The 60,948-nt window shown below is 38.4% G+C and overlaps 1 non-coding gene and 1 pseudogene across 1 annotated transcript; both read left to right on the forward strand.

Moving 5' to 3' along the window:
• The first annotated feature begins 26,571 nt into the window (after positions 1-26,571).
• On the forward strand, positions 26,572-26,678 carry LOC129496515 (U6 spliceosomal RNA). The gene has a single exon (XR_008661790.1). It is a non-coding gene; the product is annotated as a U6 spliceosomal RNA (small nuclear RNA).
• An 11,748-nt stretch (positions 26,679-38,426) lies between these two features.
• LOC129496261 (L-lactate dehydrogenase A chain-like) lies at positions 38,427-39,451 on the forward strand (annotated as a pseudogene).
• Positions 39,452-60,948: the final 21,497 nt, after the last annotated feature.

Here is a 60,948-nt window from a genome sequence, read left to right on the forward strand (position 1 = left end):
CCCCATTTCTTGGGTAAACCAGCCATGCCTGTAAATTATACAACATGTGTTCTTCAACCAGACCCTTAAAAATAGTCCAAAGTGGATTTGTTGGTTTCTTCTTACAGTAGTCAACTTACTATGGCAAAATAAAATTACCATTACAATTACCTTTCCATTTCATTAGTATTTTAAAACTTCTTTGACTTTTTAAGAAACTAAGTAATCCAAATATTGTGATATTAAAAGCAAAATTCAAGGCGTTTCCTGTTGTTCCTTAGAAGGAAATGTTAGGAGCAGCACTCCTGTTCCACTATTGTCCTCTAATTGGAAGTGGGAACTGCCTGCCTCTCTTGTTTTTTCCATTGCTTCCACAGACTCTTTCATGGCTTACCAGGTCTTTATCCCCATTCTGTTCAGTGCTAATGGTGTACCAGGAAATGAGAAAGTAGGGGTACTGGGAAATGAGAAAGTAGGGCCATATGACTCCCCTCCTTCCTTCTGGGTAATTAATTTTCTCACCCACATCCCTCCTCCCAGGCCCCTCATTCTCTTCCATCTCCCTGAATTTTCCTATCTTTCTCCTCATCCCAAAGCCATACCAACCCATGCAAGCACCTCTGAGGTAGCTAAAACACTGGGCCCTATTATGGGTGGAATGATATCCTCCCAAAATTCATATGTTGAAGACCTAACCTTTCAATACTTCAGAATATGACCTTATTTGGAAATTAGGGCCATTGTAGATGTAATTAGGTAAGATGAGGCCAACCTGGAGTAGGAGGAGGACCTAATCAACATTCTTTAAACACGTACTGATGTTTATTTTAGAGAAGGCAATGTCAGCTCCCATTGAAACAGATCCCATTTGTGTTTCCCCTGTAATGCACTAGAATTGTGCCTTACTTCTGGTTTAAAGGATGGATGTTTTATTCCTCATAAAGATCGACACCTCCTGGAGTCAGCCCAGCTTTACAGCATCTAATTCCCAGATGTCCTGACTCAGAGTTTGATCAACCCAGGAGCTTGTTGACCTCAGATTAATTTTAAGAGTATCTGTTTTTGTGTGAGTTAGAGACGAACACTGTTTTAATGTGTTTTGTAGAATTATGGTTCTCAACAGTACCTGAATATCAAAGAAATCTTTGGAGCTTTATAGAGACACTTCTGTTGGGTCCTAGGCCTTGAATTTTGAGTCAGTGAATGTGGAGTAGGGCCAGGCTTTGATGTTTATTTAAAAGCCCCCCACACTTTCAGGGACCGTGATGCATAATCAGAATTGGCAACAGCTGGAGAATCAAATATGTAGTCCTTTGTCTACCTGGTCTAAATTAAAGAGAGTAAATTGAGGCATGGAGAAGACTATACTGTTATTATTGTTTTATCTCAGACTACATTCCTTCTGTTACTAAGACAAAAAAGAAATGAAATGCTTAACACATCTCAAAAGGCCTATATGTTCCCCCCTCACCAAAAAAGAGAGAAATAATGAGATTATTGTTAAACAGAGAGTGAAAAACAATTGTCAAAGGTAAGAAACAGGCGTGGGCAGTGGGAAAGGGAAGTAAGATAGTAGGTCAGTAAGAAACATCAGGGGTAGCCAGGGAGTCAGCTAGGGCCAAGACATGTCACCAGATAATAATCTCAAGCCCTGCATGGATTCCTAACTTTTGACTCTGACACCAGGAGGTTCATTCCTGCCAAAGCAGGAGGTGATTAGGCCATGAGGAAAACCAGCTGTAGATTGGTGGGGCTGGTCCCGGTGGTAGCATTATTTTTTCATTTTTAAATTTTTTTTGATAGTAGCATTTTTTGATGTCTCTATCTGTCCCACCCTTACCCTCTTAGAATCTAATTTTGGTCAAGAAAAGTAAACCACAGATACTGTGTGGTTCACATGTGGGTTGGATGAGGAAGGGTGGGAAGAGGCAACATGTACAACAGGATACAATGGAGATAAGGCAGTTCTTACTGAGATCTGTGGTTAAAATTATAATTTTAACTTTTAGTTTTTACGTTAAACTTTTAATTTGTGGGTAATTGTAGATTGACATGCAGTTGTAGAAAATAATCCAGAGTGATTGTCTTCACCTTTTACCCAGTTTCCCCAGTGATAACATTTGCAGGACTATAGTATAGTATCGCAATCAGGATATTGATGTTGATAGAGTCAAGATGTAGAAGAGTTCCATCATCACAAGGATTGCTCATATTGCTCTTTTGTAACCAGCCCCACTTTCCTCCCACGCCTTCCTTTTCTTCGGTTCCTGACAACCACTAAACTGTTTTCCATTTCTCAATTTCATCATTCCAAGAATGTATTATATTATAAATGCAATCATGTATTATACACAAATATGAAAAAGGCCTTTTGAGATAGATTTTTCACTCAGCATGATTCTTGGCAGGTTCATGCAGGTTATTGCATGTAAAAATCAGTCATTCCTTTTTTTTTTTTTAAAGATTTTATTTATTTAATCAGGAGAGATACACAGAGAGAGAGGCAAAGGCACAGGCAGAGAGAGAAGCAGGCTCCATGCAGGGAGCCCGATGTGGGACTCGATCCCGGGTCCCCAGGATCACGTCCTGGGCTGCAGGCAGCGCTAAACCACTGAGCCACCCCGGCTGCCCCAGTCATTCCTTTTTATTGCTGAATGTAATATTCCACAGTATGGAAGTACCATAGTTTAATAATTCACCCACTGAAGAGCAGCTGGGTTGTTTCCAATTCTTTTGGCAATTATGAGTAAAGCTGCTATCAACATTTGCATATAGATTTTTGTGTGAACTAAGTCTCCATTTCTCTGGGATAAATGCCTCAGAGGGCAATTGTTGGGTATGATCTCTGCATGTTTATTTTTTAAAGAAACTATCAAACTGCTTTCTAAAGTAGTTGTATCATTTTGCCTTCCTACCAATAAAGCACAAATGATTTTGGTTTTTCCACATTCTCTCTGACTTATGGAATTTCCTTTCATTTTTGTTCTAGCCATTTTGATAGGTGTTTAATGGTATTTCATTGTGGTTTAAAGTGGCATTTTTCTTATGGCTAATGGTATTTAACATCTTTTCATGGACTTACTTGCTATCTATGTAGGATGGGGAGCAGTGTGATGTAGGTCATGATCAGATGGAGATAAGGCAGTTCTTACCAAGATCTGAAGTTAAAATTATGCTTCAAATAGATCCTCCCTCCTCGCACTTCCACCACCTCCACTGTAATCACCACCACACCACACACACACACACACACACACACACACACATACACACACACCACTCAGGTTTCAACAGGAAATGGAAAAAGGTACTGGAAGCACAAATAATGTGTTCTATTCTTTTCTCCTTCTTAAACCCTCACAAAAATAACCTATGAATTTAAGATTCTAAGAACCCCCCAACTTAGGTTGGCCAGAAGGAATTCAAAGCTCTGTGTTCTACTGTTCAGGGAATAAAGCTTTGATGACTCATGTACCTCAACCAAATCTTTCAAAAAACATAAACTTTAATGTTACTTATACTCATTATTTTGATCAGCATGATGACCCTCTGGATGAACCGTTTCCTGTGTTGGTTTATTTAATCTGACAAGGTAAATGTTCTCTCATCATTTTTTTGTGTGTTCAGTGTTGTATACATCATTTTGGGACCAATTATAATGTCCATGGCCTTTATACCCAGATGTGAACATGAGTTAATGTTTTAAAAATTCTATGCAAAATGGACTCAGATAGAATAACTTTAAGAATATAGAGGTATTCTCTATTATATATTGCCAAGTAACAAAATAAAGAATGAATGGTGTTTATTTTATGTAAGTGCCAATTCAAACCACAAAATCCTGAGGTATGAGCTGAATGTGACAGCATGTTCAAGTTCATTGCTTTTGTGTTGAAAATGAAAATATAGGATCATTTTGTCTTATTGAAATCCATTTTGATGACCTTATAAATTCACCTCTAAAATGCATCAAGTGACTGAAAAAATTTACTGAAATTATCATTTTTGTGTTATGCTTGGTTAAAAAATACCAAACAACTCACCAACCCAGCCTAACCCTCAACATGCGCAAAGAAAGTTAAGCAGATTTGGGACATAGAGGCACAGCCTCTCAGCAGGGGCTAATTTTCTGTTAGTTTTCTCAAGACTATTTAATTTTAGCTCTATTTCCCATGTGGGGCATGTACCAACTGACCAGATTTATGGGCCTTTAAAAAATTTTTTTTTACTTTACTCACATCTTGTATTTTATTTCTTATCATTAATGGCTAATAAAAGGAAAAAAGTAATTGTAGCACCCTACTATTTTAAGACCACAACTACAACTTAAATACTAACCCATACAGTAAAACAGAGAACCTTCCCCTAAAGCTATTGTAGGCATTTATTTAAGTTTCTATGAGGCATTCCTTTAGGATAAAATATAGAAAGCATACAAATTTGGGTACAGAATGTTGAAAGGTACCTGTGCAAGAAGGAAACCTGAAGCTTAGTTAGCTTTGTTATTGTCACAATAAATCCATTACTCTGGTAAATGGAAAATGGATCATGTGTTCCAGATGGTGTCTTACAAATTTTCTAATCTGATTTTTTTTTCCAGATAGTCATTAAATGTTTCTTGCATCATTAGGGAAGTATCTCTGCCTCTTCTTCCTTTTCTCTTAGCTACTGTCAGTTTGACTAAGCTAATCCTTTAAAATCAAACAAAAATGTACCTAAAGCTTTTATATTCTGACCATTTGGCTGAAAAATACTTTGAGCCAAATCAAATCTTTCCTACTGTTTATGCTTTTATCTCATCTATAATCTTAAGTGACTCATCCACTGTCAACAGCAGGTGGGTTGCAGAGCTGGGAAGTCATCATCTTCCAGTCTTGGAGTAGCTGGGAAATTTTTTCTGGAGTCCCCAAGGACTCTTATCCCATATGCATTATTGTGGTTATTCATTTCTGAGCCTAATAAGAATTCCTGATTTCTCTGATGACAGACCTGGCTCTGCATCTTTGAGCAAATTGCTCAATTTCACTAAGCTCAATTTCTTCACCTCAGAAATGGGGATAATAACAGGCCCTGCTAAAAGGGCTGCTCTAGGGTGAAGTGCAGTAATATACAAGTTGGCCCTTAGGAAAGGGAGCATGTTTGTTTGAATACTCGTTCTGTAAGCTTGTGTATGAAAGACATCGAACTTTTCTCAATTTTACATTAACAAGGAATAAATTTAATGCTCTGGACAATGAAATGTTAACTTTCTTCTTGGTTATCTAGATACATTAAGTTGAATTTTCACTGCTCAGACAACTTCCTGTTTTCATGTTCCTTCAGCCAATGATATCCCAGACCATAAATCTAACAGACATTTTTCATAGGAAGCTTGGTTTTTGCATTATACATGGTTTCTCCAGAATTATGAAAATTTGACCAAGATTGCTTGATATGTGGCATCTACTATTTTACTCTGGAAGGGAGTGATGTCAGTCTTGGCTTTTAAAGGTCTAGATGAATGTATTCCTCGAGTAAATGTGTAATTGCATGCCTATTGTATGGGAAACATTGTTCTAGACACTGAGGATACATGGGTGAATCAGATTGACAAGCTCCTGCTTTCATGGAGCTAAGAATCTAATGGAGATGGCAGAGAAAGAGAAGGAAGAAAAGGAGGAAAAAGCAAGAAAGAGAACATACCTAGAAAAGGGAATGATGGGAGAAAGGACCAAGGATGGTGAGAAGCTTATGTTGGAGGCCAATGCGGTTGGAGAAGAGGAGGCCACAGCAGGGCAGTCAGAGAGACAGGCAAGGTGATATCACATGGGGGCAAGGACCATATAGAGGGCTTAATTCCAAGTCTGAAGAAAAGCCACTGGGGAGTGTGACAGGATCTGATATTGATTAGATTATAGCCACCGAGATGTTGCCTTATTTAATGTCAAAATTGAGTTGCAACCATCAAATCAGGGCACTAGTTTGGACAAAAGTTGTGTGCAATCTCTGACTGTCTCACCTACCATTCTGCACTGTTGCTGCCTCCCTCCTGTTTAGCCTGAAACTGAGACTGATAGAGGGAAAGCATTGATAATTGATAAAACAAAGCAAAACAAAACCCTACCTGCACTGCTCCACATCTCCTTTAAAGAGAAGCTCTCAGTGGGTTCATGGAGGTGACAAAATGCATTCTGAGGATTGGTAGCAATGTTTTTGGAATAAGCAGTTCATTCTGAATTGCTCATGGGCAGAGCTGTGCCTTAATCACTTGGATATCCCCAACACCCGGTGCCTTCACTAGCCTATCAGTGTAAGCATTTGCTCTTTGTTGGGTGAACTAATGGACAATGCATTTTAGGACAGAATACTTTGTCATTCATTTCAGATATTTATTGAGTTTCTAATATGTTCCAGGTACCATTCTAAATGCTCTGATGTAGCACTGAACAAAACAGATCTGAATATCTCTGCCCCTGAAACTTACCTTCTAGTGATAAGCAAGTACATCAAGACTTTCACATATTCCTGACAATGGGTTGCAATGGTGATGGTGGTGCATGTGTGTGTTTGTGTGTGTGTGTGTGTGTGTGTGAATATTTTCCCAGGAGCAGTGGGGTAAAGGAAAATAGTGGAGATTGATGTAGAAAAAAGTTATGACTTTCAGAGAGGATAATAATCAATCAGAAGCAGTTTTGAAACCTATATGCTCTGATTATAGAATAGAGGAATCCTTAGGTTTTGGAGGTATCACCAAGCCAGCATTATGGTGGTCCTAAGGACAGCATTTTCAGCATCAAGATCTTACCTGAAAAGAGTTGGAACTCCCTTTTATCAGCCAGAGCTCTTAGCTGTCAACCAAGGTCCTTCTCTAGTAGTTAGAACAGGAAGAGTATTTACTGAAGCATAGCTTACAGAACACTAGGAGAGCCAGAAAAATAGGCTTGGAGGCTACAGACTAAGAGCTACATCTACATTCTCCACAGGACTGCTCCCACAGAGCACAGTAAACGCCAGGGCTGCAGCTCACACTGCTGATCAGCGTTTGGGACAACTTCCAGAGCTGCTGTCTGCCTTCTGGAAGCTCCTTGTCTCCCCCTATCTTTACCAGAATTGAGTTTAAATTTTTTTTAGTGAAGAATAATGCACAAGCAAAAAATGCAGAAAACCTAAAAGAATGATTGCAAGGTAAACTTCCATATAATCACCACCCAGTTCAAGAAATAGAACTTTAGAGCATCCTAGAATTTCCTTCTCCTCCCAGTCTCTCCCTCTATCCTTATCTCTCTTTAAAGAAGGAATAACTCTTCCTGGTATTCTCTTCACAGCCAAAAATCTTACATCTGATTGGAGGAACCTGGGCTACATTCATATATTCTAGTCTCAAGAAATCTGGAAAGTGAGTTTCTGGCATCACCCTAAGGAGAACAAGATTTAAAAGATGGACATTACCGCCTGTATAGGAAGGGTTTACACAGATTTTGAACAGCTTCATAGCATGACAAATGGTTGCTGTGTTCTCTCGTGGGCAAAGAAATCTCTCAGCCTTGTCAGGTTTTTGTAGGTCAAAAGCAGTCCTTTGGCTCAGCCTAATAGAACAGAACAGTGCGGGTCTAGGCTCAGGAAACAGAAAATATCTGACGGAGATGGGACACGAGATGCTGGGAAAGCTGAGGACATGCTTCAAGCCAGCACCAATTGGTAATATGAGGCTCAGAATCCGCAATTTGCCTCATATATTACCCCCAGCTTCTCTTGCCACTGTATTTTTTTTTTGCCACTGTATTTGAAGTGTGTTGAAGGAGATCAATGGCTCTGATGACTCTGCGTGGTACAAGTATGCATTGTTTATTTTTTAATAATAAATTTATTTTTTATTGGTGTTCAATTTGCCAACATACAGAATAACACCCAGTGCTCATCCCGTCAAGTGCCCCCCTCAGTGCCCGCCACCCAGTCACCCCCAGCCCCCACCCTCCTTCCCTTCCACCACCCCTAGTTCGTTTCCCAGTTAGGAGTCTTCCATGTTCTGCCTCCCTTTCTGATATTTCCCACTTGTTTTTTCTCCTTTCCCCTTTATTCCCTTTCACTATTATTTATATTCCCCAAATGAATGAGACCATATAATGTTTGTCCTTCTCCGATTGACTTACTTCACTCAGCATAATACCCTCCAGTTTCATCCACGTTGAAGCAAATGGTGGATATTTGTCATTTCTAATGGCTGAGTAATATTCCATTGTATACATAAACCACATCTTCTTTATCCATTCATCTGTCGATGGACACCAAGGCTCCTTCCACAGTTTGGCTATTGTGGACATTGCTGCTAGAAACATCGGGGTGCAGGTGTGAACTGGTGCAGCCACTCTGGAAAACTGTGTGGAGGTTCCTCAAAGAGTTAAAAATAGACCTGCCCTACGACCCAGCAACTGCACTGCTGGGGATTTACCCCAAAGATACAGATGCAATGAAACGCCGGACACCTGCACCCCGAAGTATGCATTGTTTAGCAGTGAGTACAGCCAGGGAGGAGCACTGTGAGAGATTTAAAAGGACTGGCTGTGAAACCATAAGACCGGAAGTTTAACACTTTGGTAGGTGCCACTGGAGAAACTGTCACAGCAAGGTAGAACTAACAGTTTGGTTTGAGACTTGCCCTAAAGGCAAGAGGGTGCATAGTGCTACATTTAAAACAGTTCTATTTTTAACTTTCTTTTTTTAATTAAATTTTTAATTTTAATTCCAGCATAGTTAACTTATAGTGTTATATTGGTTTTAGTTCTAAGGAGCCATGGTTAAAATACACATCTTTAATTCAAGGAAATCATCAGATGGTACAAAGATGGGCTATAATTAGATTCAGCTCAACATTGCTTATTAGGGAAAAAATAGAAATGGTCTAGATGCCCAATTAGAGGAGATTTATTAAATAAATTATTATTTATCCATGCAATGGGATGCTGGGTAGTAGCTAAAAATGGTGTTGATGAAGAATATGATAAAGATTGAATGAAATAAATAATAACATATGTAAGTTAAATATGTCTCTATTTTGTTAGTGATTTGAATGTCAAGCAGAGTCCCAAGTACCCAGTTATTTCTTCTTTCTCTTCCTCCAGCATCTTATATGCATAGAAGAGAAAACACCACAGTGGGTGAACTATTTTTCTTTTTTTAGTTTAAATAAGTTGAATACAATTTTTTTTAAATTTTAGGATAATGATAAGATTATCTACAATTTCAAACAATACCTCATTAACCAGAAGTTTCATAAAATATTAATTTAAGAGTTTCATTTACCAAAATTATTCTGTCAATTGTCCACTTTAATTATTTACATTCATCTTTCCAAAATGAACACCATGGCAAAGAATAGAAAGGAAACTTAGTGGGGAAAATCTAAATAACATTTTTAAGATGAATATTTAAGGTACAAGCAACAGGAAGTGGGTTCTGTTATATGTAGGTCATCTGTTTGGTATATTATTTTTCTTGGCACTTTTGGATATAAATCTGTTGACCACACTGCTGGTGTGAATGTAAATCGTAAGAGTTTTATTAAAAATATGCAAGGTGGGATCCCTGGGTGGCGCAGCCGTTTGGCGCCTGCCTTTGGCCCAGGGCGCGATCCTGGAGACCCAGGATCGAATCCCACGTCGGGCTCCCAGTGCATGGAGCCTGCTTCTCCCTCTGCCTGTGTCTCTGCCTCTCTCTCTCTCTCTCTGTGACTATCATAAATAAATAAAAATTTAAAAAAAATATGCAAGGTATATTTGAGCTCTATAAATAACAAAATAAAAAATGGTACCTAATTTATGTTGCACTCGTATGTATCAGCACTAGTACGAGTTTTATTTACATTTTCTTGTTTTACTCTTACTATGATTGACCTCATTTTACAGAAAACCAAAGCTAAAGACACTAAGTAATCTCCATAGTTCTCATAGCTAGTAAATAATGGACATTAGATACAAACTAAGCAAATTTATTCTCAGACTTTCATTTAAAAAAATGGAGTCAGGCCATTCATTTACACGTGTATATACACACACACATACACACTGGAATATTATTCAGCCATAAAAAAGAATGAAATCTTGCCATTTTCAACAACATAGAGGGATCTAGAGGGTATAATGCTAAGCAAAATAAGCCAGTCAGAGAAAGTCAAATATCATATGATTTTACTCATATGTGGAATGTAAGGAACAAAACAAACATGTAAAGGGGAAAAGAGAGAGAGCAAGAGAGAGAGAGAAATCAAGAAATAGATTCTTAACTATAGAGAATAAATTGATGGTTACCACAGAGGAGTAAGGTGGGGTGGGGGGGAAATGAGTGAAATAGGTGATGAGGATTAAGGAGTGCACTTATGATGAGCACCAGGTATTGTAAGGAAGTATGGAGTCACTATATTATACACCTGAAACTAATATAACACTGTACATTAATTGGAATTAAAATAAAAACTTAAAAAGAAAAAAAAGTCGTTATTTGCAGGGGAAAAAAAAAAAAGATGGAATTAGGCCCTGGGGTGATTTTGCCTTTTTTCCGATCCTGCTTCCACCATTTATTGTGTGGCTTCAGGAAATTTGCTTTCTCAGCTTAGGTTTTCTTATATGTAAAATGGAACACCAATAGTACTAGCATTCTAGGGTCACTGTAATAGTTCAAAAAGACAGTATGGGTAAAGCTCTTAGTAAAATGGTATAGAGTAAGTGTTCAATAAGTGTTAGTTGTAATATATTATTATTACTATTATAAGCTACTAAATCATACTACTTTAAAAATATTCATGCTCATTGATCTAGTTCTACATTTTAAAATCTATTTTGGGAAAATAATTGGTCATAGGTATGCAGAAAAATTTCTGCACAAGGCTATTCCTTGAACTTATATAAAAATGAGATTTTAGGAAAAAATTAACTTTGCAGCAAAGAGAATTAGTTAAATAATTAAACTAATTAGTTAATTAGTTAAATAAGTGGCTCCATATGATGGACTTTTCACAAATGTGAAATGTTTTAGAAAAATATTTAGTCATATGGGGGAATAGTTTATTATAAGAAATAGATGAATGAAGAGAAATGAAAATCCATAAATACTACATTATCTCAACTCAAACCCATTTGTTCTTGCAAGAAGTATGTATTGAGTAGCAAATGTGCACAGGCAGTGTTCTGGGCACTGGAGATACAGCTCTGAAAAAATAATAACTATCCTTCTTGAGAAGCACATTCATCCCATTATATGTTAAGGAATCAGAAGAAAATGCTTGTTTACAGGGCCTACCAATGAATATTGCAATATAGACTAAATAATAGCTTACATGTTTTTATATTTTAAAGTGCTTTCCTTTTATACTGTTTACTTTTATCCTTAATAAAGTAGCAGAGTGTATGTAACAAAATGACCATATCAACAATTACTGCCCCTTTTATGGAAAAAAAGAAGAAAAGGAAAGCTGGTCTGTAGATTAAAAGCATAAACTCCAAGCCAAAATGTTTTGTTTGAGTCCTGACTTGGGCACTAATTAGCTTAGTAAGTGGGCAAGTTCCTCATATGAGAAATTAAAAGAGTTACTATACATAAAGTATGTGGAAGAATTTCTAGAACATGGATGTGTCATCCATTTTTATGATCATAAGGTAACTGATGAGGTTTAAAGTATAATGTTCTCTAAAACATCATGTGTATTTATTTTTTCACCCTTTCAAAATTCCACTAGATGACAATAAAGGAATTTTAAAAAGTGAAATTCCACAAAGAAAAAATAGAGATGCAGCACATATGGATGACAACTGGATCAATGTTCAAGTCGATATTTATCCAAAGTGAAGACTAACATCAAATATCATCACCACTGATTGAATTCCCAGGATACAAAAATGAATCTGAAGTTTCATCAAATTATAAATATTATTTCGATGTTATGACAAAAAAGGTGGATAGTCAAATATTACAAATTTGACAAATCTATGCAGAAAAATGATTTGTCTGCACTGCCACCATATATGGTTCCTGGTATCACTCTATTGCAATATTAAAGAGATTGCTGGCTTATAATTACAGGGAGGGGGAAGTAGCAAGATTTTAGTAGTAGGAGGAGGAGGAGGAGGAGGGGGAGGAGGAGGAGGAGTTATAGCAGTGGTAGTTGTAGTAGTAATAGTAGTAGTAGTATTTTGACTAGCTCTACCAGTATAGGACATTGTTGGTTGTGATGTTATCACTGAGTTATCAAGGCTTTCTCACTCTGAAGAGTAACTGCTTAAAGTAAAATGTTATCTTCTCTATGATTCCTGCATGTTAAAACTTGATTGATGGTGACAATGTAATCTCATTGAAGCAAACCACTTCCTGAAAAACATTCTTAAATATTTTCAGAAACAGACTTAATATCATAGCCCTTATTTCTCCTTCCTTCCTTCCTTCCTTCCTTCCTTCCTTCCTTCCTTCCTTCCTTCCTTTCCTTCCTCCCTCCCTCCCTCCCTCCCTCCCTCCCTCCCTCCCTCCCTCTCCCTTCCTTTTTTCTTTCTTTCTTTTCTGGGAATAGGCAAGCATTTGATGGTTTATCACTTGGGAAAAAACGTGTCCTTAAATCGTCATCTACAAATGTGGAGTAAGTCGATACAATTGGCTCTGAAAGGTTAAAAATAGATATGTTTGAATTGCCATCTATATCTCAACTGGCAGTGCATACGCACCCTTTACCCTGGATTGAAGTATAGAAGGCTCTTTACAACAGATATCATATAAAAGATATTTACCATCTCAAGGCAGATAAGCTTGGTGTCCTTTTTGGATGCTTACTTTCTCTGCAAGCAACTGTTGAACTTTGGTCCTGTTAGGCTGCCCCCACCCCCAGCCCAATTCCTGAGTTATATTCTGCTCTGTTATCTTATGATGTGCTAATTCTGCATTTTGTACCGGTTCCTCAGACACGTTCTGTGTGACTCCTTGATGGATGGGTCCTGATTATTGTTGAACTTTGCTTCTAATTTACTTGACTGCCAAGAGAGTTCTGGGTCTCACAGGACTAATATCACAGTGAATCTGACTGAAGAAACATTTATATAATGGAAAACTAGTGACTTAAAGTGTCAGGTAATTGTCATTGACAGTGTGACACTGCAGCAGAGGCTTCGGGTTTAGGAACCACAGGCATATGATGTTCTGTTCACAGCCTTTAGAAAGTAAGGATAGCACAGTGAGGTTACAGACATCTTAGTGGTGAGCAGGAAGAGAGCGGGCTCCTCCTGTTACTCTTCATCTGATCCACCCGAATAAAAGGGAATTAGGAACTGCCTTGCCATTCACTCTCCTTATTTAAGATAAAAATAGAAGCTGTTTAGTGTTAAAGGAGCTGTTTGAGCAAATTCAAGTCTTCACACGACCCTTGTAAGTAATATTTCCATCCGAGTAGGACCAAAATTCTCCAAACTGATGTGCCTAATTTTTCTGGAAGGAACTTTGTACTTAGAATCCATAGCTTAGGCAAGTTGGAAAAAAATCTTTTGGGTTCAAACAAAGCAAAATAAAACTCATTTGTGTTCACTATTGAAAATGTCAATGCCTACCAATCATTTAGACAAGTTCCATTTATAGTTTTGGCCTCTATAAATTCAAAATTATGAAGTGTTGTCTTCTTAAAATTCTGTTGTCTTGATGTTTGATAACTAGAAACAAAATTTTTGATTACTAGAAATATTTCTTCTTTTCTTCACGTTTATTACTCTTTATTATGATTGGATAAAAGATGACTTATGTACGCTGTAGTTCAGAATTTAATTTTTAAGTGGCAACATTGATATTCTGCTTCCTACTCATTTTCACAAGATGTGAGCAATTCACAAATAGAAGATTTTCATGGAAGACTCAAGGCCTAATGAAATTAAGTAATTAAAAATGAAATACAGTTCCTTTAAGTTATTTTGTCTAGTTTTACAAATGTCTGTGCAAACAATTCAATAAAAGATTAGAATTGTAAATAGTTTCTATTATTCTGCCTTGTGTTACTATTTAAATTCTCATACATATTTGTTGTTTCAGAAGGATGTATTTCGAGTTGCCTGAGTGGCTCAGTCAGTTGAGCATCCAGCTTTGGTTTCAGCTCAAGTCATAATCTTAGGGTCATGAGTTCAAGCCCCACATTGGGTACTTTAAATACATAGATAAATAAGTGAAGGAAAGAAGGAATTAAGTCAAAGTCCACACATTAAAGAGAAAATCCCTCCTTCCTACCCCCCAACATACACCATCAACACCAGCAGCCCTCTTCCCTTATCTTGCTTCTTATATGTCTCTAAAGACAAAAATGAAGTTTCATTTTCTGGAGAAATAATGTTTAGGCACTGACATATATGTGGTCCTCCTAATGCAAAAAGTCTGTTTGTCAGCCATTGCCTTGCAGCAAAGCTGGCCATTTGATGAGCCCCATCCTCATACACAGAGTTTACAGCTAGCTTTGTAGGTCTTGCTCTTAAATGTGAAAAATTGGTCAAACCTCCTGAGGCATTTGAGGAAAGACTCCATCAGAAAACATATCAGACAAACAGAAAAACAAAACAAAACAAAGCAAAAACCCCCACAACCTCAGGAGAAACATAGTAATGCAGAAAACAAGAAAACTAAAAAAAAAAAAAAACCCCTAGCAATCTGTAATTCATATCTTCAGAGGGATAAAAGAAGATATTGCATCCATGAAATAAGAGCTAAATACTATCAGAAAAAAAATAGAAAATGGGAACATATTTAATATTACATATTCAGTAGATTGGTTGGAAAATAAAGCTCAGGAATTCTTTCAGTATTTAAAATAAAATAATTCAGAAATGGACAATAGGGACCAAAAAATACAAAAATAAAGATTCAATCAAGGAATTTCAACATTCAGGGGAAGAAAGAACAGAGAAAATGAAAGATATAATGTAATTATCCCACAAAGAGTATGAGAATGAAAGGACATGAGTTTCTGGATTGAAATGACCCATAAAATGTCCAAGACACACACACGAACTCACGAAATACCCACACCAAACTATAATAACCATGACATTTAGAAATACCTAAAACCTTTGAGATGAAAAAAACAGCTGCAAACAAACAAACAAGCAAAAAACACAACTCCATGGTCAGGGTTGGGAATCAGAATAATACCAACCTTTAAAATACCCACATTGGTAGGGTGCCTGGCAAGCTCAGTCAAAGAGCATGCAACTCTTGATCTCAGGGTCATGAGTTCAAGCCTGAGCTCATTGGCAGGTAAGCAATAAAGGAGCAATTCTTACAAAATTTTGAGTGAAAAATTATATTTAACTATCCATTAATCAAATGTAAATGTAAAATAAAGATTTTTTATTATGCAAAATTCAAAATATCACCTGGCAGTGGTCTTTCTCAGGAAGCTGATGGAGGAAGTGGCCAGGGTGGGAGGGGTAGATTTACAAGATCTAGAATAGTCTCAGCAGTTTCCCATGTAAGTAGGGGGGCTATGATCTCATAGGAACTGTAACTGGTCCACTATCCATTAGTCTAGATCATTGCTTTGCAGTAGAAATATAATATAAGAAATAAGATTTAAATTTTCTAGGGGGTACATTTTAAAAAGTATTAAAAATGGGTGAAATTATTTTAATAATATGGTTTATCCATTTATTTTTAAAATTTTAATAATATAGTTTATTTAAACTTGTATGCCCAAAGCATTATCATTTCAACATTAATTAATAAATAACAAATGAGTTATTTTACACATTTTTCATATCAAGTCTTCACAACTTGGTGTGCATTTCACATTTACAGCACGTCTCAATTCAGACTAGCCACATTTCAAGTGTTCCATAGCCACTTGTAGTCAGTAGCTACTATATTGGACAGCATGTCTTAGGAAACATTATGTTAAAAAAATAAAATTAAATTAAATTTAAAAAAAGGAAACATTATGTTTTAGCTGACTGACATAATGTGAAGCATGGCAAAATAGTCTTTGAGGGACTAGGATGTGACAGGCAGATAATAATAGAAAAGTCTGAAAAATGGTATGCCCAGATAAGGTTCCAAATATGGAGGCCTGGAAATGGAGATGGATTCAGATTGGTGGTGCCAACTGCTGAGACAGAGCTTCTAGGGAAAGAGAGAGTCCTTCCTCCCAGTCAAGGAAAATACTTCCTTTCATACCATGGACTCCATCCAATTCCTGTATCTTCTCAGGAACATTTTTCCACCATTTTTCTCTCTTCTGTATTTTCAGCCTCACCCTCTTTTTGGCACCCACATCTCTCCTGTTCCTTGTTCATTAACCAACTCTTTCCCAGCTGCTGTCTCCTCCTGTAGACCCACTCGATTTCAACTGGGAATCATCCTTTTCTCTTCATTTTGCCAAATTCCACTGACAACAGACTGTTGCCTGCTATCAATAATTTCAGAAATAATAAGGTGATGAAGGCCAATTGCAGCTCAAGGAAGAAAAAAAACAATTGGACATCAGACATTGCTACATAAACATTATTTTTTAACATTCGTCTACTCTCCCAATTCCAGAAAATTTCCCTTTGGTCCTACCAACTCTCTTCTGGATGTCACTTGAATTGCTCCATCCATCTTTCTACCCAGTTATCTGAGGACTGCGTCTCAATTCATGTGAAGCACCATAGATCTCTCCCACCATTCCAAATGAGGTTTTGTCTTGACTTTGCATATATAAGAATTCATTTTTGGCTCAGCTAAACAAGGAATTATTTGCTTTATGACTTCATCATGAAAAAATATAAAGAACTGGCGAAAGCTTTGAAACTACAGTTGTTCTCTAATATAATCCAGGATCAAATTCTTAGGCACAGATATTACCCACAGAGATCCCAGGGGTGTGGGCTGTTTCCTTCTTATATAATATCTTACAAACTTTAGAAGTTATTGTAATTATGTTTGCTCAGCTGTTCCCACTGCTTCCACAGGCACTCCACTGCTGGCAAGCTAAAGGGAAGCTTTTCTCTGGTTTCCATAGCACTTCTGGTTAAGCTTAGATTCTGCTTCTAAGTACTTATACAGCTTTCATGTCCCTAGATAGGTTGATTTTCCAAAGTTACTGTCTTCTCTGTTAAAGACTGTCAGCCTTAAAATTCCATCATCCTTTGGTCAAGGGCTGTTGGAGGTCTGCCCTGATATCTCCCCATCCCTAACACGGGTAAGGTATATGTTAAAGGGGTCTCAGAGATGACATACACCCACATCTTACTTCACTGATGAGAAATTGAGGCCTATGGAGACAGTTAGTTGATGATAGATCCAGAGCTAAGCCCAGAATTCCTAGCCTTGATTTCATTATTATTCTCACTCTATAAAATAGATGAGTGGGAGTAGAGTCAAGGAGGCAGGAGACATACTTAAGGGCTGCAAAATAGCACAGTTCTGGGTGAGAAGGGCAGAAAATCCAGAGGACTTTGAAAAGCCACTGGGTTAAGAGTTGCCAGACAGATTCCTGCTGTGGAAAAGACAGAGTGCCACCAGGAGTCTGATAATTTATCTGCAGTGTGTCCCAAGAGCAACATTTCCTGATCTGTCCAGGCCACCATTAGTTCCCCAGGGCCAGACATAACTCCTGGGCAAAGAGGGTGATTCTGAAGGAGGAGCTATCTCCCCAAACAGAGCTGTGGCTTCAGAGATGCAGAAATCAATGAAGCAAAGGAGCCAGGACTGAAATAGGACATTCTCCCAGGTAACCAGCAGAGGAAATGAGCAGCCATAAAGGGGCAGGATTTGAACTAGGGCAGGGCTGAGTGTGGGAGCCTAAGTCCCTGAAAAAATAGGGCCAAACATGCCAAATGCTGTATGAATCAGAGGTAGAGGCAGTGGAAGATTGGAAAAGGTTATTTATCCAATTTGTTGTGATGGGAGTATAGCGAGATTGTGAGGGAAGCAGTGAGGGGCTTGTGAGGGGGTGGGGGGTATCAAGAATTTATTACTTGAAGAAGCCGGTTGCAACATTATTCATAATATCCAAGACACAGAGTGTCCATTGACAGATGAATTGTTGAAGAACATACAGCATATAAAATAGAATATTATTTAGAACTAAAAGGAGGAAATCTTGCTGTTTGTGACAACATGGGTGGACCTTCAGGGCATTACACTGAGTGAAATAAGTCAAACAGAGAAAGACAAATACCATATGATCTCACTTATATGTGGAATCTTAAAAAAAAAAAAGGCAAAACAAAACCGAAAAACAACAACAACAACAACCACAAAGCTAATAAATATAGAGAACAGATTGGTGGTTTCCAGAGGCAGGAGGCTGGGGTGGACAAAATGGGTAAAAGGGACCAAAAGTTACAACTTCCAATTATAAGATAAATAAGTCCTAGAGACATAATGTATAGCATGATGACTACAGTTACAATTCTGTATTGTATACTTGAAGGTTGCTAAGAGGGTAGATCCTAAAAGTTCTCATTATAAGAAAACAAAATTGAAACTGTGTGTGGTGATGATGTTACCTAGACTCACTGTAGTGATCATTTGGTAACAGACACAAATAAGGGATCATTATGTTGTACACTTGAAATTAACGTAATGTTACATGTTAATTACATCTCGATTGAAAAAAAAAAACAGCCTACTAAAGACATCTAGGAAGGTTTAACAGATATTCTTAGTGTTTACCAATATCAGTTCAATATATGGTTTTGAGACTTACATGATATAAGCGTTGGGGAAGCTTCTCCCTTCAAGGAAGGATTTTGGAGAAAATCTACCTTTGCTTCTCAAAAGCTGCAGAAAATCTGGGAGAGAGTGGGTGATCTTTGGTAGCCCTAGTTAAAATTTCAGGCCAACCTACCTTTTGGCAGAAGATAGGCAACTGCCCTTTTATTTCCAGAAGGGAATGAATGAATGAGTACTTGGAATAACATTTCTGAAAGGTTACCAGCTCCTGATGTAAATCTTGCAAGGAACAGTCAATGACTGAATGCCCAGAGTTGGAGCAGAAGAGGTGTGGGAGAATTAAGGGCTCGTCTCTCGGCTCTTGCAAGGCCCATAAATTAAATGAGGTGAATTGAACTTCCCACTGGCAGTGGCCTCTGAATTCCCTGCCTTGGAATTCCATGAGGAATGTGCTTTTGTTTCTCTCACAGTGTACTAATTGTGTCTTAAAGTGTGTGGAGAGAGGCATGGGAATGTTGCCTATGAAAACATTCTGCTGCAATTTGAGCTTTCAATTCAACAGATGGAAACTAAAAGAAACTAGATGGCTCTGTTAACAGGGGACATTTTCAGATGTTTGGTATGTGCTGTCTTTTGCTGCCCATTCCAATAAGGCCAAACAATGGGTACAAGAAGAACTGTAGTCTTCTGAGTGAAGATGTATGTCTATTTTTCTCTTAGGCAGAGCAAATGGAACCAGGAAGAGCTGGGCTACTTACCTGATGGTCAAAGGACAACTGTTAGACAGTTGGGGCAGTGGTAGTAGGAGATGGAGCCAGATCAGCCATAAAGTAGGCTGTAAAATTGCCAGGAGGTCTTTAGTCTTCCATTATATGTCCCTCTGGTGGTGCAGTATGGATTCAAAGCCTGCTTTGACATGAGCTGTGCCTTGTACAATTTCCTGGATATCCCAGATGCTGGTTTCCTTGGCGATATCCTGACCCTACTCTTATCTCCAGATGGTCAGGGAGTGTATTGAATGTATGGAGTGTATAGAGTCTCAGGCTCTGGGGGCAGATAGACCTGAGTTCTAATTCCAAAAGAGCCTTGGGAGGAATCCCAGACCCCACCCCTAGACCTGCTGAACCAGAATCTGCGGGAGCAGAGCCTACATCATCAATAAACTTTCCAGATTTCTTAGGCATCCTAAAATATGAGACCACTATCTAAGTGTTTCTCCTTTTCCCATCCTCTTCTATCCGAGTTCTTGACATCAGTTTCTTCCAGTGAATTCTTAATTTAAGCTCTTAGAGCAAGTGTTTTTTGTTTTCTTGTTTTTAACCTAGGGAGCTGAACTCTTTGGAGAGAAGAATTCAAAGGTCTTAGATCTTGGATAAGAAAAAAATTACTTTTTTCCATAACCTCAAGCTGAAATTAGGCATGTCTTTCCTTTACAAGCATAAGCAACACACTCCAGCAGCAATTGCTAAGTGCCTCTGACTTGACTCTCACCGTGGGAGTTGCAGATATTTTCAGAGCACACTACGGTGGTTGCAGAGAGTTTAAAGATCATAAACTCTCATCAGGACTTTGACATGGTGGTAGCTATGGATTAATAAAAAGGTACATATATTGTACCATAATTTTAAAAATTATTTTAATAACTATATTTCAATATCATTGGTTTCCCTTGTCATCTGTCTTAAAACATGCATTCAAAAATATTTTTCTGAGAAGGGGTCCACAGACTTCCTCCAAGTGTCAGAAGGGCCAGAGCACAAAGAACTTAAGAATCCTTGTGCTAGACATATTTAATGTAATCCGTATCAAAATACCATGGACTTTCTTCAGAGAGTTGGGACAAATCATCTTAAGATTTGTGTGGAATCAGAAAAGACCCCGAATAGCCAGGGGAATTTTACAAAAGAAAACCAGAGCCGGGGGCATCACAATGCCAGATTTCAGGTTGTACTACAAAGCTGTGGTCATCAAGACAGTGTGGTACTAGAACAAAAACAGACACATAGATCAATGGAACAGAATAGAAAATCCAGAAATGGGCCCTCAACTCTATGGTCAACTAATACTTGACAAAGCAGGAAAGACTATCCACTGGAAAAAAGACAGTCTCTTTAATAAATGGTGCTGGGAAAATTGGACAGCCACGAGCAGAAGAATGAAACTGGACCATTCTCTTACACATACACAAAGATAAATTCAAATGGATGAAAGATCTAAATGTGAGACAAGATTCCATCAAAATCCTAGAGGAGAACACAGGCAACACCCTTTTTGAACTTGGCCACAGCAACTTCTTGCAAGATACATCTATGAAGGCAAGGGAAACAAAAGCAAAAATGAATTATTGGGACTTCATCAAGATAAAAAGCTTCTGCACAGCAAAAGAAACAGTCAACAAAACTAAAAGACAACCTACAGAATGGGAGAAGATATTTGCAAATGACGTATCAGATAAAGGGCTAGTTTCCAAGATCTATAAAGAACTTATTAAACTCAACAGCAAAGAAACAAACAATCCAATCATGAAATGGGCAAAAGACATGAACAGAAATTTCACAGAGGAAGACACAGACATGGCCAACAAGCACATGAGAAAATGCTCCGCATCACCGGCCATCAGGGAAATATAAATCAAAACCACAATGAGATACCACCTCACACCAGTGAGAATGGTGAAAACTAACAGGAAACCACAAATGTTGGAGAGGATGCGGAGCAAGGGGAACCCTCTTGCACTGTTGGTGGGAATGTGAACTGGTGCAGCCACTCTGGAAAACTGTGTGGAGGTTCCTCAAAGAGTTAAAAATAGATCTGCCCTACGACCCAGCAATTGCACTGCTGGGGATTTACCCCAAGGATACAGATGCAGTGAAACGCCGGGACACCTGCACCCCGATGTTTCTAGCAGCAATGTCCACAGTAGCCAAACTGTGGAAGGATCCTCGGTGTCCATCGAAAGATGAATGGATAAAGAAGATGTGGTCTATGTATACAATGGAATATTACTCAGCCATTAGAAACGATGAATACCCACCATTTGCTTCAACATGGATGGAACTGGGGGGTATTATGCTGAGAGAAGTAAGTCAATCGGAGAAGGACAAACATTATATGGTCTCATTCATTTGGGGAATATAAAAAATAGTGAAAGTGAATAAAGGGGAAAGGAGAGAAAATGAGTGGGAAATATCAGAGAGGGAGACAGAACATGAGAGACTCCTAACTCTGGGAAACGAACAAGGGGTGGTGGAAAGGGAGGTGGGTGGGGGGATGGGGGTGACTGGGTGACAGGCACTAAGGGGGCACTTGATGGGATGAGCACTGGGTGATATGCTATATGTTGGCAAATTGAACTCCAACAAAAATTAAAAAAAAAAAAGAGAATCCTTGTGCTAGACAGTATCCAACTCACGGTAGCTAGCTCCTGCTTGTCTGGCAGTCCTCCTCCCTAACTGAAATAAACCACTAATGCATAGAATTTCTAGTGGCATGAGGGAGATATCGGAGATGGGAATGGCCATGAGGGTAGGAGCTTTCCATCGAATTTCACTTAGAGCTTCCTGCCCTGACCAGCTCCAGAAGGGTTGCAGGGGCAAAGAACACCACTGGCACATTTTCTTAAGCTAGACAGGACTCCCCGCCTCTCATGTTTGGCCCTGCAGGAGCACCCATCGGGCATCTCCTGGAGCACCCTTGGCTATGGAGAAACTCCTCCATGAAAACAAAGAAGGAAGACCAGATGTTCAGATATCCCTGTCATAGATCCACGCGACTGCTGAGGGGTTCAGTACATGCAGATACCCCATCCTACTCAGGTCCTCTATCCCCAGGAAAGCCAGGTGCAAACACAATTGATTAGCCTGATAATGACAACAATACCACCAGCAGCTTATTGTGTGTCAGGCACCACACCAACTGCTTTGTAAATATTGCCTCATTTAAGTCTTGGACCATTCAACAATGTACATGATATCAGTGCCCTTTTACAGTCATAGGAGGTGAAATGAAAAAAATAGTTCACTGCTACTTACGTCATCTTTAAGTGATATTAACATAATATCTGTTCTGCTCAGTAACTGCAGGATGCTGGAGACCAGTGTGTAAAGAACTATGTGCACTATGTTGCAGATGGTAGATTATGCGTGTGGTCAGGTGCAGGTGTTGTGCTGGTTAGGTGTGCAAGCCCTCACATGGGAATCCTGGGGTTAGAATTCTGACTCCACCCCCTTGGGCAATGACTTTTCTGTGCCTCTGTCCTCATCTGAATCAAGGAGATAACAGTGCCTTCCTCAGTGGGAAGTGGGGAGGATGAAAGGAGATCATCTGTATAAAGCATTCAGCACTTTATGCTACAAAGCACAGCACTTGTAGGCAGTAAGTTCAACATATGTTAGTCATCATTACCATAATTCATACTTACATATTTCTCAGAAAGGCATCAGGAAGTTGATTATCTCCAAGATCTCTGGAGATAAGGTAAAACATTCCGGGCATAATTAATTCAAACTGGTTTTAGTGTGCGACTCTTGTGTTTGCCTATACAGCATATGCCCACTTCCTCTGGTAAAACCACCCAGCTTTGCTTTAGGAAATGGCCCTTCTCCATTCTATGGGGTTCTGACTCGGTGCTTCCTCACCCCTGGCCCCAGGGACTCATTTCTGTTTCCCTCTGGATTTGCTGACTTTGTGGGATGAACAGCTGGACTGTTGAGTCCTCTTACCCACGCTATGGAGAGAGTCTGCTCAAGGCATGGAGAGCAAGACATAGCTCTGAGATCATTTGAACCTCTGGATCCATATGTGGCTGAAACTAGACACATATCAGACTTATGATTGACTAGTTCTCTCTTCTTCTTAACCTGTTTGAATTCAGTTTCCTTTTTAAAAAATTTTTATTTATATATTCATGATAGAGAGAGAGAGAGGCAGAGGGAGAACCAGGTTCCATGCAGGGAGCTTGACATGGGACTCGATCCTGGGTCTCCAGGATCACGCACTGGGCTGAAGGCAGCGCTAAGCTGCTGAGCCACTCGGGCTGCCCTTGAATTCAATTTCCATCTTTGTAATTGAAAGAGGCTCCAGATCTACTTATAAATGCTATTTTAGCACTTATAAGTGCTTATCCCTAAGTTCTGGGTATACTCCAGTTTCATATTTTATTACAGAAAATTTTATCTGCTCACTGCCTACTACTACTACTACTACTACTACTACTACTACTACTACTACTACTAATTCCTATGCTTGATCTCTCTGCCAGCCTGACAACAATTATTAGGTTAAGTAATGTGTTCAAAGACTAAGGGGTGCAGGTGGGATTTAAACTCAAGTTTGTCTGATTGTAAATCTGTGAGTTTTCTACTATACCAAGCCTCCTCTTCACATTGAGCTAAAAATGTTTTCCACCTGAATGCATCTTAGACATGATGATGGAAGTCTGTGAATAAACAGGTTAATTTAGCAAAATTCACTTTAAATGTCTTCTTTAAGTCCAATCCTTTTTGAGAATTGTAATTGGAAGTGGTGCTTTATCTTACATCATTCAAGTCCAACCTGCTAATCACCACAAAGTCCTTGTTTCCAAGAGAAAAATATGAAATTAGTGCATATTTTACAGTGACTTCTATACAAGGTAAACTAGGAGGGAATGGAGCTGGGAGTGTCCTCTGCCAGCAAGTAGCTGAAACTCCTGTGGGGAAAATCCACCTACAATGAACTAAATCTCTTGCAGGCCAGTTAACTATATGCCACCATCAGTACAAATCATGGGCACTAGCCACAGAGAAAGGAGTATTAGTGGGATTGGGTACCTCAGGGAAGGAGGACTTCAAGGAGAGGGAGCTGTTGAGCTATGTCTTCAAGCATGAGAGGAATTCCTTAGAAGTATGTGTGCTCAGGTGATCTAAGAGTTCCCAGTCAAAGTGGGATCAGAGAGCACTCTAAGTTTTCACTGTGGGACTCCCATCTTCAAACACTGTGCTGGGAGCAGGAATACAAGAGGGATGTCAACAGTCCCAGCCTCACCGTGCTGCGGGTATGCAGCATAAAGCCGTGAGTATGAAACTAGGGGTAAGTGTGGGGTGCAGTGGGAACTTGTGGCAGTGGCCCTGGCTCAAGCGGTCAGGACATCTCAGATGGCATCTGATGGGTGAATGCAGAGAGTGCCACAAGGGGACACTCTTCAGAGACTGTGGAGCAGTGGAAACCAGCCTGGAAAACTAGTGATAACATGACGACTCATTGGGGGAATAACAAGCTGTTTGCTAGAATATTTCCAGGTGGGCTGGAGCCAGGAGAGGCAGTGGAAAAATATGCATAGGAAGGATTTGGGATGACCTCAATCCCTCCCCTGCCTTTGACATTAGTATAAATGTGAAGAATTCCCCTTCTGTGAAACGGGTTAGAGGCTTGGACAAAGGACTACAGTTGGCTCCCACTTCTTATTTGCTCTCTTCTCTCTCAGCTCAGCCTGGCAGAGTTCTGAATTTCCATCTCTACCTTTGTAGTTTGTTACTCATGGTTTCCAGCTTACCTTCAGCTTTGCACCCTAGTTTCTTATCTATGAATAACCCTGCTTCATGGGCTCCTGGAGACCAGAGCCACATGGCTTCCCTCCAGCTCCACCCCTACCCCGCAGCGTGTCGAGTCTTCCCTTCTCTCTCTCTCTCTTTCTCTCCATCTTCTCTAGGCTGTGTACAATAACTCCCCTCAGCCCAGAGTGCTTCAGCTCTCACCTCAGCACAAGTAGCTTGGCAAGAGGGGAAGAGAGAGGGAAGTGGGTAGAGTAAAACCCAAAGGCTCTGCTGCTCTCTCTGCCTGTGGCCCCAGCCCCAGGTTCCCTTTTTCTCCCCATCACTTATTTCACTTCAGGTCCCCAATTAGGTGCTAGCTTCAATGATACATGGACACGTCTGGTAACCCTAATCTTCAGATTTCTTTTTTTTTAATTTTATTTATTTATGATAGGCACACAGTGAGAGCGAGAGAGAGGCAGAGACACAGGCAGAGAGAGAAGCAGGCTCCATGCACCGGGAGCCCGACGTGGGATTCGATCCCGGGTCTGCAGGATCGCGCCCTGGGCCAAAGGCAGGCGCCAAACCGCTGTGCCACCCAGGGATCCCTAATCTTCAGATTTCTATCAAACATCCACATCTGGCAATTCACCATAAAATGTGAAGAGGGCAGGTTTTAGAACATCTGTGCAGATTTTGTTTTTCTTCAGGAGATCTCAGTGAAAACAGAATGAGGCACAGAAGACAGCTTTTTAAATCCTGGGTCAGCCTCCCCTTTATTACTACATAGGACGACACTTAGAATCCTGCTTTTTCTCCCTTTAACTTGCTTTGGGCATAGAAAAAGTAAGAGGAAAAACTCGAGGATTATAGTTAGTTCCTCAATGGAAAGGTAGCAAAGGTTTTCACAGATAAAGGTAGCCAAGACCTGTGGTACCGTCCCCTGAGAGTAACTAGACCAATTATTTTCACCAGAGTCCCTATCCTCAGCCTTTATCATGATGACAATTTATTCTCCTGGGTTTTTGTCACTAAAGTATCCAACACACTTGGATCTAGAAGAGAATGAGGGAAGTATGGCTATAAAATACTGACAACACATCAAAGAGGAAACCATTTTCCTTTGTCTTACATAGAACAGTCCTGAAGGTAACCAACTGTTGTATTGATGGTTGACCACAAGGGGGCAGAAGAAGATAAAAGTTCTCTTCAGAAGGTTCCTTGTAAACATTGGAGTATTGGCCTCCCCAGTTCTTTTCCAGCCTTTTCTCTATGTATGGTCTGTTTCAGAAGTTTTAGAGAAAGTTACAGTGCAAACTTTGAGGCAGGGAAGGTTGAGCAATGATTCTCAAAATATGGTTCCCAGATCAAATTTGGGAGGCACTGAGACCCTTTCATTTGGTAGTTAGGTGTAGTATGAAAGATCAAGAGTCATAGGCCAGTGCTCACTTCGGCAGTACATATACTAAAATTGGAACAATACAGAGAAGATTAGCATGGCCCCTGCACAAGGATGACATGCAAATTCGTGAAGCATTCCATAATTAAAATAAAAAAGAGAGAGTCATAGGCCAGCTGCCAGGCTGGTTCAGTCAGAACAGGTGACTCTTGATCTTGGGATTGTGAGTTCAAGTCCCAATGCTGGGTGTAGAGATTACCAAATAAATAAATAAACTTTAAAAAAAGGAAAAAAAAAAGCCACAAGCAAATCTGTGAAGCTGTTGAAATACCTCTCCCTTTTCCAACTACTTATCTGGATGAGGTTGGATTTTTTTTTCACATGCTTCAACTTGAACAATAGAGCACAAACAGACTGAATGTAGAAGCAGATATATGAGACTCTGATAACCAAGGAATAGAAATTCAAGGAATAGGATATCTCGATTTGTTCCCCGTCATTTAGTTATAGCAGATAAACTTGGCTTCCTTCTTTGTTTACAAACTCTCTTCTTTAGAAAACAAAGGTCTTGGTCAAGATAATTTTACTTGTCTATCTAGCCTTTACCATCAACAGTATGATCATATCACCTTACACTGTAAATATTTTGTAGTTTAGAAATACCATACAGTTTATTCAAAGACCCTAAGGAAAGTGTGGTCAAGATGGGATTTACCTTTAGTCATCTAGCAACTAGCAGAAGCCTAACTAAAATCCTGGCTTTATGATTCAAGGTTGTTTCCTCCCTCATTACACTGCTTACTTTGGAAAGTAGTTCTCCACAGCAGTTTGTCACAGGAGGGTGGGGAGAAAGGAAAGAGGCCAGTCAATTCTGCATTTGAGAAAGCTCAACACAGACAGGCAGGACTGAAAAGAGTGGGACTCTTGGGTGAGGTGGGTGTCAGAATCAAACTACATGCAAACAATTCTGATTCTTTATTCAAGTGACTTGGAATTGTGGGACTAGAGAGAAAATCCTATTTGCTTCATAATCAAAGGTAGTGCTCTCTTTGTCCAACCCTCAAGAGGGCACTAGAGCTTTTAATCTCTGCCAAGTAAGGGCATACCCTGATACTGGTCATGGGGTACTTGGATTCATTTTATTTCTTAATTCTATTTTTTTAAATCTGTTAAAGAATTTTATTCTTAAGTAATCTCTACATCCACCATGGAGCTCAAACTCACAACCTTGAGATCAAGAGCCTCATATTCTACCAACTAAGCTAGCCAGGTGTCCCTGGGCTGCCTTTTACATTACCGTATCTTCACTCTATCCATTTGTTATAGCTTTGTTTCAAGCATAAACAGAAAAGCAGAGTAAAATCAAGGGAGGGAAGCTATGTGTATGATGATTTCTTCAAAAGCTGAGAGTAGGTTATATTGTCATGCCATCAGTGTCTCTTCCATTTTTTCTCCCTAAAGACTTGGCAACTTTAACAATATTTACATTTATATGGCTCCTCTGAGTTTTCAAAGTATTTTTGTAGCATTTGTCCATTGAGCCTCAGGTTTACCTCTATGAGGAAAGTAGGCTATGGGGCCTCTGGTGAGCAGAATTGTTTAAAGGTGATAGAAAAGAGTACTCTAGGCTGCCTGCACTTTGAGCTGGTAGGATGGAGAAGAACTACCACAGTGCAGCCCCACCCCCTTCCAGATCCAGTATCATCACAGCAATGGAATTGGCCTCAGACCAAGGAACCAGTGTTTCTGAGTCAGTTAATTTAGGGCACAACTTGAGAATGTGCATTTTAATAAAATTCCTAGTAGATATTTCTGACTGGGGACTACACTTTGAGAATCTCTGCTTTAACTCATACCATATACATTTGCAGAATTGTCTACAACCTTGTTGCAGGGTGTATGGCATCCATGCCCATGATGGAAGCCACCTTTTATGAATGGCCCTTTTTACAGCTGAGGCAGAGAGTAGAGATTAAGTGATTGGTCCATGGTCACATTGATAGAGATTTGGTATAGTCTAAAATAGCAAGGCCTTCTGATTTCTAGTCAAGGGTAGTTTCTAAGGCCATCAGTTTTTTGCAACTTTCTTTAATAATAGACAGCGATGGTTGGCAATTGTTATAGAGCATTCAATAATTATATATTTAGTTGAACTTTTAGCTGAGCTTGATCTAAGGAAACAGGAAAAGAGAAAGAATCCTTCCTATTTTTATTCCTGACACATTGTGGGAAATAGAAGTATCCTTCATTATACTTGAGAACATCAAGTATAGAAACATATAAAATACTTAATTTCAGCTCTTCAGAATGACATGTCTATACTAAGTGCTGTTGGGTTCTCAAAGATAATGGATTTCTTTTTTATTTTTTAAAATATTTTATTCAGGATCCCTGGGTGGCGCAGCGGTTTAGTGCCTGTCTTTGGCCCAGGGCGCGATCCTGGAGACCCGGGATCGAATCCCACGTCGGGCTCCCGGTGCATGGAGCCTGCTTCTCCCTCTGCCTATGTCTCTGCCTCTCTCTCTCTCTCATTCTGTGTGACTATCATAAATAAATAAAAAAATTAAAAAAAACCTATTAAAATATTTTATTCATTTATTCATGAGAGAGAGGCAGAGACACAGGCAGAGGGAGAAGCAGACTCCCTGTGGGGAGCCTGATGCAGGACTCCATCCCAGGACCCTGGGATCACAACCTGAGCCAAAGGCAGATGCTGAACCCCTGAGCTACCCAGGCACCCCAAGATAGTGGATTTCAACACAGTTTAATAAAAAAAATATTTTTGATATTCACTGTGAGAAATATCTCTGCTGGGGCTGCAAATAAAATCTAGTCTTTAACTTAAAGGAATGTATAGTTTAGTGGGAAAAAGCAGAATGTTCATAATTGACTCCAGTGTTACACCAGATGGAATGTGGTATCTACTAAAATGGAGCTTTGAACTGTACCGAGCAAGAGATAGAGGGAAGAGGTTTCACTTAGCAGCATTAATGAAAGTTTTGTGGAGGATGTGTCATCTGAACTGAGCCTCTAAAAGGTAAGAGGATCTTGTCTGGTAAAGATAAAGAGGAAGAATCTTCTGGACAGAGAAAACTGCATGGGAAGAGATGTAGCTAAACCCAGAGCTTGCTTGAGGAGTAGCTACTTTTCCATGTGCTCTGGGAAGAGCACGCTCATGCACTATGAGATACCACTGAAATGTCAGTAGGAACAGTCAGAATGATGGAACAGTTCTGGGCCGAGAGAGATGTGATCAGAGGCTAGGTGGCCATGGCAGGTAGCAGTATGGAGGACAGATGGAAGGGACAAGAAGAGACCGGCAAGGAAGCAGACACCAGTAAGGAGGATACTTCAGAAGTTGACACAGTTGACATGAGTGAGAGAATGAATTTTGAGTCTTTTGTGGTAAACTTGGTTTTGAACCTGATTTCAACTTACTACCTCTGTTATCTTAGGCAAAATACCACTCTCTTTGGACTTCAGTTTTACTATTTCTGAAAAGAGAGGGTAGATGCTGGCTAAAGTCTATGTACTGCAAACTTTCTGTGATTCTGGGAATCCTATTTGTCCTCTGCTGCAAATAGAATTTTGGATGATCTTGGTCACTTTTTAATCCCTCAATTTTGCTAATATGATTGTGCCTCCATTTGAGGTCACAAAGTTGAAATAAAATACAATTGAAGGTCACATTGATCTAGCCATAGTTTGGGGTAGAAGTGTGAAGATGAAATTCTTATTCAAACCTGCCTTATTTAGAACTTATTTCAATAATACCAACTTTTCAAGTAGGATTGACTTGCAACAGAGAAAATTTTGTCTTGCTGAGTTTACAAATTCATGGAACAGGAAGCATGATTTCAACTCTGAAAATGTGGTAGGTTACTTAGGTTACTTCTTATAAACACAAGGGTTTGCATCAGGGGTAGAGGCCAGATTTCATGACTCTGACTGGAAATATTAGGGAACAGATGAATCATATAATACATCACTTCAACCGGAAAGTGAATGTATCCTACTGTTAAGAGTTTATCTCAAAATGCTTTGTGAAATCTAAGGGAGCTGGAGGAACCCTAGCTCAAGGTGTGGGATGTCATGGTCTATCTAGCATAGACTCCAGCCAGAAGACCAAATGTGTGGCCTTTTGTTCTCTCCTGGAGGATGGGAAGGATATGGAAAACAATGCTCTGGCCATGGAGAAGATTCAAGGGAATAAAAATGAATCATCGCTGGCCGCCAGGAAACACTAGGAGTTCTCTAAATGGAATGAAGTCCTCCTGTACCTTGGGTGGGAGGAAAGGGAGTGAGGGGAAACAACAGCTGGGGGGGGGGGGGGACCGGAAGCTGGAGAGAGGGACACTGCAACAGGCCTGTGACTCCCAACCAGCACCACAGAGGAACAAACCCAAAGGCTGTGAGCTTATGCTGGTTTCCTGTGGTGTTCCTTAGGGAGGTTCGTTGGGGTTTTTTTTTTTGTTTTTTTTTTTTGACTGCCTTTGGTGATTTCCTAATCAGCTGCCCCAGTCCCCAACCTCCACCCTATGCAATGTCATCTGCATAAAAATGTGGAGAATGTGACCAACTATTCACGCGTGTCGGAAGGGCTCTGTGAATTATGAGGCTGCACGTGTAGCCTGCTATACAATGGTCTCCAACCAGCAGGCTGGGAACACAAATTGCTGCCCTAGGCAAAGGAGGCCCAAGGGTCAAGGGACATCTGGAGCTGAGTTCAGGCCCTGAACTGGGACTTTGGAAGAATTTCAGGCACATCCTGCTCCTTACTGGACCCTGAGGCATGGGATTTGGGCTGGATTTGCTCATAATTCTTGTGTTTAATTAATTAATGACTTAATCACTTTTTAAGCATCCTTATATTTCTCCATTAATTTCAGTTTTCTTTAGTGTTTCTAAATAATGTCTTTTTTTAAAACTTTTATTAATGTCATTTTCAAACATACAAGAAAAAAATAGTATATATTGAAACTGTACCACCTGGCTTCAATATTTATCAATATTGTGCCAAGTTTGTTTTACTTATATCTCCTCCACTTTTTAAATCTAGAGTATAAGGTATTAAAGCAAATACCAAATCTCATATCATTTCAATTATAAAAATTTCAGAATGCTAGCAGATAAGGACTTTCATTAAGTAAGGCCTAGACCCAAAGTGGGCCTTGAACTCATGACCTGAGATCAAGAGTTACATGCTCTACCAACTGAGCCAGCCAGGCACCCCAGATAAGGACTCTTTTTTTGTAACATAATAATACTATCATATATCATATGTAATAAAATTAGTGATTTTAAAATATCATACAAATATATGTCTTATACCACAGAACCCAAAAAAGATCCACACATAATACATATTGGTTCCTCTCTTTTTATTTTATTTTTTTTTTTTTTATTTTGTGTATTTATTTATTTTTTTTTTTTTTTATAAATTAATTTTTATTGGTGTTCAATTTACCAACATACAGAATAACACCCAGTGCTCCTCCCGTCAAGTGTCCCCCTCCGTGCCCGTCACCCATGGTTCCTCTCTTTTTAAATTGCCATTTATTTGTAAGAGAAATTGGGTCATAAGTTTCTTTTTTTTTTTTTTTAAGATTTTATTTATTTATTCATGAGAGACACACACAGAGAGAGAGAGGCAGAGACACAGGCAGAGGGAGAAGCAGGCTCCAATGCAGGAAGCCTGCCCAACATGGGACTGGATCCCGAGTCTCCAGGATCAGGCCCTGGGCCGAAGGTGGCGCTAAACTGCTGAGCCACCCACGCTGCCTGGGTCTTAAGTTTCTATAGAATTTCCCACATCCTAGATTTGGCTCATTGCATCCTTGTGGTATTTTTCCCATGATTCCTACTTCCTTTTCATTAGGAAATGTTATTTAGAGACTACCATCTGGGCTTGAAGGATAGTCTTTGCCACTGCATTGTCATTGTTTTATGAATTTTTAAGGGCAAATAGTGAGAAAGTATTTATTTTTGAAAATAAGAAAAACTGAGTTCCTATTAATATTTTCAATTTAAGTTCATGGTTGCAGGGTTTTTGCTTACTTGATTTAAAAAAATGCCTGTGTCTCTGCCTCTCTCTCTCTGTGTGTGTGTGTGTGTGACTATCATAAAATAAATAAAAATTTTAAAAAATTTAAAAAAATAATAATAAATAAAGATTTTATTTATTTCTTTGACAGAGAGAGCACGAGCAGGAGAAGCAGCAGGCGCAGAGAGAGAGAGAGAGAGAGAGAGAGAGAGAGAAGCAGGCTCCCCACAGAGCAGATAGCCCAATGTGGGGGATTGATCCCAGGATGCTGGGATTATGACCTGAACTGAAAGCAGATGCTTAACCAACTGAGCCACAAGGGACCCCTTAATTTACTTGATTTTGTATTTGTATCTTATTTCTCCTTTCCTGAAAAACTTGATTTTTATAATATTAACATAATTACTAATTAGTTGTAATTCACAACACATTTAATGTAGGTTAAAATTTTCTTGCAGTAATTCTGTGGAAGCAGTATTGTCTCTTATGTTTCTGAAGATAGCAATTGTAGTTCCTTTTTACAATAATGTTTTCTTGTATTCCCTTTATTGTTTTGTTTTTACTACCTAGATTTTCATAAGTATTTGATGAACTTTGGCTGTTGACTAAAAAATAGAGATAGTAAAACATCAGTATTATTAATAACAGTAAGATTACTAAAGAGTATAAAACAAAGAAATTAAGTAAAAATCCCATAATCTTCCATTTGAATAGGAAATCAATATGAACTTATCTTTTTTCTTAAAATAAATAAAAAATGCACACTTCATTGCTCTGTCCCTGAAAAGTCTGAGAAGCAATGATAATTCAGTAGTAATATGCATGACCAGCATTCAGATTCTGGTCTCTAAATACCATTCCCCACTAAGAGAAATCAGAACTTCCCAGTAAGAGAAATCAGAAACCATTCCCAACTATGAGAAACCAGAACTCTTTTGGAAAAGTGCCTGATTTCAAGACTAGGGCAAGAAATTAACAAGTAAGTCTGGGATATCATTTTATGTCAAGGAAGAAATAAAGAAGCCTTTCAAAACAAATGAAATCACATCAAAAGGACACAAAGCCATCTTTGAGGCTCCCATTTGCCAAAGATGGGACCATTTGAGCAAGACAAAGAATCAGATATATAAAAATTCCCGAGTTTATGATGGTTTTCAAAAATATTTCATTGGTCATCTTTGAAGGTTGCTAGGGCACAATAACATTGAAAAGGAAAATATGAAATATCCTTCCTTTCCTGTATGTACTGTATTTCAGGGTAACCAAATTGTTGATGTGGTAAAGGTCTTCGTAGACCTATAATTCTGACCAGTGAATGAGAAAAAATGATAGGATTCAAAAAGCATCATTTTGCACCCCTTTATGATCTAGACAACAATTAGTGTTTGCTAAAACAATTAGGTTAAAAGTCAATGAAGACCTTCATAATGGAAATGTTTCCTTAACCCATTGATCCATCTTGGTATCATTAAAACAACTGGACTGTATAATGATGTCCTATGGTAGGGAAAACACAACACCACTTAGGGAGTATATTCTTGCTTAAAAAAAAAATTAAACCTGAATCTTATCAACTCAGTAGGTTTAGTGGTCAGTTTACAGAAAACAAGAAGAAGAACATTTAAACTAGATCATTAATATGTAATAAATGAAATCTTGAATGAGATATCCCATAAGTCAGATGAGCTACTTTCTCCACAAAATAATGGCATAAAAAAATAGAGGCATGCATTGTTAGAGAATACAAGATACTTGTGAGATATAACAACCAAAGCCAATGCATGGACATTGTTTGGATCCTACTTTGAACAAACTCACTATAAAATACATCTTTGAGATAATTGGGGAAATTTGAATATAGGCTTAGTATTCAATTATATAAAGGAATTATTTTAAGTTGTACTATCATAATGGTATAAGTGCTATTTTTAAAAGTTTTGTTCAGCAAAAGATAGATGTATATTGAAGTATTTCTAGATGGGTTTAAAAATTGGTGAAACTGGGTAATAGATACATGTGAGTTCATTATACTGTTCTTTCTACTTCTAAGTTCAAAATTTTCTATCAATTAGGTTTTTAAAAAATAAAGGAACAAATTCTTGGTGAATGTTGAATCAAAGTTATCTCTAAATAAACATAGTTTTAAAAAACAATAGAAAAAACAATCTTGGTTAACATAGAACGTGGACAAAAAAAAGAAAATGGGTATTTCCAAAAGAAAATCTAAATGAACAAAACACGATGATAAACTAACCATCTCCTCTACGTCTACCTTACTTGATTTCTATGTCGTCACTACCAATGTTCTAGATATCAATCACCTCTCTTCCATGTGATTCTGGTAATGCACAAATTCTATTTTTCTGGCTCTTTTTTCCGAGAACTATCTCCCTTCTGTTTGAATTTGTGATGCCACCTAATTTGTGCCATGATGCAATTTTCCCATGATTAATGCAATTTATAGGACTTTATTTGTCTTCCATGGTTCTGTGTTAGATTTATTTTTCCTGTAGTCACCAAAGGAGGCAGCCCAATTGCAAAAGTAAATCCTGTTTGGATCATAGTAGACACTGAGGCACAGCTCATTCCTTCTAAGCTATATTAGCTCTTCTCCAGTGTTGAGTCATGACTTTGTCACTTCTTTCTTCCCTGACACTAAATTTGGTGCCCATGTGTCTCCCAAACCTATTACCTGCCGCTTACTTACTAGAGTGACTCGAAGCAGAAATGAATTTTTCAATTTCTGAAAACTAGCCTTTTTCACAACCCAGCTAGCTAACTAGCCTGATGGAAGAGTAAGAACTCTCCCAGGACAGACTTCTCCTTCTTTTCAGAGACAAGTGCTCACGGGGGGAACAAATGAGCCTTGTGCTCTGCCCTTAAGGTCAGTGGATTGAATGTGGCCTTGTGTGTGTCGTGAATGTACAGTAAATGACATCATGCATATTCAGTGGGCTTTTCCAACCGACAGAGTCCTACTCATGACCAAAATTCTTTTTTTTACAAAGGCTCTCCTCTGACTTTGGAGGTTATTTTACTCTCCTGGTGCTTTTATCTTTTTTTTTTTTTTTTTCCTGTCATGGCCATGATTCTTTTTTCTTCTGACTTGCTCTTTTTTCCCTACCCTCTCCTCAATTCTGTTCTCCTTTTTCTGTCCTTTTCTTTTATTTTTTCCTCCTCCTATATTCCTTGCTATCTGCTTCCTGCTTTTTCCTTCTCCTGGTTTCTCTTTTCATTCTTCCTGTGTAAAACTATTAGAAACACCCGACCTCGACTGTCAGTTTTATGTGGGTCAATTTGAAACCTTCTTTATCACTTCTACCCACATTCCAATCCTGCATCTCCAACAGACTAATTGATATTTATATTTGGATATCCTTGTTTTTAATTCCAAAATAAAACTTATCATCTCCCTAAGAGATTCTCCCTCACATTTTCTTTGACTTTGTGACATTTTCAGGCTCCTAGCCACCCAGACTTGAGCCTCAGACTCATCTCTTGTTCTTTCCTTCACCAATCCATTGGGACAAGGAGCACATTTTATTATCTCAGTCTTTGAAACGCATCCTCACCCATCCCTCCTCACCGTTTCTACCAATATCATGGTGATCTGGGCCCATTGGTTGTGCTGAATGATAATAATGACTCCTCTACACCCATTTCCCCTCTATTTGTTTTGCCCCTTGGGTTCCCTGGGCCCACTCTCACCCTAGATGATTATTCACTCAAACACTGCTTGGTTCATTCCAAATCTAAAATATTATGTGAATATCTACCCTTCTCTGTAGGAACCCAACATACTCAGGCTGGCATAATTATTGTAATTATTTGTAATTATTTCTTTTTTGTAATTATTTTTTTTTGTAATTATTTCTACCTGACGTTCCCAACCTTCTCTCTCTCCAGCACAGCTTCCTCCTGACTGTGTATACACTAATCATTTACTGTCAAAACCTTTCCTTATACTCTCATTCTCATTTCAGATGACACGCTGCTTCTTCTCCACTGATCTGTGACCTTTCCATCCTCCAAGTCCCTGTGAAAACCCTCTTCCTTCAGAAGGGATTTATGGATGAAATAACTAGATGCCCAGTTTTGCTTTAAAATAATCCAGTGGGCAGTGGACAAGTGTGTATGTGGGGGGGGGTAATAAATGAAATGACATGGACACAGGTTGCCATGTTAGATATACAGAGGTTCATTAACCTACTCTCTGAACTTTTGTATATGTTTGAATCTTCCATTACAGAAAGTTTAAAAATAAAATAGAATCTAGGAGTATGGCCATGAAACATAGCATCCTTTTTTTTTTAAGATTTTATTTATTTATTCATGAGAGACGGGGGGGGGGGCAGAGGGAGAAGCAGGCTCCATGCAGGAAACCTGATATGGGACTCAATCCCAGGACTCTGGGACCACACCCTGAGCCAAGGCAGATGCTCAACCTCTGAGCCACCTAAGCATCCCAAAACATGGTGTCCTATACAGGCAGGACTCATCAACAGTTGGAGCGGATTCCAGCAGAATGTCAAATTGGTCTCAGGGAGGGTTGGTAGAGAAGAGGAGTATGGTGATTATGTAACCAGCCTATAAAATTAGATTCTACAAGATTTGTGTCTGCTCTGTTTCTGGCTGTACCCAGCATATAGAATGTTCCTGGCCCTCCATATTATTTGGGGAATTAACTTATTGAGTAAATAGATGATCTATAAGTCAAGGTAGGTCTGAGAACAGCCTGCAAATCCATTCTGTCAAAGAAGAAAATGGCCATGTTTCTCTTGGGGCCTAAATATGTTCACAGTGTACTGCAAAAGCATAAATAAAAGCACCAAACAGCTCATTTATTCAAGAAGATGCCATTGTGTGCTTACCATGCTTCATGTGTGAATAAAATAGAGAACAAAGAAGTCTCTGCCTTCTGGGGCTTATATAGTAGAGGAGGTACAGACAAAAAAATACATGGTCTGGAGAGATCAATGCAGAATAAGTTGTATAGTGTCACAGGAAAACAGAAGAGGCACCACAAACTCTGGAGGCCCAGGAAGGTTCCCCAGAGCTGAAAGCTGAAGGATAAATAAGTGTTTGCCTTATGAAAACAGAAGGAAAGACTGTTTCAAGCAGAGAAAGCAGCTTGGAGAAGAGAGGAACAAATGAAAGAAGTTTACTGAGGGTGGGTCATAGAACAAAGCAGGTCAGGCAGACTGGTTGTCAAGGGTCAAGTCAAGAGATAAGATTGGACAAGAACAGAGGAGCCATATCCTGCAGGGTATTGTAGGCTAATTTATGGAATGTGAACTCAATATAAAAAGCTGAGAGAAGACCTTGAAAAGTTCTTGAGCATCCAGAGTGACGTAGTACTCAGGTTTTGCATTTTTGGAAGTCCTATCTGACTAAAGTGCAGAGAACGGATGGGAGGGTGATAGCTACAAAGCTGTGCAATCCTTTTTTTTTTTTTTTTTTTTTGAGAGACTGTGAGCTGGGACAGGGATGGGTGGGGAGGTAGGGATGGAGGGAGAGGGAAAGAGAATCAAATCTTAAGTAGGTTCGCATGGGGGTGTGGCACTCGATCTCACAACCCTGAGATCATGACCTGAGCTGAAAAATCAAGAGTCAAACACTTAGCTGACTAAGTGACTCAGCCACCCAGGTGCTTCACTACAGAGAGGTGACGGTGACGTTGCTAATGGATGGATGGGGTGGGGCATGGGGGTGGGCAATACAAACATTTCAGAGTGGAGGATAGGGAAGCCATTCTTCAAAATAGGAAATAAGGACGAGCCACCGCCACCAAGTCCCGACCCCGACCTGACCCCGCACACGGCCACCTGCCGCCTGCCATGCACTCCTGATTCCTTTTGGTTCTAAGTCCAAAATGGCAACTCTCAAGGATCAGCTGATTCAGAATCTTCTTAAGAAAGACAATATCTCCCAGAATAAGATTACAGTCAATGGGGTTGGTGCTGTTGGCATGACTTGTGCCATCAGAATCTTAATGAAGGACTTGGCAGATGAACTCCCTTCTGCTGCATGACATCTTGTTGATGTCATGGAAGACAAATTGAAGGGAGAGATGATGGATCTCCAGCACAGCAGCCTTTTCTTTAGAACACCAAAAATTGTCTCTGGCAAAGACTATAATGTGACTGCAAGCTCCAAGCTGGCTATTATCACAGCTGGGGCACATCACCAAGAGGGAGAAAGTCGTCTTAATTTGATCCAGCATAACCTGAACATCTTTAAGTTCACCATTCCTAATATTGTCAAATACAGCCCAAACTGCAAGTTGCTTGTTGTTTCCAATCCAGTGGATATCTTTACCTATGTGGCTTGGAGGATAACTGGCTTTCCCAAAAACCGTGTTATTGGAAGTTTTTGCAATCTGGATTCAGCCCGGTTCTGTTACCTAATAGGGGAAAGGTTGGGAGTTCACCCATTAAGCTGTCATAGGTGGGTCCTTGGAGAGCATGGAGACTCCAGTGTGCCTGTATGGAGTGGAGCAAATGTTGCTGGTGTCTCTCTGAAGAATCTGCACCCTGACTTAGGCACTGAAGCAGATCAGGAACAGTGGAAAGAGGTTCACAAACAGGTGGTTGACGGTGTCTATGAGGTGATCAAACTGAAAGGCTACACTTCCTGGGCCATTGGACTGTCTGTGGCAGATTTGGCAGAAAGTATAATGAAGAATTTTAGGTGGGTGCATCCAATTTCCACATGATTAAGGGTCTCTATGGAATAAAAGATGATGTCTTCCTTAGTGTTCCTTGCATCTTGGGACAGAATGGAATCTCCGATGTGAAAGTGACTCTGACTCCTGAGGAAGAGGCCCATTTGAAGAATGCAGATACACTTTGGGGGATCCAAAAGGAACTGCAGTTTTAAAATTTTCTAATGTACCACGTCACTGTCTATACTACAACAAGATTTTAGTTGGAGGTTGTGTATGTTGTCCTTATTATTTGACCTGTTACTCAAGTAGTAATATTAAAATGGCCTAAGAAAAACATCAGTTTCCTAAAGTTACAAATGGGAATGGTTCACAAAACCCTGCAGCTATACCCTGATGCTGGATGATACCTGTCTTGAGTAGTCCTAAATTGGTTAACATAATATAGTTCCACCATCTCAGAGGCACCTCTGCCAGTGTCATATATGCTGCAGCTACTCTTCAAACCAGATGTGTATTTATTGTGTTCTGTAACTTCTGATTCCTTTGCCCCAATACCCAACATGCCTAGTCGATCTTTTTTCTTCAGTCACATCCTGGGATCTATTGTATAAATTCAATATTCCATGTATAGTGCATAACTCTTCTAAAGGATCTTATTTTGTGTACTATATATGTCGGAATATAGTGTACATTGCCATAAAATGTAAAAAGACAATGCAGCCAACTATCTGTCATACCAACTAAAATACCAAATAAATTTTGAACAGTGAAAAAAAAAAGGAAATGAGGAAATGAAGTAGTTCCCTATCTGTGTGGCTGTTCTCCACTCGGATGCAAGTTTTTTCTCAAAATTGCTTTTATTTGAGAAAATAAAGAAATGTCTCAAAAATGTTCCTACTGTATAGGGAGTGCCAGCTTAGGAATAGATGGCAGTGTGAAGAAGGGAAAAGATCGGCCTGAGTATAAGGAAACTGGGTTCTAGTCCATAAGTGCCATTTTCATTGTTCCACTAGCTTTGTTTCATCATACTTCCACTTCTTTAGTTCATTGTCTTCTTCACGAAGGTTGATTTTCTCGAATACTTTCTATATATTGGTTGTGGGCTTATCTGTGTGGTTGATATTCCCAGTTAGAGTCTGTGTCACATCTGTTTGTATGGTCTGCCTGGAAAGGAGACAAGAGTTGCCCTGGTGACCTGCTTGTATTCTGGTCTGCTTTCAGGAAGAGGAAGGACAGGCTGTGTCACCTGGCAGGGCATTGTACTGGTTTGTTAGATGTTAGTACTCAGCGCTTCCCACTAAGGTCAACAGCCACCTGCTGCCCTGTCTCTGATCTGATGGAGCCTGGAGGCAGACACTCCATCACTGCTGCCTGGCTGCTATTGCTATGACATCTATTCCCTGTCTGTTGTCCTGGACTCCCTTCTGCTGCAAGTTTATACAGCCTCCAAGATATACCTCCTTAGCATGCTTCAACTTTTCTCAGAGGTCTCAGATGCATCTGGACTACAGATTTCCCTGTCAATCCAATCTTCTCAATTTTTATTCCTTTTTTTTTAAGGTTTTATTTTTAAGTAATCTCTACACTCAATGTGGGGCTCCATCTTACAACCCTGAGATCAAGAGTCACATGTTCTACCACCTAGCCACGCAGGTGCCCCTCATTTTTTATTCTCTAAGTTATTTGTGACCAAAGTCTTAGTTTTTTAAAGCACAATTATTTCTAGGAATTTGGAAAAACTGTTACTTGTATTTGGTCTACCATTTTGAAATGGAAGTCTTTGCTCTGGCTAAACCACTCAAGTATTTCAGAAGCTAATCTTTGACAGTCCCTGGGACTTTTTTTTTTTAAGATTTTATTTATTTATTCATGATAGACATACAGAGAGAAGTAGAGACATAGGCAGAGGGAGATTCAATCCCAGGACCTTGGGATCACGACCTGAGCCAAAGGCAGACACTCAACTGCTGAGCCACCCAGGCATCCCAAGGTCACTGGGATCTGTCTTATTTGCCCATCTTTGCTGAAATGAGAAGAGGACAGGAAAGATTTGTTGGAAAACAGGAACAATTTATTTTCTTAAAGCTGATTTCTTTTTAGGGCAGCCTGGGTGGCTCAGCGGTTTAGTGCCGCTGTCAGCCCAGGGTGTGATCCTGGAAACCCAGAATCGAGTCCCACGTCAGGCTCCCTGCATGGAGCCTGCTTCCCCCTCTGCCTGTGTCTCTGCCTCTCTTTGTCTCAGTGTCTCTCATGAATAAATAAATAAAATCTTTTTTTTTTAAAAAAAGCTGATTTCTTTTTAATACCTGAATGGGGAGTTAGAAGTTTGTATCCAAAAGAGTATTTTTTGGTTATTGGGAAATGGGTCACTCAAAGTCAGAAGCATACTCAATGTCAGAAAAATACCTCTATTGCCTTTTAGAGTTTGGATTTATGTACTTTCCAAATGAGTGAATTTCAAGTCCCTGGACCTGGCAGAGCTGCCTTCTCTGGGCTCAGAAATAATTTGGTTCCAGGGAGCTGAAGAATTTATGGACTTCTGAATTCTATCCAACTGAATAGGAGAGAAGCTTGGGAAAGGGCCAGCCAGGTGCATGACAAAATTAGAGCTACAGCTGGAGAGAGGGGATTCCATGAGCGGGAGGGTCAGCCTGAGGGGCTGAGTCATCAGTACAGAGAGGATTCTGAGGGCTCTGGAATTCTAGTTAGGCCCTGGTGGTGAAATGAAGTTTCGGCTTTGATCCTCTGGGAAGGGGCAGACCCTGTTGAGAGAGATTCCAGTTAGAGGCTACTCCCTATTTCATGGAAAAGGAAAAAAAATTGCAAAGCTCTAAACAACAACAACAACAACAAAGGTTTTCATTTGCTTATTTGTTTGTGTAGAAGTCTTTTAGTCTATTCAGGTACAATGAAAATAGAAACAGGATTTAGTAAGTTAGTTAAGACATCTTTGCTTTGTTTCCTTTCAAGAAACTGGATAAAAAGACCCCTTGACCATTTTCTAAAATTTAAATGAGTGTCTACACAGGGTAAAAACAGGGTATGGTGGGGAGAGAGGGTACTGGCCATGAAAGTATTAAGTGTGGTGCTTGAACTTCAAGGCTCTCACTTGCAGGGACCCCTTTCAGGGCCTGACAAGTGTTCACTTGGTCATATGCTTTTGTAAAGTTTGCAAAAGTAAAACCATTGTTTCCTTCTACCTTGACTTCCCTCCATCACCATCTTTTCATATCATGGGGCAGCTAAGGGTATTTCAGGGTCTAACTAAAGGGACGTCCAAGAGAAGATAGAGTGAGTTTGGTTCAGTGTGATGTATTTACACAGTTTGCAGGCACTTTGGGTTTAGTTATTTCCACTTGTTTGAATGTAGGAATGGCTTTCAGGAATTTTTTTTTAATTTAATTGAGATATGACTCTTATATCCTCAAATTGAATCCTTTAAAGCTATAATTCAGTTACTTTAGTATATTCACAATGCTATGCAACTGTCACAACTATTTGATTCTAGAACATTTTCACACCCCCTCCCCCCAAAGAAACCCCATTAGTCACTCTATTCTTTCCTTCCCCCACTGCCAGCCAGCTCCTAATCTCTTAATGCCCCCTAATCTACTTTCTGTCTCTATAAATCTGCTTGTTCTGGACATTTCATGTCCATGAAATCATACAATATGTTGCCTTTTGCATCTGGCTTTTTAAACTTAGCATAACGTTTTCAAGATTCGTTCACATTATAGTATGAATCAGTACTTTATTCTTTTTATGGCTAAATAATACTCCATTTTGTTCATCAAATAAATGCATCAGTTGATAGACATTTCAGTTATTTCTAGTTATGTTCTTCCTGACAATGTGTGAAGTTAGCTAACATGAAGCTCCAGGGCCAGTGGTGGTATCACACTATGGGGATGGCCAATGTGCCAGACACTGGTTGTGGAAGAGAACACTTTGAAATATACAGTCAGAAGCTATCATGTTAGTGGAATGATTAAATCTCTCTTATCCATATAGAAGTGATATTACAAAATTATTGTCAAGTAAAAAAGTTATCAAAATTTTTGAGGCCACAAAATGTGGAAAGACATATAGAGGTGCGTCAGGTGGCTAGCTCATTAAAATATCTTATTTTTTTAAAATTTGGGGATATTTTTGTTAATTATTTTGTTAATATTTTATTAATTATTTTAAAACATGTGCTTTATGGCTTATTTTCTCATTTTAAATAAGCACTTTTAAATTTAAGCTTATATTTATAATTTTACATTTCTTTTCTTAAATCCTGTAGATCATAAACTGCAAACCCCTTAAAATCAGGATCCACCTGCCGTTAAGCAATACTTTCAACTCCGTCACTTTTTCTTTTTCTTTCTTTCTTTCTTTTTTTGTAGTACTACTTAAAATGGAAGTCTCTGGGGATCCCTGGGTGGCGCAGCGGTTTGGCGCCTGCCTTTGGCCCAGGGCGCGATCCTGGAGACCCGGGATCGAGTCCCACGTCGGGCTCCCGGTGCATGGAGCCTGCTTCTCCCTCTCCCTCTGCCTGTGTCTCTGCCTCTCTCTCTCTCTGTGTGTGTGGGACTGTCATAAATAAATAAAAAAAAAGTCAAAAAAAAAAAAAAATGGAAGTCTCTGCTTTGGCTAAACAATCAGAAAGGCTAGGAGCTTGTGTGAGAGATTTCCAATTAGGGGATGATACAGCAAGTTGCTCATTTTGTTGCTTTCCACTTTCTTGTCCATCTTTTTCAGCGCAGGAACACTTTGAAGAAAAACTAGCCCAGGAAATACCTTATTACCTAATTAAATATGCAGTGCCTAGGAGAGTTGCTGTGATTGATTGAATATTGTTCAGCAGGTATTTACCTCTATGCTCCCTTCCTCTGGGGCAGAGTCTACTTCCCCTGGCTTCCCTCCATGGGCTTGGCCCTGTGGCCAATGGGATATAGACAGAAGAAGTCCATATGACAGTTCTGAGCACCAGAAGCCCCATTAGATCACATTCTGGGAGACAGTGGTCCTTCAGCATGGGTCCTGCAAGAAGATACACACAGAGACCTATATCCTGAATCTCATATTCAGCCTCAGGAGGAGCTGCTTGCCACTGACCTGCAGACCATGAGTGAGAAATAAACATTTACTGTTCTGAGCCACTAAGTTGGGGGTTGTCTGAAACACAGTGGAACTGCAGCAGAAGCTGACTAATACAGAAGCACATTCCCAATCTAAACAGCAGAGCCAATATCATTTCTTTCTCAGGAGGCAGCTGAGCTTGGTTCCAAAACTCCAACTTCCAGGATCCTTGACAGCAGATCCCAGTATACCACCTTTCTGCATGCTTCCATCTTTCAAGGATATCCATTTCTGGCTTGAGGACATGCCTCCTCTTTAGCTATAATTTTAAGTACAATTTATTTCATTGTTTCTACTCTTTATAATAACACTTTTGTCACTTCAATTAAACAGCTTCCAAAAGCAGCCCACCACATTTCTCCCATCCTCTAATCTGTTCAGTTTGACGACCCAATGAAAAGTAGAAAAAACCTCTGAGAACTTTTGATCAAACAATTGCACTTTCAGAAATTTAGCCTAACAGAATAATCACACAAATATATAAAAATGCGTGTACAAGGATGCAAAATATAAGAAACAACCTAAATGCCCAAGTATAGGGGATAGGTTAAATAAGGTATATCAACATAATGAGATACACTGCCACCATTAAAAGTGATACAGTAAAAACATGCTTATGGACATGGGAAAAAGAGGGTTACAAACAAAACATACAATAGAAACTCATTTTGTGTACTCAAAACACATGTATATGTCTAGAAAGTTATATGCCAGTAGTTACAGTGGCTATATCTGGTTGTTAGAATTATGGGTGGTTTTTGTTTATTTCATTTGTTATTTTTTCTTCTTTTGCCAACCATATTTCCCAATTCTGCAAAGAATATGTTCTACTTTTGTAGTAAAAATGAAGCAAATGTATTGTCCTTTTGACCCTCACAACTGTTTTAAATGAGTTGAGAGGAACTTTCTTCCTCTCCCTAACCTTTTGTTTCATTTCATAGATATTCAGGTACAGCACAAAAAAGATGGCAAGGATGGTGAGAGGGGCAGTTCTGTTCACAAAGACAGCAGAGTTTTAGGCATTTGTGCAGAGAAAAATGGAACACAAATGCAAGGCGATCATAATGATCCAGTACAGGTAAAGATGGATTTCCTCCTGTGCCTTACCTACAAAGGTTAAGCAGATGAGCTTGGGATTTACATTTCCTGATGGAATACAGATCAACACATAATGGAAACAATGATGCTTAGAGTCCTGGATGGAGAGGAAGCAGCAATCCAACTGAGAAAATGTTCACTTGATTCTGTTTTGCTCATGTGAGTCAGAAATGAGCAACCTTTTGTTGCTGGACGATCAGTTTCAGAAAACTGAAGTTCCTGAGAGGCTTACATGACATGCAGCAGCTCACGCAGGAAGCTAGTGGTGAAGTCAGACTTTGACTTTCTGCCCAATGAATATCCTCCCATGCCATTTCAAGAGCTTCTGAGAAGACTCACGATGGTGGCAGCAGTGGCTAAGTTAACTCCAAAGTTAGAGAGAAACCATCTTCCTCCTAATCATCTGTCTTAGTCATCTGGCACCACCATATAGATATAGATGGTCCCTGGAAAAAATATGGCCTGCTTCACACATTCGCATGTCATCGTTGGGCAGGAGCTGCACCAATCTGCTCTTGGTTGTATCTATTTTAGTACACCTGCTGCTGAAGTGAGCACAGAGGAGCTCTTACTGCTTCTCATGGCATGAACTCTCTGCCTTTTTAAAGAAAGGACTGATTCCACATTCAATGTTCTCCATCTGAAATGAACAGTGGTGAAGAAATAAAGTCAATAAAATGAAAAAAAAAGAAATTGTAAGAAGAGAGATATAATAAAATCTGTTGAAATAAAATTGTTAATCCGATAAGCTAAAAAAGATCCCAGACTAAGACTGTGTCCAGCCAGAGGAGGATAAAGTGGCAGCAGAATAGAGAGTGGAATTTCAGAGCAAGAACAGCTTCCAGGCTGAGAAATGTTGCTGGAAAGCAACAGACCCTTAAGTGGCTTGACCATTTTGGGCTGAAGAGTTAACCTAGCAGTGTGCTGGAGGAGTGGGCTATATATCTCCTCCAGCTCTGCATTCAATGACATCAGGTTGGTGGCTCGAAGTCAGCTCTGGGAGGAGTATTTACATGACAAAAATCAGAAAATGCTATAAATCAAGGCTCTTCCCTTAACTGGTTGTTAAACCCTGCCCAGCATAGCACTGACACAGAGCATATAACCATTCAAGGGAAAAGCCAAGGCAAAGTCAAGCAATCCAGGCAGAAGTTCAAAAGTATGCAAACCTTTCTCCCAACCACTTAACCTCACGACCCCTGCCCACAGCAGTGCCCCAGGGACTCCACCAAAACCCACCTCCCCAGACACTTTCTTGTTATGCCTAAGCCCCCCAAGGCTCTTAGAACGGGACAGAAAACAGGGCATGTGCTCAAGGAGAAGCAAAAGAATGAGTGAAAATATGACTCCTGCCTTGCTCAGGGCATGCCACCTAAGCGCACAGTGAAACTTTAAACCATCCCTTTGAACTTACAGGGAAAATATAAAGGAAATTAAAAGAGCCTTGAAAAGTACTTGACTTGTAGAAGGGCAATCTAACTTCTTTTCTACTTTTTCTCCATCTGCGGCTCTGTCTTGTGGAGAATTAGAGATGGTCTTTCGTTACTTCTCCCCCCACCCTTTAATATCTAGAGAAATGGCTCAGCTTTCAAACCAGAATTATTAAAATAATTTGGGGTAAGATGTAACATCTTTCATTTTTTCCAAGCCACCAGCTCTTCCTGCATCTCCTAGGTTCTCTAAGCTTAGCTACTGCCTCTTCTTGCCTCCTCCTCAGCTGCACTGTAGTGGTAAAGCAGGTGGGAGGGACGTGATTCCTTTGGGTTTCAGTGGCACAGAGGCAAGGGGGTGGGGAGAGAGATACCAGGCAGTGCCATCAAAATAATATCCTGTTTTACTGTCCACTTGACATGGTTGTCATTTTTTATGCAGGCATATTTGGGTCTTTTATCTACGTGTGATGTCGGTGCTTTTTATAAAAATCCCTTAAGAACAATTAAACACTTAATTTAATGGCTCTCATATGGAGAAAGGAATGAGAAAAAGAAGCTCCAGATCCTGAGCAATCTTCAAGAGATAAACTCTGTCTGTACTATGGTGAAAAATAATGCTTTGAAATTGCCATTGTAAGACCATCTATGTATATTAAGGAAAATTGTAAATACACGGAAGCATAATAAAATAGTAGGAATCACCAAAGTCCCATCACCAGCCATGATGACTGCTTCCATTTTGGTTGGATTCTCCTTAAGTTCTATTTCTCTGTGTGTGTGTGTATTTATTCAAATATAGAGCAGAAGATGTAAATGTGTAGCTTTTTGGCTAAAAAAAAAAATCCAGTATGTTTTATTTGGTTCATGCAATATATTTATAATTTAAAGTTAGATTTTAACATGCAAAAATGAAGAGATTTTTACATTAAATCCAGATTTCATATTTTTCTTGAAAAATTGAACCTGGGGGCACCTGGGTGACTCCTTCAATTAAGCATGTGACTCTTGATTTTGGCTCAAGTCATGATCTCAGGGTTGTGGGATCAAGCTGGGCTGGGCTCTGCACTCAGCAGGGAGTCTGCTTCTTTCCTTCTCCCTCTCCCCTTCCTCCCCTCAAATAAATAAATAAATAAATAAATACATACATACATACATACATACATACATACATACATAAATCTTTAAAAAAAATCAAACCTGTATTTTCAAATGACAGGAGCTGAGGAGTCACCTTCAAAAGGAAGGCATGTTTGCCAATGTGCCATTGTCCCAGTGCTGGCCCGTGTTTGTTTGTTTCTTTTTTTTCTTTTCTTTTGTTTATGCTGCATATCTGGCTCCTATAGGTATTTCAGTTCGATGCCCATATGTAGAGGGTTTTTAAATCATCACATTCATTTTGCATATGCAGCTTTATGTTCAGCTCTTTTCCCTAGGCAATAGATCATGGACCTTTGTCCCTGATTATTCCAGTGTACATACAGTGTTACATGCCATGTGATCCTGTACATGTTTTCTCCCTGATTATACTCATATATCTACAGTAGGAAATATCAAGTACATGAAAGTAGGAAGAAATGGACTGGTATTTGGAATTTTTATTTTTTCCCTATGCACATGTCTTTTTAAATAGTAGGAATCATATTGTACATACGAATTTGTATCCAGCTTTTTCACCTTTTCTTGTATTATAAACATGAACACTCCTCATCAACTATATGTGGCTTAGTTGACAATCATCTCTCCTCATGATTGGATGTTTAGGTTTTCCTTTTTAGGTCGTAATTATGTTATAATGAATATCTCTCCGCTGAAAGCTTTTTTCTGTATTGGGATTCTTCTGCTAAAATATATTCCTAGAAATGGGCTCTGCAATTAAAGGATAGAAACAGTTTTAAGGCTCTTGATGTATGTTGTCAAATGGTATTCCAGCAGGGCTCTCCACTGTTCTGATTTACACATGTTCCTACATTATGTGAGAAGATGCTTCCTGACACCTTTAACAGCACCAAATGTATATATATAAATATTTTTATGTTTATATATTATATATTTTGTATACTTATATTATAAATTAATATATTATGTAATATTATATAATTAATAACATATTACCTATTATATTTATATTAAACATATTTGTTTATATATTATTTTAATATATTATATATATTTATTTATGCTTATATATTCGCTACTGATTTGATACAGAAACATAGCACTTTTTGTTTTTAATTTGCATTCTTCTAGTCCCCAAGAACCCAACTTTGCCCTTTGAACAGAGCAGAACACCAAGGAAAGGGTCTCCCTAATTCAAGGGACCACCATGGGACAGCCATGCTAATGGAGGTGGAAGTGTCAGAGGCAGAGACCCAGAAATCTCCAGCCAAGGTAGAGGAAGTCAGGAACAGAGACACTTGCGAACAGAATGAGGCAAAGGAGTGGAGACCACAAAACTCGGCCCTGTGAAAACCAGGAAGGTTTAGACAGCAGTCTATGAGCCAGACGTCGTAGCTAAAGCCCAAAATAGTTAAATCCACAGAACACAGATTTTAGGGGTGGGGGGTCTTCTAGTGTATAGTGTTTTTAGGTCCAAAGTCCTAATGAGTCCAGAAGTCTGGGAAGCCACTTGATATTTTTCACCATAGATAATGTCTCCATTTCTTTATCGTTCTTTCTAGTTCATCCTGCCAGCTTGAAATTCCTCTTGAGAAAGGATTTTCAAGAAGGAAAGGAACCTACTGTCCCAGATCCAAATCATTTATTTAACTTAGTTACATTTATGTAACTAAACTAAAAATCAAGTACCCTGGACCTGGATTAAAATCACTCAAGGCAGGAAGGAGAAGTCAACACGGCCAATCAGACTTGGGAGCCAAGGGTAACATCAGGAGTAGCCAGCGTTCACTGCCTAGAGCTATTTATTATTAATGTGGAGTCAAAAGTCTTTTCATATATTTTTTTTCTGTAAACACTTCTTAAAGCTGAAGTTTGAAGAGAAAAGGGAAATATGAACATCTAAAACCTCATGGGAATAATGAATATTCTTAGCTACAGTAATATGTAACTAAACCTGAAGGGAACAGTTGTTTCTAGATTTTAATTGCAAATTTATTTCATCGAAGGCATTTTTACTAGTTTTTATCTCTAGTCTTTAGGATTTGTTTCCAGTGATTTTACTGCCTGGGAAACAGAGTAGGGAGCATGAAAGTTATAGTTTTCCCTAGCTCACAAAATGTTAATATAAGCATTGATCTCCACATCAGGACCAAGAAACCTTGCCAAACTCTGGCCTGCTTTTGTACAACTTGTGAGCTAAGAATACTTTTTATTTTTAAATTTTTAATTAACGTGTAATGTTATATTAGTTTTAGCTGTACAATATAGTGACTCAACAACTCTTCATTTCTCAGTGCTCATCACAATAAGTACACTCTTAATCCACTTTATCTGTTTCACTCACCCCCTATCTACCTTTCCTCTGGCAACCTTTTGTTCTCTATATTTAACATCTGGGTTTTTTGGTCTCTCTTTTTTTTTTCTTTGTTTGCTCATTTGTTTCGTTTCTTAAATTCCACACATGAGTGAAATCATATGGCATTTGTCTTTCTCAGTGTAACTTATTTCATATAGCATTATAGCCTCTAGATCCATTCATGTTGTTGCAAATGGCAAGATCTCATTCTTTTTTATGGCTGTGTAATATTTTACTATCTTTAAATCTCTATATATACACAGTACATATTTATCCATTCATCTGTGGATACATACTTTGGGTCACTTTCATATCTTAACCTATTATAAATAATGCCACGGTAAGCATAGGGGTATATATATATCTTTTCAAAGTAGTATTTTCATTCTCTTTGGGTAAATATTCAGTAGGAAAATTACCAGATCATATGATAATTCTATTTTTATTCTATGGAAACTCCATAGTGTTTTCTTAGTGGCTGCACCAATTTGCATTCCCAAGAGTGCATAAGGATTCCTTTTACTTCAAATAATGTCAACACTTTCTATTTCTTGTGCTTCTGATTTTAGCCATTCTGACAGGTATGAGGTGATATCTTATTGTGGTTCAATTTGCATTTCCCTGACAATTAGTGTTATTGGCTATCTTTTTATGTTGGCCATTTGTATGTCTTTGAACAAAATATTTACTATGGTCCTTTGAGCATTTTAAATTAATTAACTAATTAATTTTATTTATTTTTTCCCTTTGCACATTTTAAAATCAGAATATTTGGTTCTCTTTAGTGTGGAGCTGTATAAGTTCTTTATATATTTTGGATACTAACCCCTCATCAGATATACCATTTGCAGATATCTTCTCCCATTCAGTAGGTTGCCTCATTGTTTCATTGATTGTTTCCTTTCCTGTGCAAATGTTATTTTGGTGTATTCACAATAGTTTTGTTTTTGATTCCCTTGCTGGAGGAGACATATCTAGAAAAATGTTTCTATAGTTGATATCAAAGAAATTACTATGTTTTTTTTCTAGGAGTTTTATGGTTTCAGATCTCACATGTAGGTCTTTAATCCTTCTTGTGTTTATTTTTATGTATGGTGTAAGAAAGTGGTTTAGTAAAAAAAAAAAAAGAAGTGGCTTAGTTTCATTCTTTTGCATGTTGCTATCCACTTTTCCCAAGGCCTTTTGTTGAAGACATTGTGTTTTTCCCATTATATATTCTTGCCTCCTTGGTCATAGATTAATTGACCATATATGTTTAGTTTTATTTCTGGGCTTTCTTCTGTTCTATTGATCTATGAGTCTATTTTTGTGCCAGTACCATACTGATTTGATTTCTACAGCTTTGTAGTATATTGTAAAATCTGGTATTGTGATACCTGCAGTTTTTTTCTTCTTTCTCAAGATTGCTTTGGCTAGGGCATCTGGTGGCTCAGTGGTTGAGCACCTGGCTTTGGCCCAGTCATGTTACCAGCGTCCTGGGGTGAAGTTCCACATTGGGCTCCCCACAGGGAGCCTGCTTCTCCCTTTGCCTATGTCTCTACCTCTCTCTCTGTCTCTCTCATGAATAAATAAATAAAATCTTTAAAAAAAGAGATTGCTTTGGCTATTCAGGGCCATACAAATTTTAGTATTTTAATATTAATTGTTCTAGTTCTATGAAAAATTCTGTTGGTATTTTGATAGAGATTGCATTGAATCTGTAGATTACTTTCAGTAGTATGGACATTTTAACAATATTAATTCTTACAATCCATGAACATGGAATATCTTCCCATTTGTTTGTGTCATCTGCAATTTCTTTCATCAATGTTTTATAGTTTTTAGAGCATAGGTCTTTTCCTCCTTGGTTAAGTTTATTCCTAGGTATTTTATTATTTTAGTGCAATTGTAAGTGAGATTGTTTCCTTAATTTCTCTTTCAGCTACTTAATATTTAGGTTAAAGAAATGCAACATATTTCTATATACTAATTTTGTATCTTGCAACTTACTGAATTTATCAGTTCTAGCAATTTTTTGGTGGATTCTTTAAGATTTTCTAAATATGGTATCATGTCATCTGAAGGGGTGAAAGTTTTATTTCTTCCTTATCAAGTTGGATGCCTTTTATCTCTTTTGGTTGTCTAATTGCTGTGGCTAGAACTTCCAATACCATGGTGAGTGAAAGTGGTGAAAGTGGACATTCTTATCTTCTTCCTAATCTTAGAGGAAAAGCTCTCAGTTTTTCACCATTGAGTATGATGTTAGCTGTGAGTTTTTCACAAATGGCTTTTATTATGTTGAGGTATATTTCTTCTAAACCTACTTTGTTGAGAGTTTTCATCCTACATAGATACTGCACCTTGTCAAATGCTTTTTCTGCATCTATTAAGATAATCATATTGTTTTTATACTTTTTCTTGTTAATATGATGTATCATATTAGTTGGTTTACAATATTGAACCACTCTTGCATCCCTGGAACAAATCCCACTTGATCATGATGGATGATTTTTTTTAAATGTAATGTTTTTGTAATGTTCAGTTTGCTATTATTTTGTTGAGAATTTTTACATTGATGTTCATCAGAGATATTGGCAGTTTCCTTTCTTTGCAGTGTCTTTATCTGATTTTCATATTAGGGTAATGCTGGCCTCATAATGAATTTGGAAGCTTTACCTCCTTTTCTATTTTTTGAAATTGTTGGAGAAAAATAGGTATTAAGTCTTCTATAAATGTTTGGTAGAATTCACCTGTGAAACCATTTGGTCCTGAATTGTTGTTTGTTTGAGTTTTTTGATTACTGATTAAATTTCAGTACTAGTAGTCTGTTCAAATTTTCTATTTCTCCTTGATTCAGTTTTGAAAGGTTTTATGTTGCTAGGAAGTTATCTATTTTTTCTAGGTTTGCTGCCTTCTAATTTATCGCCATATAATTTTTCATAATATTCTTTATAATCCTTTGTATTTCTGTGATGTCAATTATTTCTCCCTTATTTCTGATTTTATTTATTTGAATTGTCTCTTTTTCTTGATGAATCTGGCTAAAGTTTTATCAATCTTGCTAATCTTTTCAAAGAACCAGTTCCTAGTTTTACTAATTTATTCTACTGTTATTTTAGTCTCTATTTAATTTATATCTCCTCTAATCTTTATTATTTCCTTCCTTCCACTGGCTTTGGGCTTTGTTCTTTTTTTTAGTTTCTGTAGGTGTAAGATTAGATTGTTTATTTGATTTTTCTTGTTTCTTGAGGTAGGCCTGCATTGCTATAAACTTCCCTCTTAGAACAGCTTTGTTGCATCCAAAAGATTTTAGACTGTTATGTTTTCACTTTCATTTGTCTCCATGTATTTTTTATTTCCCCTTTGATTTATTGGTTTCCCCATTCATTGTTTAGTAGCATGTTATTTAACCTCTGTGTATTTGTATTTTTTCCAGATTTTTCTTGTGATTGATTTCTAGTTTCATATTGTTGTAGTTAGAAAAGATGCATGATATGATTTCAATATTTTTGAACTTATTAAGACTTGTTTTATGGTCTAACGTGTGATTTATTCTGGAGAATGTTCCACATTCACTTGAAAAGAATGTGTATTCCATTCTTTTTGGATGGAATGTTCTGAACATATCTGTTAGGTCCATCTGATTTAAGGTGTCATTCAAAGCCACTATTTCCATGTTGATTTTCTGTCTGGATGATGTATCCATTGGTCTAAGTGGGGTGTTAGATTCCCCTACTAGTATTGTGTTACTTTCAGTTTCATCCATATACCTATTAATAGTGTTTTTATATATAGGTCCTCCCGTGTTGGGTGCATAGATGTTTTTAATTGTTATGTCCTTTTGTTGGATTGTTCCCTTTATCATTATGTAGTGTCCTTATTTGTCTCTTATTAAAGTCTGTTTTAAAGTCTATTTTGTCTGACCTAATATTGCTACGCTGGCTTTCTTTTCATATTCATTTGCATGGTAAATGTTTTTCTAACCCCTTCACCTTTAATCTACATGTGTCTTTGGGTCTGAATTGAGTCTTCTGTAGGCAGTGTATAGATGGGTCTTAGCTTTTTTATTCATTCAGTCACCCTATGTCTTTTGATTGGAGCATTTAGTCCATTTACATCAAAAATAATTATTGGGCAGCCCTGGTGGCACAGTGGTTTAGCACCGCCTGCAGCCCAGGGCGTGATCCTGGAGACCCTGGATTGAGTCCCATGTCAGGTTCTCTGCATGGGGCCTGCTTCTCTCTCTGCCTGTGTCTCTGCCTCTCTCTCTGTGTCTCTATGAATAAATAAATAAAAATCTTAAAAAAAAAACAAAATTATTGATATGTATGTACTTACTGCCATTTATTACTTGTTTTAAAGTTATTTTTGTAGTTCTCTGTTTCTTTCTTCTTCTCTTGTTCTCTTCCCTTGCTTTTTGATGGCTTTCTTTAGTGTTATGCTTGGATTCTTTTTAATTTTTTGTATATTTATTACAGGTTTTTTATTTGTGGTTATCATTACATTCATATATAACATCTTATGCATATAGCAGTCTATATTAAGTTGATGGTTGCTTAAGTTTGAACCCATTCTAAAAAGCACTAAATTTTTATTCCACCCTCCATGTTTTATGTATTGGGATTTCATACTCTACATCATCTTATTTTGTGAATCCCTTGACTGAATTTTGTACATAAAATTGATTTACTAGTTTTGTGTTTTCACTCCCATACTAGTTTTACACGTGATTAATCTACTACTTTTATTTATGCTTGCTGTGAAATTTTATCCGTTTCCTAATTTTCATGCTCCTGATTATGGCCTTTTTTTTCTCCATTCAAACAATTCCCTTTAACATTTCTTGTAAAGCTGGTTTAGTGCTCATGAATTCCTTTAAGTTTGTTTGTCTGGGAAACTGTTCGTCTCTCCTTCTATCCTGAATGCTGGGTAGAGTATTTGTCAGCCTTACTGGATAGAGTATTTGTAGGTGCCAGTTTTTTTCTTTCAGCTTTGAATATATCATGCCACTCTCTTCTGACCTACAAAATTTCTGCTAAAAAATTAGCTGACAGCCTTATGGTGTTTACTTAGTATGTGTTTTCTTCTCTCTTGCTGTTTTTAAAATTTTCTCTTTTCAGTACCATTTGCATTTGCCATTTTAATTACTATGTGTGTTGGTGTCAACCTCGTTGGGTTGATTTTGTTGGGAGTTCTCTGTGCCTGCTAGATCTGGATGTCTCTTTTCCTTCCCTAGATTTGGGAAATTTTCAGCTATTATTTCCTCAAATAAATTTTCTGCCTCCTTCTCTCTCTTTTCTCCTTCTGAGATCCATGTAATGTGAATATTATTATGCTTGATTATGCTATGAGTTCCCTTAGTCTCTTCTTTCTTTCTTTCTTTCTTTCTTTCTTTCTTTCTTTCTTTCTTTCTTTTTTCTTTCTTTTGTTCACTGTTTATCTGAGCTTCCTTTCATTACCCTGTCTTCCAAGTTGCTGATCCATTCTTTTGCCTCCTCTAATCTGCTATTGATTCCCTATTGTGTATTTTTTATTTCAGTTATTGAATTCTTCATCTCTGATTGGTCCTTTTTTATTTTTTCTATCTGTTTGTTGAAGGTCTCACTGAGGTCCTCCACTCCTTTTGTCTCAAGTCCAGTGACTATCTGTATGATCATGACTTTGAATTCTTTCTCAGGCATATTGCCTATCTCCATTTCATTTAGCTCTTTTGCTGTGATTTTGTTCTGTTCTTTCAACTGGGATGTATTCCTCTGTCTCCTCATTTTGTCTAAATCTGTGTTTCTATGTATTAGGAAAGACAGCTGTATCGCCTGCTCTTGAAAGACATGGTCTTATGAAGAAGGCTCTGTAGCACAATGACCCTTTTCACGAGGACCAGCACTTCAGGGGTGTTTTCTGTGTAGGCTACATGTGCCTTACTGTTGTGTCTGACTTCATTTACCTTCAGTCCCATTGGCTGCAGTGGTCCACTTTACCTGCTATGGGTACAACGGGAAGGGTTTGGTTCCTGTGTTGTTAAGGGGCCAGTCTAGGGCTACTGTGGGTTTGTAGTTGGATAGTGTCAGCTGGCAGACCAAAAGAATGATATATGTGTGTGTGTATATATGTATATATATATATATGCATTTTAATATATAGATTTATATATAATTTTGATTACATTTATTTTTAATATAAACTTCTTCCCCCAAAGTGTTAATTCCCTAAGAAGAGTGAATCTTCCTTTTTCTTTTTTTAAAATTTTTTGTATATTTTTTTATTTATTCGATTTCCTGACATATAGTATAACACCCAGTGCTCATCACGCCAAGTGCCCCCCTCAGTACCCATCATCCAGTCACCCCCATCCCCCCGCCCACCTCCCCTTCCACTACCCCTTGTTCATTTCCCAGAGTTAGGAGTCTCTCATGTTCTGTCTCCCTCTCTGATATTTCCCACTCATTTTCTCTCCTTTCCCCTTTATTCACTTTCACTATTTTTTATATTCCCCAAATGAATGAGACCATATAATGTTTGTCCTTCTCCAATTGACTTACTTCACTCAGCATAATACCCTCCAGTTCCATCCATGTCGAAGCAAATGGTGGGTATTCATCGTTTTTAATGGCTGAGTAATATTCCATTGTATACACAGACCACATCTTCTTTATCCATTCATCTTTTGATGGACACCGAGGCTCCTTCCACAGTTTAGCTACTGTGGACATTGCTGCTATAAACATTGGGGTGCAGGTGTCCCGGCGTTTCACTGCATCTGTATCTTTGGAGTAAATCCCCAGCAGTGCAATTGCTCAGTCATAGGGTAGCTCTATTTTTAACTCTTTAAGGAACCTCCACACAGTTTTCCAGAGTGGCTGCACCAGTTCACATTCCCACCAACATTGCAAGAGGGTTCCCCTTGCTCCACATCCTCTCCAACATTTGTGGTTTTCTGTCTTGTTAATGTTCACCATTCTCACTGGTGTAAGGTGGTATCTCCTTGTGGTTTTGATTTGTATTTTCCTGATGGGAAGTGATGCGGAGCATTTTCTCATGTGCGTGTTGGCCATGTCTATGTCTTCCTCTGTGAGATTTCTGTTCGTGTCTTTTGCCCATTTCATGATTGGATTGTTTGTTTCTTTGCTATTGAGTTTAATAAGTTCTTTATAGATCTTGGATACTAGTCCTTTATCTGATACATCATTTGCAAATATCTTCTCCCATTCTGTAGGTTGTCTTTTAGTTTTGTTGACTGTTTCTTGTGCTGTGCAGAAGCTTTTTATCTTGATGAAGTCCCAATAACTCATTTTTGCTTTTGTTTCCCTTGCCTTCTAGATGTATCTTGCAAGAAGTTGTTGTGGCCAAGTTGCATCTTCCTTTTTCATGTGTCCTTTAAGTTCGTAGTTAGAGTTAACAAATACTTCTTCGATAAATGATGACTATTTATATATATAATATTTATCAATATGTAAATAATACTGTTTAGAGTAACTCAATTACTTTGAGCATCTAACATTATAGAATATTTTAATTTATTTATATTTCAATGGTGTTTCATAAGAATATATCCTCTATAATGTTCCTATATATACCTGTGTATAAAATTAATAGAATATTTAGGGAAGATGGTAGACTTATTTTTTTGTGGTTTTATTGAAATGTAATTGACATGTAACACTGTGTTAGTTTTAGGACTACAATATGATTTGATATGTGTATATATTCTGAAATGATCACCACAATCAGCTTAGTTGATACCTATCACCTCACATAGTTAAATTTTGTGTGTGTGATAAGAACTTTTTTTTAAATTTTTATTTATTTATGATAGTCACAGAGAGAGAGAGAGAGAGAGAGAGAGGCAGAGACATAGGCAGAGGGAGAAGCAGGCTCCATGCACTGGGAGCCCAACGTGGGATTCGATCCCGAGTCTCCAGGATCGCGCCCTGGGCCAAAGGCAGGCGCTAAACCGCTGTGCCATCCAGGATCCCTGATAAGAACTTTTAAGATATACTCTACTAGCCACTTCCCAATATATGATACAGCATCATTAACTTTAGTCATCATGCTCTCTGTACTTTATATCCCTAGAACTTATATATCTTATATATTTAGAAGCTTGCATCTTTTGACCACTTTCATCCACCCCACCAACCCCCACCTCTGGCAGCCACTGGTCTATTTTTTGTTTCTAGGAGTTTGGTTCTTTTAGATTTTAGATATAAGTGAGATCATATAGTACTCATCTTTGTCCAAGGTATTTCACTTAGCATAATGCCCCCAAGGTCTATCCATGTTGTAGCAAATGGCAGAACTTGCTTGTTTTTTTCTTATATCTGACTAATATTCCAGTGTGTGTGTATACACCTCATTTTCTTTACCTATTCATTTGTCAATGGGCACTTAGGTTGTTTCTGACTTGAATAATATAAATAATGCTGCAAGGAACAGGGGGAATGCAGATATCTCTTCAACATAGTGATTTCATTTCCTTTGGATAAATACCCAGAAGTGGAATTGGTGGATCATGGGGGAGTTCTATTTTCAATTTTTCTGAGGATACCTCATCTTGTTTTCTATAGTGGCTGTACTGATTTACATTCACATAAAAGTGCACAAAGGTTCCCTTTTCTCCACATTCTTGGTAATACTTATCTCTTATCTTTGATGATGGCCATTCTGGTAGGTGTGAGGTGATAACTCATTGTGGTTTTGATTTGTATTTCCCTGATTATTAGTGATGTTGAGTACCTTTTCATGTATCTGTTGGCTATTTGTATGTCTTCTTTAGAAAAGTATCAATTCAAGGGTGCCTGAGTGGCTCAGTCAGTAAAGTGCCTGACTCTTGGTTTTGGCTCAGGTCAAAACCTGGGATTGAGCCCTGCATTGGGCTCTGTACTCAGCACAGAGTCTGCTACAGTTTCTCTCTCCTTCTTCCTCTGCTCATCCCCCACTCATGAGCGCTCTCTCTCTCTCTCTCTGTAAAATAAATACATAAATTTTTTTAAAGAAAAATATCTATTCAATTCCTCTGCCCATTTTTTAATTGGATTGTTTGGGGTTTTTTTTTTGCTATTGCATTGTCTGAGTTCTTTATATATTTCAGATATTAACCCCCTATCAGATATATAACTAGCTGGAAATATGTTAATATTTAAGTATTGATCTCTATGTCAAGGCTACCAAAACTTGTCCAGCTAAGGATGGCTTTTAGATGTATAAATGGTCAGAAGAAAATTGAAAGGAAAATAACATTTTTTAACATGTGAAAACGTATGAAACTCAAACTTTAGTGTCCATAAAACAAGCTATATTGGAACACAGTCATGCTTGTTTGGTTATGTATTGTCTGCTTTTGTGCCATAATGAAAGTGGAATCATTGCAACAGAGACTGTATGGTCTACAAAACTTAAAATATTCATTCTCAGGCCCTTTGCAGAAAAAGTGTGTGGTCTACTGCTCTAACGCATTTAAAGACATAGCCTTACACAACTGAACACCTTACAGAGGTAGAAGATATAAGAGAGATGTCCCATGTGACTTAAAATCAAGTATTGAACTTATGTTTGCTAAATTTGTAGTGCTGCTAAATCAGGCAGGAGGAGAAAAGAGTTGTTAACCACATATCAGAAAAAGTATTAAAAATAAATATGATAAATGATTAAGTTGAAGTGGGCATTTAGGATCTAATATGAAATGCTACAGGTGCAAAATAAGGAAAACCTGAGGGTATGGCATTAATAATCTGATGAAAGTTGTCAAATTATAGTGTTAAATAGTAATGCCATATTCTCAAGAGAACCAAACACAGGTAAGGTTTAATAGCAATGACATGCTTATCAGTTTGAGATCAATACTCAAGCCTTAGGGCTGTACTTCTTAGTGCTTTGGATCCCTTCACAACACATTCAGCCAATAAAGGCTATTGACACATGACTCTATATATATTAGGGTGTCTGAATTTTGGATCTCTGAGTGCTAGTAAGATATGGGACTTAGGTTTCTAACAAAGATGATCTTAAATGGAGAGAAACAGATGTATGAAAAATGGTCAAATAATCTGGTATATTTAAATGGGGTAAGGAGCAGTTTAATGCTGTAGAGCAAGGATATTGTGAAAGATAAGTTTAGTTTCTAACGCCCAGTCTTACTACTTCTAGTTATGTACTGTCTAAGCTTCTTTATCTAAATAATAGAAGCAATACCTACTTACATGATTTTTGAAGGAATTAAGTAAGATAATATTAAAAGGGCTTTGTAAATTCTAAAACACAGACAGATTTGGGAAAATGTTCTTACTAGGAAGCCAGGCTGTGAGAATGACTATCCTGCAGTACTGATGAATTACTCTATACAGTTGTAAGGTTTGTTTGCTGCACAAAGGGTTGCAGCCAAGGAAGTCAATGGGGGCTTGCCAAACTGCTCTGGCTTAGGCAGAATTTGTCAGTAAGAGGAGCACGTTTTTTTCATACCCTGGCATCTTCTGCTCACCAGAATATATGCACCCATACAGAAGATTTATCTTTCCTCATTCATTCTCATGAAGGTGTAATCTTTACATGTTGATATATAGATATACAGTAGCATTATATATTCTGACAGTAGTCAAGGGGATAATGC

The sequence above is a fragment of the Nyctereutes procyonoides genome, unplaced genomic scaffold, assembly GCF_905146905.1.
Source record: "Nyctereutes procyonoides isolate TBG_1078 unplaced genomic scaffold, NYPRO_anot_genome, whole genome shotgun sequence".
Classification (NCBI taxonomy): Eukaryota; Metazoa; Chordata; class Mammalia; order Carnivora; family Canidae; genus Nyctereutes; species Nyctereutes procyonoides.